General features: G+C 39.0%; 1 protein-coding gene across 2 annotated transcripts; it reads right to left on the bottom strand.

Moving 5' to 3' along the window:
• Window positions 1-45,228: 45,228 nt before the first annotated feature.
• Window positions 45,229-59,136, bottom strand: Pcdh18 (protocadherin 18). 2 transcript variants are annotated; one of them, XM_041658873.1, is made up of 4 exons: window positions 56,238-59,136; window positions 55,367-55,455; window positions 55,109-55,272; window positions 45,229-47,159 (listed from the first exon to the last, which is right to left on the bottom strand). In XM_041658873.1, exons 1-4 carry the CDS (start codon window positions 58,722-58,724, stop codon window positions 46,492-46,494), a joined length of 3,408 nt encoding a protein of 1,135 aa, XP_041514807.1. In that variant the 5' UTR covers window positions 58,725-59,136; the 3' UTR covers window positions 45,229-46,491. The 2 variants fall into 2 exon arrangements, with proteins under 2 accessions (XP_041514807.1, XP_041514808.1); XM_041658874.1 differs by having other exon boundaries at window positions 55,367-55,452.
• Between the last annotated feature and the right edge of the window lie 12,953 nt (window positions 59,137-72,089).

Below are 72,089 nucleotides of genomic sequence, written 5' to 3'. Positions count from 1 at the left end.
AAGTTTTGCAAAATGTATTTGAAATCAACAAAAAGCAATGACCGACCATGACACTGATGTTAGTCATAGTTGAAGTGGGACGGAAAGATGAGATACACTTTGTTTTAATGAAATTAATGGGATATAATCAAAAATTACAATTGGAAGATGCTGTAATGTTTTTGAAGAACATGCTTCCTGATTTAAGCATTTACTAAAATGCCCTATTGATTAAGTTATTTAAGAATGCAAAAAAATGAGAAAATATTCTATTCCAACCAGTTTTGTGTCATTTCCTAGATTGATCATAATCCACAGAAAGGTGGTTTTAAAATTCATAAGTAAACCCTGACTAACATCTGACTTAAATAGTCTCTTATATTTTAAGATTAATTTTAATGAGAAATGTGTGTAGTTAAAGAAAGAGAAAGATTGCTCATTTCCTGCATTAATAAGAAGAATTGCATTTGATATATGACCAAACTGTACACAAGTTGGAGATTTGTGTCCTGTACTTCTACTTATCTGACATAATCTAGTAATAACTGTGCAACCATTTAGACGATGCCAGTAATGTTTTAGTTAAATGAAATCAAAACTGTCTAAAGTGTTCCAATATCATTTATTGTTATTTAAAAGTGAAATGTACACTCTTAGGTGTGAAAAAATCCAAAGAAAAATAGGGTGGGTTTTCATGTGACAAAATGATCATGTGACTTGAAGACATTTCTAGGACTAAACTGCAACCTTCTTAAAATCTGTGGGGAAACTTTGATTCAGGCTAATTCACACTCAAATGGGGGCAGGTCTGATTTTGGCTAATCTCTGAACATTTACATAGAGAGATGACAGTTCACTTTTGGTTTGGAATCAAAGTCCACTGCTCTTAGTCACATGTTAGGAAGGTGAATTTGACTCCATGCAAAAGGCTTTGTATTGATATTTCATTTGTAGTTTAATAAATAAAGCTTGCCTGGAGATGAAAGAGTAAAACAGTCACCCTGGTCAGCCTTACAGACCAGGCAGTGGTGGCACATACCTTTAATCCCAGTAACTACACTAGTTTTCCATAGAAGTCAGGCAGTGGTGGTGCACACCTTTAATCCCAGCCCTAGAGAGGAATATAAGATGGGAGGAGAGAGGTCTCAGGTCAGTCTCATTGTGAGGATTCATGAACACAGGGTCAATTTTTCAGTTTGAGGATTTCTTAGAGGTAAGAGCTCTCTAGCGGTTTGGCCATTTTGCTTTTCTGATCTTTAAGTTGAACCTCAATCTCTGTCTCAGGGTTTTTGTTACTTGTGCTACAAGACTTTTAAAACTGATTTATTTTCTGACATCATAATTTAATTAAAACATTTCTCTCTTCTCTTTTCTCTTTCCAAACCACCCCATATGCCTCCCCCCACTCTCCTTCAAATTCATAACTTCTTTTTTCACTAATTGTCATTGCATGCATATGTATATGTTTATACAAACATACTCATGGATAAAACCTGCTAAGTCTCCACAATGTCACATACATGTGTGTTCTCAGGGCTCACTGAGTGCCACCTGCATGTGTGTTCTCAGGGCTCATTGACTGTCACCTGCATGTGTGTTCTCAGGACTGATTGTCACCTGCATGTGTGTTCTCAGGACTGATTGTCGCCTGCATTTGTGTTTTCAGTGCTGAACACTAGGCACTGGACAACCCACTGCTTTGCTCTTCCCTGACTGCTTTTACGTTGTACATGGCATTAAACTGATACACCTGGCTGACTTCGATTTGTCCCATGGTGTCATCTGCAGGGCAGAGACGGGCAACACTACATTTGGCGTCCCTATAATCATGACAGGAAAGTTTTCCCTGTTTTCAGTGAAGAGTGGCCTTCAGGAGATTCATTTGGAGTTGTCCTCATGGTCTAACAAAGCCCAGGAGTATGTGTCACCAATTACTAATAATTAGCATCTGAATGTTCAGTTTCAAATTTTGTATTTATCTATGCATCAGTCCACTAGAGTTTTCTAAAAGCTATTGTCTGACTTACTGAGAAGGGAATCTATGTCTCATAAATAAAATAAATACAAAATGGCAAAAATAACAGTAATTTCTCACTCTGAAGATTTTATTTAAGAGAGTAATTCAACAGAAAATATTTAATTTACAAATATTAATTACAATATTATTTATGATAGCTTCAAACCACTATAAATATGCTAAATGTCCAACAACAAAGAAAGGGTTTTGAATATTTACTCTGATAAATATTTTATAGGCCTGAAATATTAATTATGCAGATAACTTAATGGTGATTATAAAATTTTGGTGGAATAATCTGAACTGATAAAAGTACATTATAATTTTAATGATGTGAGAAATACACACAAAAATATGTCTGAGACTAGAAAATGAGATACAAGGAGAGTCATATGTAAAAAATAAAAGTATATGAATGATGACATTCTACTCAAAATTGAACCAAAAATGTTTGAATAAAATCTAATTGATGTTGTCCCTATTATCTTTCTGGGGTAGGGGGTGCACACGCACGTGTGTGTGTGTGTGTTATGGGAGTTATATACAAACGTGCACCTCCATATTGGAGTACACAGTTCTAGTGGAGGACCCCAGGTAACTTGCTCTGCCTCTCTCCTATGTATTTTCCTGAGACAGGTCTCTCACCATGATGGTTAATTTCAATTGTCCACTTGAAGAAATGATGAGCTACCTGGGAAGGGAGTCTCAATGAAGAACTGTCTAGAACAGAAATCAGGCCGCTGAATGATGTTGTTAACTGGACTAATTCGGGTGGGAAGCTCCATCCTGAATGTGGGCTGCACCATTTCACGGATTGAGCCTTGAGGTATGTTTACCACAGGAATAGAGCACGTCGTCCATTATGCTCTGCTCTTGAATGTGAATGAACTATGACCGAAACTGCATCCAGTTCCTGGCCCCTAAACCAGAGTGATGGACTGTACCCTGAAATTGGGAGCCAAATAAACTGCAATGGTAACAAAACTAAGGTACGTACAGAACCTGAGCAAGGTAGGCTTCAGGAAAGTCCTGGAGATCTCACTGCTGCAGTTCCCAACAGTGCTGGGTCACTCCAAGCTTTTTAGTGAAGCTCTAGTGTGTGAACTCAGGATTTCACTAATCTAATGCACTAAGGCAATGCCTGTGCATAGTTGTGCCCTTCATTGGGCCTTATAGTTATCAAGTGACTTAATTATTTGGCACAATTCTGAACTCTGTATTACTCCTGGAGGTGATGCTTAAATACTGAAGTGATTTTCGAAGTAAATTTATTATTAAAACTTCTAAAGAAGCCAACCCCACTGAGCCCAAGGCTCTCTAACTTTAATCCTCCTGCAGTACTCCCTAAAGGGAATGGCCTCCTTTCTCACTCCCAATTGGAGAAATCTGCCTGTACATGAGAGTCAGAAGCTGGTTATTTCCTGCATGAGATCATCAATTTTACTGCCCATAAAGGTGATCTATTCTTTCTTTTTCTTCTTTTCTCCCCCCCCCCCCTTCTATCAACCTTGAACTTTGCTTGGTAAAAAGAAGTAATTGGAATATCTTTCCCCAGTTGATTTAGAAATATAAAATTTCTCAGGCCTTGAGGAACAGAGGGGTGGTACAAGCTACTTGGGAGGCTGAGGGAGGAAGATGTAGGATCAAGACCTGTTTGAACAACTTAGGAAGCTCCTATTTTCAAAATTAAAAATGCAAAATGGACATGGGATTTGCCCAAATGATCAACTATTTGTTCAGAATGTGTGCCCCTAGTTTCAAATCTCACTATAAGAAAAAATAGATAGATAGATAGATAGATAGATAGATAAAAGCCTAGGTAGGTACATCTAAAATGTATCAACTGACATATTCATCCTTATAATATATCTCAACCAGACATTTGTAATAAGCCTTCAGCAATAGGTTGGAGCCATAATGATGAGTCAATCTAAGAAGAGAAAATACGTTAATCAGTTATCTTTGTAAATCATTAACCACATGTGTTAAGAAGCATCGCCAAAGAAAGTAACAGTTCTGAGGTTGGGAATTCTTCCCATGGAAGAGCTATGTCATAGGAAACATGACAAGCATGAGAAAAATGTGAGAAACCCTTTCTGCTACAACATAGGGAGGGCAAAGCCCTTTCATAAGGGAAAAAAATGAGCTTTTACTCCTGAAGCAAAAGTTTCATGGAGGGAAAAAAACATAAGCCAATACTACGAGATTCACAGAACTGATGAGGAAATACTTTAGACCCTTTAAAGGTGTCAAAGGATGGTAAGTCCAGCACAAAGCAGAGGTTTTTAGTTGAGGACAGTGACTGTAGTTTTAAAAGAATGAGGTAAGATGATAGACATACCAAATTGTAAAGAACGGAAAAGAAAACCTCTGTAGGAGGCAAAGCAGAATATACAGGTACTTCAGATTGTAACCTCACTCTCTTAGTCACTAATTCTGCCAAGTGGAGGGGAATGAGACAAACAAACAAACAAATAAAAGTCAAAAAAGGAAGAAAGAGAACCAGTCATTACAGCATGAGACAGACCCAGGGCAGATACTGAATAAAGGAATCATTAATAATTTCAAGTGCATTTCAATGTCAAGGAAGTTAGGAAATAAAAATGTAAGTGGATATGGTGACAGAGAATTCATTATAATGGAAAATGATGGGTTTTTTTTTTTGTTTTTATATTGTTCCAGGGACTTAGCGGGCTGTTCTGCTTATAACCAGGTCTCACTTATCTATTTTTCTTTCCACTTTTAAATCTTTCTTTTCGCATAACTGCTGAATACTGTCATTGTTCATGAGAGTCATTTACAGAATAGTCCCACTCTCAATAATCACTTGTTACTAGAACTAATGAAAATGATATATTTTCAATCAAATAAAGTAAAATAACTTCTAGGAATTTATGTGTCAATAAGGCAACTCCTAAGTTTATTACGTGAAGGGTGACTACTTACAGAAATCATAAGGTTTCCACATGTAAAATGAGGAGGTCAGCAAGCCCTCATTCTGAATTGTAGGCTATATCAGATAAACTGACCAAAGTTGTTTTATCTCATTTATTTCTTAAATCATTGACCCCCACAAGTTTGCTGTGTAATTCATGAGTGGAAAATTTTAGCTCCATTGTTAAGTGGATAAATTAAAATCAAATTAATATTTATGTGGCTTTCTTGTGAATTTTCATCCATTAAAGATTTTATAACACTCTTTTCATCCCATCATTCAATAAGATATGTCATTCTTAGAAGAAATAGCATATCTCACTTGTAGAGATTATAGACAACTACTAAACCCAAGGAGTCTTCAATTATTTAAATTAATAAATTTTATGATCCTATGAAACACTTCAGCAGCAAGAGCACCTGCCACCAAACCTGGTGACCTGTATCCCATTCCCAGATTGTACCTGGGACAATATAGTGGAAAGAAAGAACCAATTCTTGCATGTTGATCTCTGACTTCCAGGTACATATATACAGACAGAATGAATAAAATGCAATAAAAATGTAAATTAACAGCTTCTGTGTTTAAATATTGATTTGCTTATTTGAACAGTTTATTAATAATGTTGAATTTTTCTCCTGTTACTTTATTTTCTAATACGTTGCTCATAAGCCATAAACAAATTTAAATATCCTTTGGGAAATAACTTAGGAATTATATGTCTGACATATTGAATATGTTTACATAGTCAGTAATGTTCTAGGAACAAAGATAAATTATTGGCATTTTTAAGAAAATAAAGACATGTGGGAAACAACCTTATGGAACCTGCACAATGCCACATGGTTTTAAAAGAATATACTGTTGAAGTAGCAGAAACACTGAAAAAGAGTAATGAATGTAGACACTTTTCTACCTTGAGGGATTAAAATACCCCATTCTTCATGAACAAAATAATATTTATAAAACTGACTCTTTTTTGATTTTCTCCTGATCTTAGATCATTTTGTACATCTGCTTTGGGACCTTCCAAAGTCTGGTATGTGCGTTAATTCGCTATATTTCCAGGTGAGTTGACAGCACATTATGGCACAGACATTAAACTTGGACTAACATTCTGACACTCTACTTTTCAGTTGATGATGCTGAAAACCACCATGTAAAGCTCTGACAAAATTTACCATACAGAACACTAAAAACTGTGGGCAAAGACTCCTGAGTACATACACTAATATGTGTGCCTGTGTCTTGAGGTTTAGAATACATGTAAGTAGAGATGAAACACGAACGTGTAGACTTCATTTCCCAGTGCCATTTAATATGAAAATTGTAAGTTCTATGATTTTTTTAAAAGTATAAATGTATAAAGTCCATATCAATACAAGTAGTGTAGGATCTTTTATGACAAAAGGATCATTGAAGGGGAGAAAATAGCTGTAAAAGGCAACATTCAAGATAAAGTTCTTCATTTTTCTCTCTATTTTCAACTTCCCACATTCTCTATTTTTGAATCTTCTCCCTCCCTTCATGCTTTTCTTCCTTCTTTCTCTTCTTCCTCCTTTCTCCCTCTCTCCCTTCCATCCCCCTTTCTTTCTTTTGTTTCTCCCTCGCTCCTTCCTGATCTGATCTTGTGTTATATCTTGCAATAGCTCACTATGTAATACAGAACTGCCTTGAACTCCTGATCTCCCACCTCCTACTTGCTGGGTTTTCAGTTAGGAGCCTCCATTCCCAGCTCAATGTGTCTAACTTTATAACATATTAGTGTGAGTGAATGCCGCTGCATTTCCTAGCTCTTTTCAGCAACTATTTCCTGAGCGTACACTGTCTGATTTTCTGTTTGGACCTGGAAATGCAACAGCGAAGAGAGCGAACATCTCCTACACATTTATATTACTTCTGTCAGCCTGTAAAGAAAGAGCCAATGATCTCATACTGACCCACACTCCAAATTTCCCTTTTGAAAGGAATGCCTGGTTATTTGGGATAAATTGAAGAGGCTCAGGACCCTGAGGTTGTAATATTAGCTGACTACAAGAAGCAGTGCTTCTTCTGTGGCGAGGTGTCTAGCTGATGCAATCAATGCTGCAAAAGGATGTGTGCAAGAAATCTATAAATAATTATACTTTGGTTGGACAAAGAAAAATATGATTCAAACCAGTAAAGTGGTTAAACACAGGCCACAGAGAACTTCTCGGGCTAGGTTATAGATATTGTTCTTATGACAATTTAATTCCAAAGTACTGAGAACTTTTGAGCAGATATGGAGTATTGAGAAGGCCACTATGACAGCAGAATGTGCATAGTAAATCCTAAAGAAGACTCTGTAGCCATGGACGAGGCAGGTGGTGAATATTTGTATGGGATTTCCAGCTTAAATGTCATCCTCATTTCAATGAGGCTAACTGGACAGTTCCTCAAAGGATATAAGACTGTGGAGAAGAATTAAAGAAATAAGCCATTAGGAAATAGCAGTGTTTTCAGGAATATTCAAGTGCCCTTGGAACTCTGAGAATCCACAAGATAAAGAAAGCTGTGGCTTGGTAAGGTGACTGGTGTATGCCTTCATTGGGCTTGGTAGGTGCTGAGTTCATCAAGATAACATCATTCTACTCTCAAGAAGATAGATTTAAAAACTACACTTAAAATCCAGACCAATATCTGAGTAAACCTGTTTCCTGGGTCAGATGCACCTGTAGCTGCTTGTGCACGTTGTAAGAGCGGAGCACTGCCAGCTTCGGTTCCATGGCCCGCACACAGATGACAGCTAATGTTTTATGAAGTTTATCATCTCCTGACATCATAGACAAAGATACTTTATTTTTACATTCTTAGAGGCACCATTGCTGCTTCTAATCCCTCCTAACTAGTCATAGTGGTAAATTTAATTAAGGTGCTCACAAAATAACTCTAAACATCAATTCTCCGTATTCTGCTTAGTGCTTTTCTCTTTTTCTTTTTTTTTTTTCTTTTCCAATCTGACACAACCTAGAGTCACCTGGGAGGAAAAAAGACAGCTGAGGAACTGCATCCATCAGACTGGCATATGGACATTCCTGAGGGTCACGTGTTAGATTAATGATTGATGTGGGAGGGTCCAGCTCACTCTTGGTTGTGCCATTCCTGCGCAGGTGATCTTGGGTTGTGTAAGGAAGCAAGCTGAGTGAGCGGAGGCTCAAGCAGTGATCCTCCATGCTCTCTGCTTCAGCTCCTGCCTTGAGTCCCTGCCCCGACTTCCCTTCAATGATGGACTGTAATCAGGACATGTTTCCCAAATAAACGCTTTCTTCCCTAAGTTTCTTAGTGATGTTAATCTCGCCATCCTCCATCTCCTTTTGTATCACCTTCCCCAGTTAACTACCTGTTTTCATTATTTTCCCGCTCGTACCACTCGTAGCACCTTTGCATCCTGTTATTTCCCATTCTAGAGTCCTCCCTTCCTGCTTCTCCTCACTGTCCTTGCATCATCATTTGTCCAGTTTATAGACACAAACCTAAAGATTTGCATCATTAGCAGTTAGTGAAAGGGAAATTAAAACTACCTTGAGAGTTCATCTTACCCCAGTCTGAATTGTTAAGATAAGAATGAATGAAAGAAAGAGAAATGGGGAGGGAGGGAGGGAGGGAGGGAGGGAGGGAGGGAGGAAAGGAAGAAGAGAGAGAGAGAGCAGTCACTCTGGGAATATTGTGAAGGTTCTCAAAAGTTTAAAAATAAATCTGCCACATGACTCAGCTATACCAATCCTTGGCAATGCCCAAAGGACCTGACTTCCTACACCATAAATACTCGTCATGCTCATTGCTACTCTATTCACTGTAGTTAGGAAACAGAGACAGTCTAAATATCCTTTAGCTGATGGATGGATAATAAAAATGAGGTATAGGTAGACAATGAAATATTATGTAATTATGAGGAAATATTAAATCATGAAATTTTAGGTAAATAGAACTAGAAATTATCCTAAAAGTGAGGCAAACTAGACCCATAAATATGTATGCCTCGTGTTTTATTTGTAGTTATTAGCTCTTAATTTTTAGTTGTTTATTATTTTCCCAAAACTCAACAGAGACTCTTAATATTTTTTAAATTTACATTTAAATTGTTAGAATCTTTTTAAGGAAGGTGGGACTTTAAAAATCATGCTGTACTATTAACATAGTATCTTAGAGATAAAAACGAAAAAAAAAAACCTATGGTTTATGCGTTTGTGCGTCCAGCTGGAAAGGGATCAACTGTGCTAGTTCTGTGTCACCTTGGCAGGAATTACCAGTTGAGGAATTCCCTCCAATGGATTAATATACATGCATGTCTGAAGGTTTCTTTTTAATTGAATAATGAATGAAATGGGAGGGATTGGACTAAATCAACCAAATGGTGGTCCTAGAAAGGTGGACCTGGGTTGAATAAGAAAGTAGGTGCTATGGGAAACAGGCCAGTAGGCGGTGCATGTCTGTGGTTTCTGCTTTAGTTCTGCCTCTTGGTTCCTTCCTTGAGTTTTTTTCCCCCGACTTCCCTTTATAATGGACTGTGAGTAGTAAAATGAAATAGTCCCTTTCCTTCCCCTGGTTGCTTTTATTATAGTGTTTATAATGGCAAATGAAAACAAACTAATGTACCTTGTAGTCATTGCTAATATTTAAAAAGGTTATCCTAGTTTAAGATGACTTTTTTTTTTTCCCGAGAGAGGAACCTCTCTTCTGCAAAAAATAAACTACATTGGTATTTACCCCTTAATTGACCATGCTTATATGGGGAGAGAATCAAAACTCAAAAGAACCTATGTGATAGAAATATGATAATCAATTTACTATACTGGAAAAGTGCTTTAATAAAGCTCAAGAAGAATGATTCATGTAGTTTTCTGCCTTAACTTCATTCAATTCTGTTAACACTAACAACCACAAATATTAAAATAGATATAACTGAGTGGTAGCTAATGTCCAAAAGGACATCATTTTTTTTAAGACATTTATCATTAAAACTATCTCTGATTCCTCCAGGGAAGAACTATCTGAAAAAAGTAAGGTCTGCAGGTGACTGTGGAATGAAGTATTCTGTTAGTTAACCAGAAAAAAAAATGTTCCCGTTAGTCTTCTTAAGTAGTCAGGGGTATAAAGAAAATTGCTTTCCTTGTAGTTCTTTTCAATTAAATAGCATGTTGCTTGCCTGGGGTGTAAACATGTATCAAGCACACAGGAAAAGAAAACTTGAAGAATAAGGTTTAGTGTGTTTTCACCATCACAGTTGAACAAACAAAACTCCTACTAGAAGATCATGCACAAAGCAAAGCAACCATCTCTTTCCAGGTACAACTGAAAACATATACACTAAGCTATTAATTTGATTTCTTTGGTGGGATTTTTCGTGCATTTTATTATTCATACTTAATCTCTGTTTTAAACGGGGATGCTAACTGCACATCAACAAAATGTAACATAAAAGATTTTAGATAGTAATGATAAAATGCTAATTTAAAAAAAACTTGCATGCATTAAATTACTTTACATTATGTTCATAGTAAGTGTATATTATCAATTTATGTACTGTAAAGGAAATATATTTTAAAAACTATTAGCTAGAGAGTAAAAGATAAATGTGGAAGAAAAATGTATCTTCTGATTTTCAAGTCACAATGCCAGTAATATCAAAAGTTTTTGTAGTACAGGATATTAGACATTTCATTACATAGTTGGTATCCTTGTAAATTTTTAAAATACATAGGAACAGAAAAATTTTAAGATTTCAGATTTTAGGGAGTTTGGGAATATTTGTAATTTGCTAGTGTAATAATATCATGGGAGATAGAATGGAGTCTACACATTACACCTTTGAGTGTTTTATATAGTTCTAATATACGTAGTCTGAAGATAGTTTAAGACAATAGACTCAGGATGTCTGTCCTTTAGCTCCAACCTAAACCGTGATGTTAAATATAGACCTTCCCATTTCTAGAGTCGCCATGCTTAGAGCTTTTTGATTTGAGAACATTTAGATGATGCATGATTAATAAAAGCTCAGTGTCAGAAATTGGGGTTCAACCTGAAAATCCGAAAAGTAAAACAGCCAGTCACTGGCCCTTACCTCGACCTCAGTCTGAAATGGTGATCCTGCCTCCTGGAATCTCAGAAGGAGACTGCATCTGATAGCTGTCTCACCCCCATTTTATATTCCTCTCCAGGGCTGGGATCAAAGGCGTGCACCACTGGGATTAAAAGCATGCACCACCCGATTTCTACGGCAACTAGTGTGGCTACTGGGATTAAAGGTGTGTCATTATGGCTACTGGGATTAAAGTTGTGTGTTACCATGAGCTGGGCTGTAAAGCTGACCAATGGGACTATTCTACTCTCAGACCTTCAGGCAGACTTTATCTATAAAAATATAGTTGAAATGCCAGTGCATTTAGGCTTTTAGATTTAGGAGTTCAGGATACTCTATCTGTCTAAATAAATCATTCTTAAATTCTGCCCATCTATCTGTTGGTGATGAATGGCATTGGGAATCAAACTCTGTGAATGAAAATGATCTCATTACTAAAGCAGTAATCGAATGACTATTGTGTGTAAACTAATGTATTATGTCATCTTAGAGATGGTAGAGGCTTGTGGTACCCTGAACCACTTCAACCTCTGTCTTATTACCCTACACGCTGAATTTTAGCCCCTTTATCTCTGAATGGTGAAACAAGACTACTTGCCGGGTGTTGATTCTTAAAATAATATTACACAACTTTCATAAAGTGCTTCCTTGATTTAAGGCAGGTCACGGCTAAGGACTCCGTTAAACTTCATGCACAGATGAGAACATCAATATCCCAGTGCATCAGTCAATCAGTAAGAACGTAGCTGGAATCATATTCGGCAGTCTGGTCTTTGAGTTCCAACACGTGTGCGTCTTCCTAACCTCCAGAGAAACTCTAGTTCACATCTGATTAGCTGCTCCTACTGCTGTGACTGCATGAACAAAACAAAAATTTGATTAAGTACGGTTTCCTATCAAAACCTTTCTTTAAGATTTCTGACATAAAAGGACTCAAGAGACTCAGATAATATCCTGATTTCAGTAGTAAGTTCTCAGCTTGAGTGCCAAGAAACCTCCACAAGATTTTACAGCAGACCATGGTTGTTTTCAGCTGATACTTTAGTTGGAAATGAGAGAGAGAGTCTAGACAGAGAGGTTTTGTGATTTTGATTTGCTAATCTTTACAAAGTTCATCTTTCTAGGCATCTGCAGAGGATGTTAAAGCTGGTTACTTTAACCAGATATAAATACAAGACAAGTTGGATGTCCCCTCAGGCCTTTAAGGTGACTTGAAGCTAAAATTGTGCACTGACCTCCCATTTTACCTAACATTGTCCTCAACAGAAACATACATTTAAAGGAGAAAGACTAGCAGTAGCAGTTTTAGTGAGCACCAGCACTGACAGGGAGCTGGAAAACAGAAACTGTCTCTGACCTGTAATGACATCCCTTTCCTAACAGCACCAAATTGGCACCCTCCACATCTAGGCCTCAGCTATCCACTGCTCCACTGCCATGCATGCTATGGGAAGACAGTTAGCTTCAGCATAACTAGGTCATCAGTCCTGGCCCACCATATAGTTTTGTCAATTATATATTTTATCAAAATTTGAAGTGTGTATTTGTATTTACCAGAATTCCCAGCATGTCAATGTAAGTCTACACCCCCATTTTTTTGTTTTTGCAGCCATTTAGACATAATTATCTTCTACTACAGACTCATCTCCCTTCCTTTTTCAGCTCTCCCCTGTCTTCCAAGTATTGTGTTTAAGACGTTAGGGTTTTTATTGCTGTGGAAAGATGTCATAACCATAGCAACTCAGAAACGGAAGCATCTAATTGAAGTGGTACTCACAGCTCAGAGGTTCAGTTCATTATCATCATAGTTGGGAAGATGGTAGCATGGAGACAGACATGGTGCTGGAGAAGTAGCTTAGAGTCCTATAGCTTGCAGGCAACAGGAAGTCAACTGAGACACTGGGATGTATCTGAGCATAGGAAACCTTAAGGCCCACTTCCACAGTGAAACTCTTCCCCTGACAAGGCCATACCCACTCCAACATGTCGGGGACCAGTCTCAGCAGAGAAGTGGGTCTCGAATCTGGGATGTTTGGAAGGTGAAATGAGTACAGGAACATAGGATTCTGAAGCAGAGAGGCTATCAGCTGCAGGGCAAGTTCTTCTGCTACTGCTTCTTACTTCTTCTTCTGCTGCTGTTTCTTCTGCCCTGAGCTTCTTTTATTGTAAATTTTGCCCAAGGAAAATGATTCTTTTTTTTTTTTTTTTGCCACAGGTTAATCATTACCTGGGCAGAGCAGTTCACAAGGAGTACAAAGAGTCTTTGAAATCAAAATGTATCATGCATTATAATATTTTCCCAGGTCCCAAGCCCCATGCCAGCCCTATATTCTTAATTATTAGCGGAGTTAATCATAAAACAACTTCTAAGGCTTTCATCTCAGAGGCTAACTACCTGCAGTTTACAGAAGCATGGTTCAGTGGGTTTTACTCCATTGTTGTACTTTTCCCAATGTTGTTCCTCACAACCCCAATTTTGATTTATAAGGCCATAGGCAGGCAGCCCTAAAAGCTCTATATTCCTCAGAAGCTTTATTCTTTATAGCTAAGTTCTTTTCTGTTTCAGTACAATTCTTTTTGCCAAGTTTTATAATCAGGTAAGAAAACAATTTCTGCATTTTCCCCAAAGTTTCCCAATTCTTTCATTAGTCAGGTTTTTCCCATAACTTGCTTTACAGCTTCAATGCCTGCCCGCTCTGTCAGATGAAGAATTCTCCTATTATCATACAGCACATCAATATTTTCAGAGCCACTGGTGTGAAAAGAGAAAAAGAACATGTAGAACAAGTAAACAAGTTGACTTGCTATAAACAGAATCATCTGTAACATTGCCAAATGCATATGCAGATGCTGTAGAAGCGGTCCTCTGGGCACATAGGTGTTTTCTCCTTGGCCCTCAAGTAACAGGCTCAGTTAGCTGCCACTGGGTCACCTGGAGGGAATTATTTCCTCCATCTCAGGAACTGCAAGTGGAGGGGGTGTATGCTTTGCTGTTTCCAGCACCAACAAAGTCACACTTCCTAATAGTGTCACTGCCTATGAGATTGTGGGGCCAGATTACGTTCAGTCTACCACGGTATCATTTTGTCCATTGTCATAGAAAAGTCTCAAGCTTTATATACAAGAAAACCCTGAAGTTTGTGGATTATCTATGAAATTCTTTGTAGGTATAGAAATTAAAATGTATGAATCATGTCCAAAGTTTCCAAATCTCCTTAAAATTACACACACACACACACACACACATATATATATATATATATACACTTATTTTTGAAATTATTACATCAGTCCTTCTTCCCTTTCCTCCCTCTAAACCTTCACATATACCCTTCCATGATCTCTTTCAAATTCATGGTCTGTTGTTTTTTTCATTAATTGTTGTTACATGCATATAGGAATATACTTTTATTTTAAATATAATCTCTTTAGTAAAATAGTTAACAAAAGTTACTAACTGGAAAAAGGAAACATTCTGCAATGTTCTATAAGACAGTATAATGAGAAACTTGATGAGTAACTTTTAAAAAAATCATGACATTGTGAATGACATGTTATGAAAAATATAAGAAAACTGGAATAAATGAGAATCTATATCGTTTTTATTAAATATTTTATTATTCAAAAAAGAAAGATATATGCATTTAATAAAGAAAAAGAGATTTCCTCTCTTAAGTATGATGACAGAGAAAGGCATCTTGCCAAGTAAAGTTATTTGAACACAAAATGCCGACTGAATTCTTAAAGTTAGTTTTCTTAGTGGATTCCACCATATACTGTGACAACAGCTTTTCTCTCCAGAAATAATGAATAGTTTAGGAGGGGCACAGATATTGGGGCACAGACATTGGGGCACAGAAATTGGGAATCTTCTCCAAAACAGGCCAGAGTCTACCACTGCTCTTTCAAGCCGGTCTGAGTAAGATCCACCCAGGAAATCAAAGTGTGTTAGTTTCCAAAACTGACAAGAGACAGGGATTTAAACGAAACTACAGAATGCATGTTTTCTCTCTCTAGATTCTTGGAGGTAGGGTGTTTTATTACTGTTGCTTTGTTTGTTTGTCGATTTTAAAAGCGCAAATCCAGACAGACCGGAGTTCTTCCCAATTAATCCAATTGATCTTGTGGTTTACACTCACTGAAAAACTGAAAATACTCTGGACCCACGTGATTGTGGCCTCTAGCTGTGCTGAGAACTCTGGGGTTAACAGAACTTTTAGCATAGACAATAGACACCCACAGCTGAAGCTCTAGGACTCAGAAAAGACCTTCTACATCTGATGAATTGCGTGCCAAGCCAAGGCCCGTGCAGCGGCAGATGAATTCACTCACACTTAGGAAGATAAATCAAAGCATTAATCGGCTTGTCAGTAAAGCAGGTGTTTTTACGGCTTTCGTGGTTCATTTTCATGCAAAAGGCTTGTGGGACATAGAAATCACAAGGAATTGTAAGCACATGGCCCTGGCTGGCTCTGTCCCACCCAGCGAGGGGTCAAAATGGCCTATCTTTTCACATTGTGAAGGGTATCTCATAACTGTGCCCTGTGAAAGCAGAAGCTCCCCAATAGACTATTTGTGTGCTCAGTAGTTTCTTGGTTTTCATGATTTTTATGTATATGTATGCCAAGGGCATTTCTTTCCTTTTCATGATTATCTGTTCCGGCAACCAGAGCAGGTTCAGGATGTTAAGGAACCATGTCACACAAGACTTGACAAAAGAGGCCTTGTTTGTAAGGGTTCTGAGGATGAAATACACAAACTTGGTGATCTGATTCCAAAATGGAAAGAGAAAAGGAGAAAGTGGAGAGGCTTCATCCCACTCCAGTTTCAGATTCTGGAATAAAACTAATCATGTAAAATGTCAAAGAAATGGATATTTTGGAATTTAAAATATGGCTAAATTCAGAACTGTGTACAAATTGGAATATCAAGTAAACTTGGCATTTCACTTATGTAAAGGGCAATTTTGGTTTGTTATGCCTTAATATTCTGTTTTTGAGTAGATGGTCACTGACACAAGAAAGTTTAAACTAAAATGTGTCACTGAAAGTATAGTTGTCCTTCTCTTGTAGATTTCATGACTATTTGATGGAGGAAGGTCATTGGCTAATAAAGGAACTGCCCTGGCCCATTTTATTGGTTAGAAGATAGGTGGGAGGAGAAAACAGAACAGGATACTGGGAGGAAGAGGAAGTGAGGTCAGAGACTCCACAGCTCTGCTCTTTCGGGAGCAGACGCCTCAGCAGAGACGCCATGCCCCGCTCCCGGGCAGACACACACCATGAAGCAAACTGCCAGGTTAGACATGCTGAACTCTTCCCGGTAAGACCGGTTCTCACAGATTATTAGAGATGGGTTGATCGGGATGTGAGAATTAGCCTGTAAGTGCTAGAGATAAAGGGCCAAGCAGTGCTTAAAAGAATACAGTGTCTGTGTAATTATTTTGGGGCATAAGCTAGCCGAGCAGGCGGCTGGGGTGCTGGGGATGCAGCCCCGCCGCCCCTAATACTACAACTATTCTTCTGTGAAAAACTATAGATTTGGATATTCTAAAATGATATTCCCGCTAGTTAACTGCCTAATTCCTGAGTTCTCAGTGTATTCTGGAAATATTCTAAGCGTGTTATATTTGCAGTACTGATAACTCTATATGGCAAATCCTATTATTTTGTCTATAACTAAATCCATGCACAACAAATATAAGTCATTTGTTCTAGGCTATTCGGACCCCATCTACAACTGTCTTTGCCTCGTATTGCCGGGTATTATACAATGCATTGTCATCCCCAACATATAAGTATTTTTAAGATACATATATTCAGAAAGACTGTTGCTTAAGTAAGAACAGCAAGTCTTCATTCAAACTGTGTTTTTCACTTGTTTTACAGACTATCCAGGTCATAATACATAAAACAATTCTTTCTGAAGAATTCCCATTGCTTTTTCTAATATCAATTCTAACAAAAATAAAATTATTTCATAACTTATTAATTTCTGTAAATGTTCTGTAATCAATCATACGGGAATTGTAGGTTTTGCATACAAAGAAACTTAAAGGTAGCTTGAGGAAAATGTTAGCACAACTAGTAATTTAACATACATACTGCTTAATATCTGCTATGGAATTGGCAATACCTACAAGGATAAGACTTGCATACCGACATCTAAAACTATTTCTTTCCAAGAGAATGGAATTGGCCACATCATCTGGTGCATATATTAGTGTCATAAAGACAATCCACACAAGCAATCTCCACAAAGCTAGGGAGTTGTTTGATCTCCAAGGCAAGGTTTAATTAGTTAACATCCTACAAATGTTTTGGGCCATTGGACTAAGAATAGCCCATACAGCCATCACTGTGCAGGGGAGGTAGGATGCGTGACTCCAAGCTATTTCTCTAGGTAGTTCAACTTTTATTGCGTCTAATATTTATCAATCCCATTTCAGTGGACAAAATGACGTCTTAGATTTTAGTATTATCAATATCATATACAATCACATAACAATCGTATTATATTTAATGAGACATAGTTTGATGGATCCATATTTTGTATATTATTTTTTTAATATCTATTTATTTATATGCTGTTGTGTGTTCACATTCTCAATTGTGGTCACTCCCATAAGTCATAGCACACATGTGGAAGTCAGAAGACAGCTGCAGGAGTCAATACTACCACGTGAGTTCCTAGGGTCAAACTCAAGACTCAAATATCCATACTCAACAGCCAGCTCCTTTACCGACTGGAACACCTCACCATCCTTACTTAGGATTCTTAATGCAGACATTCCTGCAAAAATCTCAAAGTGCCTCAGTTGAAATCATCTATTAACTGCAATGAAATGCTGGATTTGCACATTAGAGTAACAGTTTATGCACTGCTCCATTGCTAAAGGAAGATAAAGCACAAAGTCTTCAATGTCTTCAAAGAATGGGTTTCAAAAAAAGAAAGAACACCGAACAGTTACAATTTTGTAAAACTCATAATTCACTCATTGTGCCAGATACTAATGCATCATCTCAACAAGGAAACAGGCAACTCCGCTCTGCAGAGTAAAGATCAGAGTTCTGGATAACTCTAGAGTCCGTCTGTATTTTATTCTAATCGGTTCTCGAATATTCTAGAACATATGGCCTAGACAAATGAACAAATGAACAGAAAACATTTCCCTTCTAGTTTCTAGTTCACAAAATACATAGAGAAAATCAAGCTCCTGATTAATGAGGATCAGAGGCAACACCCGTCTTAGTGAGTAAATGAGAAAAGGTTGCACCCTTATTCCGGTGGTGAGATGTAGCATTTCCGTCTTCACTGTCGGAAGTCCACAGTGCAGCTAAGCGTATTCACATTGCTCTGAGCCGATTGCCAAAGCTTCCTCGTTTTCCCAAGCTTTGGTGATTCTTTCAGGTTTAAATATGGAGGAAATGAAATGTGAGTGTGGTTTTTATTTCAGTGCCTATTTTCTCTCCAAATAAAAATTGATTTTTTTTGTGTGCATGAATTATTTCAATATTGAATATAAGATAGCCCATAAGAACTTTCCTAGAATTTTGAAAATTTCTTCACCTAAGATTCACTTTATGAGAATTTGGTTTGGAAAGCAAGAGTTTTTGTTTTTGTTTTTTTTTTTGTTTTTTTTTTTTTTTGGTTTTTTGTGACAGGGTTTCTCTGTGGCTTTGGAGCCTGTCCTGGAACTAGCTCTGTAGACCAGGCTGGTCTCGAACTCACAGAGATCCGCTTGCCTCTGCCTCAGGAGTGCTGGGATTAAAGGCGTGCGCCACCATCGCCCAAGAGTTTTTAAGATCATTGAGTCAGGAGTATGACTACTGCTTTATGTAAAATAAATATTGTAAATTCAACTATAGAGTAGATTTTCCTAACTTTAAAATCTATTTATGAACGTGTACTTATTGCAGAAAACATTTCCATTCTAGTTTTTAATAGACAAAATATAAGGAAAACAGATCAGGTTCATGGTTTATTTGAATTGGAGGCAACCCCCATTTGCATACAAATGTGACTGGATACATTTATTTCAGGGGATTGCATGTACAGAGTTCTCATCATTAAGAATAGATGGGAATGAGATTCAGAAATTTGTTCTCTAAAAGTTACCTTTAAGATCTAAAGGGTAGGGGAAATCATCAACATGTCTCTGAATACATTATACAGAAAAGATTTTGGCAATCAGTTTGTTTTTCTATTTTTATTTCAACATAAAATAAAATTGATCTCCACTGGAGTAAGCAACATTCCTAATTGTGCAAATAGCATCCAGGTCAACTCAACTATAAGTACTGTGTTTGAAGAAGAACTATCCATGATTTTCTTTCTATATTTAAACATAGAGTAATATGCACATATTTAAGATATTAATGCTGATGAGTCGAAAATGTAACTTGCAGCATCCATTCAAGTGAGCTTCTATTTCCTAGCAATATTAGAAGTTAATTTTAAACTAAAGAAGTTAGGTTTATTTCTTACCAGAATAAATTATTCAAGAAGAAAAAGCTGACCAAAAATGTTTTAGAAAACACACTTACAAATATTTAGGCTCTTATCAGAAAATGAACACCATTTAATCAAAGAGGCACTTCTCCTAGAAGTACCAAAACACCTTCAAGGCAGCCCAAATCCAAATCCCTCATGGACATGCGCTTACCTCACCACCTGTCATTGTTTGACTTACTCAAGCAAGAATAATTTAGAACTCGCGTTGGCACCAAATACCCAGGCTCTGGTTTTTCAACCGAGTCCAACAATAGCTGCACGACACTTTAATCCAAAACTTTCAGCAAAGCCGACAGTAGTCTGTGAAATTGAATGCTAGCTGCTACCTGCTATTTGCTTTACTGAGGGCAAAACCACAAAAGAACAAAAGCCAATCTGCCCAGAGTACTCAAAGGTGGAACCTCTGATCTTCCCCTGCATTCATTTCCTGAGGCTACAGTAACAAATTGGTTTTTACTTTCCCAACTTCAAACTGAAAACAGCAGACTCAAGATGCTGGCAAGGCTGAACTTCCCCCAAAGACTCTCAGTGACCATCTTTCCTTATTCTTTCTGCTTTCTGATGGTTGCAACCTTTTGATTGCTCACAGATCAAGGGCTCCCATCCCTCCCTGTCTATAGCTAGCTTCCTTTCCTCTGTGATTCTCCTGTGAAGAAACATGACATTGACTTAAATTACTCAGCCCATCCGAATAATATAGCCTGATCTCTTGCCAAGAAGCTAGCTTAATAACACCTGCAGATTCACAGATTGCGAGGATTAAAACATAAACAGACCCAATTCTGCTTGTGTGCATATGTTGCGGGAGAACATTCTAACTCAATTCAACTATAATCATGACTTCAGCTGCTATTACTGCGCTACACATGAATTGATTGGAATTATTACATTTTCCTTTGTGATTGTTGTTTGCTAGTCTTCTCCAAAACAGCAGTACATACACAAGAAGTAAATGATTTGAAGATGATTATAATAAGTGATAGTTACAAGATATTGGATTTCATTATCTATACACTACTTCTTTCTCACCACGATTGTTCCTCACAATGGCTCCTTGGAGTAGATAGTATTTTGTGAGTTTTACAGATCACAAAACAGACTCTAAACCTAATTTCTCTGAACTATACAGGCAAAGATGAGAGAAACTGGAATTGGATTCCAAGCATGATAACTCAGAGCCTTATTGATCAATAGATGCTAGTACTCTATAGGCTTTCCTGTGACTTAACCAATACTATCTAGAAAATTATCTTAGTGCTCTTATCGGTTGGTAGTTTGGGCTAGTCAAGTTCCCATGATAAACAGATTTTCATTCAAGAACTTTTTGTCATTTCTTCTGTCCCAACCTCTTAGGATGATAAAGGGGACAAATTCCCTTCAGTTTCTGGGCATGACATTTAATTTGGTATTTAGTTTACCAAAGTGTAGACCTAAATCTAAAGACTTCGGACAGACTCTGCCAAAGCAGACCACTGGGGTCAGAGCTCTGTCTTAAGTCAATCTCCCTGAAGCAGAGCATGGCTGTGATACCCTCCTCCTCTATCCACACCCCTCTCACCACACACTTCAACTGAAAGTATGCATTATTCCTTATCTGTATTTAATAATCTTGTTAGTTTCCATTCTTTCTCTCTTACTGAAATTCTGCTCTGGATTGCCATCAAGGATGTTTCTGAGAGATTCCTAAAACCAGAGGTTGGGGCAGACCAACCAGGAATCCCATCTGCCTCCCCATGTGACTCCCCAAGGCTGACAATTTTCTTGAGTCTTAATCATCTGAAGATAAGGAAACAGAAGAGAGAAGTTCTTGTTTAGGTCTTCTGCTTAAGCTTCTTTCAAAAAACTGAATGGTACAAGGAGGAAGGATATGTTTCCCAGTTTCCGTGGGTGTTGAAAGGGTATATTTATATATTGTGTTCTCTTATATATCTGTTCCCTAGACTTTAGGGTCAGACAGCATCATGGTGGAGCAAGCAGAAGTGCCTCCTGCCAAAACGAGGAGCTGGAGCCTAGAGACTGGGCCCACAAACATGAGCTGTACCGTCCTCATTACTTGCAGACCTGACCCATTTCCTCAGTCCTCTGCAGCTGGTTTCAACCAATTGTGGTTCTGTTGTTTATAAATATACTGCAGAAGGTCAGTTCTCACATATTCAAGTGAGTCTTTGATGCTCTGTCAATATTCCAGATCCCAAAGAGAATCCACTGCCTCCTCCTCCACCAGCCACCTTTCTCAATTCATTCCATTCACTAACAGTGCTACTACATGAATGCAGCAGCATCCTTGCTGGTGTGCAGGAGCTGGAGTTCATTTCCAAATCAAGTTACTTGGCTCATGTTTGAAAGACTTTCTGTAGTCTATAGTACTGCTGTATGATCATTTCACAGAATACAGAAGTTTTTAATATTTATTTCCTATGGAATTGTCACCTCAGTGAGCTAGATATTTATGCCTTTTCTTTACACACAATCTCTTTTATTAGACTTCTCAATTTCTAAGAGAAATATTGTCATCTAACTAGAATATATATATATGTTTATTCTACATGGTTTTATTTGTTATTGCATTATATTTTTAATAAGCTCTACTGAGTTATGTTATCCTGTAACAATCATAGAAAATTCTCCTTTAATGGGTGTTACTAGGAAGTTTTCCTTAGTTCCTGCTGTAAGTTGGCCCAAGAGATGCATTTTCCAAGTCCTGTCTGAAGCAAACAATAATATGGGAGCAATTTTCCAATCTATTCTCTTTTTTTCTAAAGGTTAATGGTCTAGCTTCTGAAATAACCATTTATGAAATGTTAACTTTATGCTGATTTAAATTGTTCTCTGAAAATCTATCTTAAAATAACCTCTTGCCATTTTCACAGTATACCTGAAAGAAGAAAAAGGAAAAAAATAAAACACTAGTATTCTCTTCATAGGTCTGGAAAATGGGAAATATAGCACTTGATAGATCCCCAACGTAGCTGAAGGCACGTTTGCCTTAGAGCTGGGTTCACAAACACATGACCCTTCCTTTCAACTTGAGAAAATGAAGATAATCTTCCATTCATAGAGCCCATATTTCTGCCTCAATGCTTATGCTGGAAGAAAATAAACAGACTTAGAAAACAAATCCATTTTCAAGAGGTAATGTGGGATTCGTGACTTAAATGTCGTCACTTGAATGTTCAAAACTGAAGGAATTGACTGTTCTGACCTAGTTTAGAATGTGAATTCAAGTCTTTCTTGTGTTTATTTTTTGAAAATTAAATGAAATAAAGCTGATAATAATGTATTCACTGTATTTCAATTATCTAGGAGATCATGATAAAATATCTTCTATAGGGAAAGAGTCCAAAAGTGAACTCTTATTTATGTTCCTGTAAATAAATCTGATGAGCTAATTGATTCACCAAACAAGACTTAGGGGAAATTGCCTTCTTATTCTATTGTATTCAGGTGGCCTGAATTAAACAAATTTGTTCCTATCTCTCCAGGAATAGTCACAAAACACAGTGGAAATTTTAATAAGGATGAATAGAACCAAAGATGAACTGGGGATTAATGGGTAAATGGTTTCTGTGTTGATTTCAAAATGTAACCAAGTCTGATCCACCTACAGCTGAAACACTATAGAGACCATCCTCATACAGTTACCTTCCCCACTCGCGGAAGAGATTCTGTGCCTCCTTGCTTTTGTGATGGATACATACTCCTGCCGTGATAATATCACATATGCAACTGTGCAACTGAGGCCAAGCTATGAGAGAAGGGGGAAATGAATGATTCCCAAATGACTGGTGAACTGGAAACTATCATAGTTCCTGAATATAACACACGTGGGACAATATGGTTCACAAGCTGTGATGACCACCACCTGGTCTTTGTTAGGGACAACAAGACAAACACTGAGATAAGCCTGAGCTGCCTTCCCAGAAAGAAAATTGTCGACATGAAAGATGACATGAAAGTACATGAGGATGTACTCTTCATGTACAACAGGGAAGTACATGAGAATGCTCTCCTCCCTTCTGGCTTCTGATTTGTCAAGAAGATGGAAAGAGGTGATGGGGTAGAGGTACTGGTTTACTGTTTCTTGCAGCTATCAGGATGCAAGGGGAAGAGAGTACAGAACATACCTCCTCTAAAACATCCATCCAGGAATCCTGGTATTTAAAGTGCATGGAAAAAAGTGAAATGATGAAGATGAAAAAATTTTGTAGAGTGGTAGAAGATACTTACAGAGTTCAAGTTTAATACAAAAAAAAAGAGAAAAATTCAGGATTCAACTTGCATCATTTTCAAGTAGAAAGCAGTGGCATGGTACAGATGGTTTTCATTCAATCATAAGAGAATGCATGGTTGAATAATATAAAAATGATTGTTATTCAATAAACAATATGCTTCTTTAAATTGTCCTCCTCTTGTACATAATTCCAGTAAAATCTCTGTTTCCCCAAGACAAATGGATGGAATCATGTCTTTGTTCCATCAGGTGCTCTATCAGGGATAAAAATATATTTGTTCATGTCTTTTCAGAAGACATGACACAATAAATCTATATACAATGATACTGATAATGTCCCTGTGAACTGGATAGCATGTTTAAAGTAAGTGATTCCATCCTCTCAAACATCCTATCATTTAGTAAAGAAACAAGGACTCAGAGCAAAGGTGGTTGTAGATAGGGCACAGAAGGAGAATCCGCAGAAGAACCCTTAGTTGCTTTGGGCCAGAGTGGACATAAAGCAGATGTTATCATCCTTTTTTCATCAAGAGGTAAACCCAATTCCTCTCTTGTTGCACTAGTGTTGTACTTAGTGATTTCCTCTAACAAATGGGTAAAGCTGAAGTATGACATAAGCCTTGGAAGACTTAGTTGGAAAAGAACCCTCCATATTTTTCATTTTCTCTTGGATCCTTCTCTCTGAAGGCAGTAAGACATCATGTTATAAGGATATGTGCAAGAAAATAATGTAGCCATGCAAAGAATGGCCTCCCTACTAAATGTTCTCTGAAACAAACACCAGCTCCAATACACTTTCAGAAAACGGTTGCCCATGCTTTTTCAGGCCTAGGCCAGCTGGTCTTGGTGAGTTCCCGATAGAACATCCCCATTGTCTCAGTGTGTGGGTGCACCCCTCGTGGTCCTGAGCTCCTTGCTCGTGCTCCGTCTCCTTCTGCTCCTGATTTGGACCTTGAGATTTCTGTCCAGTGCTCCCATGTGGGTCTCTGTCTCTGTCTCCTTTCTAGCTGAACATAGCGGACAATGAGGAATACTGAGAACTCAAGAACAATCGCAGTGGGTTTTTGATCCTACTGCACGTACTGGCTTTGGGGGAGCCTAGGCAGTTTGGATGCTCACCTTAGGAGACCTGGATAGAGGTGGGCGGTCCTTGGGCTTCCCACAGGTCAGGGAACCCTGATTGCTCTTCAAGCAGATGAGGGAGAGGGACTTGATCGGGGGAGGGGGAGGGAAATGGGAAGCGGTTGCAGGGAGGAGGCAGAAATCCTTAATAAATAAATAAATAAATAAAAGTTTGTTTTCAAAAAAAAAAAAAAAGAAAGAAAACGGTTGCCTCTGCTATCAGCATCACGGGTGAAATGTCATAAGAAATCCTGAGCTAAACCAACTATATGTATACTTCTCTAATTCCTACTCTGCAAAACTGGAGATACCAAACATTGCTATTAACTGGTAAATTTGTTCGTAAATTATATTACACATACAACCAACACAAACTTAAAGGAGTTGTAAGATTTTAAAAAAGAAGTTAGAACATGAACTTATGTAAGAACCAAAGTGTAACATGAATATAGAAGTGGAGTAGCCTTAAAGTCTTCCTTAGGGCCAAATCTCAGGCTCTATCTAATAGTAGAAATGGCTTACAGACACGCCCAGGGGCGGGGTTTACTAATCCCCTGGCATTTATTAATCCTTTCAAATTCAAAACTCAAGAGAGCCCTCAGGGACAGCTCAGTGGGCAAAGGAATTTGCCATGGTGCCTGAAGACCTGAGTTTAGTTCCCTGTACATACATGGGGGAGAAAGAGAGAACAAATGCCTACCTGCTTTCTTTCTTCCTACCTCCACCTATACACTGTGGTATGTTTGTGCCCACACATGAACAAACCCATGTGCACACACACTCACAATAAAATATTAAATAGTTGTTAAAGAAAAGATTAATCTCCACAAATACAACTGATAAAATCAATAATTAATTATGCAATTATTTTTTCTAGAGATATGTTAATAGCATAAATTAAATAAATAATTTCAGTAAAAGGAATTCTATCTGACCATATAAATGACATACATAGATATCGTGAATGCTAGTAGACCTTAAAAAGGAACAACATAAGTCTTCAAAGTCAGTTAAAGACATACATGAGCTGACCCTGGAAGGAGAGCTGGAAAACAGCGCAGCCAATTTACCATTCAGGAGATAAGTTGCTAATAGCTGTTGCCATATGCTTCCACAAGGGAATTCTTCCAAAATGTCAAATAACAGATAGCTGCAATTAAATTTCAATTGTTCAGAGCATAGGGAAAAAAAAGAGGAAAAAAACAGGAAAAATTCCTAACTACTTTCAATATACATAACACATTAATGACAGAACTATTTAAAGGCACACACACATAAATAGAAACACACATACACATATACATACATGCATACATAAATACGCACATACAGAAAAACATATGTATACTGCAAAGACATACACATGCTTCAAGAAATACACAGACACACACACATACAAAGAAAGCAGTCATACTGTCAAATATATACAAACTAAAACACAAATATACACACAGATTCACACAAACACAACTATAGAATATTTTATTTAGTGAAAACCCACTTCTTGAAATAAGTAGAAAGATTTAATTGTTTATTTAATTTAAAATGAGTCATGAACAATGTATTTCTAGAACATTGTTCTCCTTCCTTGAAATATTAATAGTTAAAGAAAGAAAAGAATACACCCACAAGTCAGGAAGAGGATCATATGAATTTCAGGTATAAAATGCATTTAGTACAATCCAATGTCTCTTCTTAATTTTCAAAATCTAGATAAGAGAATCAGTTCAGAAAAACTATGTTTATGTGTTTGCCAAAGTGACATGAAATGATAATCACATGTATTTGCAAATATATATGTACACACACACACACATACACACACATATATATATATATATATATATATTAGATGAAGCAACAGCTTACAGTTAATGTTCTGATTATAAGCTGTACTGGAGACAGCAATCAATGAAATTAGGGTATAAATTTAAAAATAAAAATATGAAAGAAGAATTTTAATTTATTTAGTAATAATAAAATTATTTTCTTTGGGAAACTATTTTAAAAAAACATTAAAAGATCTGTTTGAATAATGACATAAAGCAATTCAAGGCTACATAAAGTAAAATTAAGTAAACATAGAATTAAAGAGATCTTTTATATGAATTATAACTAACGAGGTGCAGAAAAAAATTTGGAGGAGAGAAGATTCAGCAGATGAGGGTCCTTGTTGTACATGTGAGATGACATGAATTTTGGTCTCAGCACTCAAGTAAAAATCTGAGTGCAAATACACATGCCTGTGAGTCCAACCCTCTTGGGAGCATCCCTAAGACTGCCTGTCTAGATTAAACCATCAAACTCCAGGTAGAAGGAAGGCAGAGAGCAATAGAGGATATCTGACAGAGGACAGCTGGCATGGAAAAGATGACATCTGGCTCGGCCTTCCACAGGGCATAGAAGGCTTGTATTCACATGCCCCCCCCACTCACACACACATACATGTACACGCATTCAAACACACACACAAGCAGGTCCCCATATATTCCACACACAAACACAAAGGAATAAACCGTAAACAGATCAAAATACAAAAGTAAGGAACATAAACTCTATGAATGAACTAGACGCCACTAGCAATGGCAAAGAGCTCTGTCCTTACACAAAATGTTAGGATCTTGGAAGAGAAAATGTAGTATCATAACAATAGTTGTTTTCTCTTAATCTGTAAACCTAATTTAAACACAGTAAAAAAAAATGCCAACAGAGTTTTTTTGTATATATAAATATATATAAAGTAAAATCAAAATAACACAGCTGCAAACATCCAAAAAATACACAGAGAAGTAGGTTTCCCCAACCCTATTATTTTCAACTTAACAGTCATTAAAACAACATGATACTGAAGAGACAGGCAATGTGCTGCTAAGGCCATTAAACACTGATGTTTTTATGTTATTATCAGCTTTACTTTTGTAAAACCTCAATATTATATCATTTGTTTCAAAAGACTCAAATGAGAAGCACAGATAGGAACCACGGTTCAGGACCCAGAAAATACAAATTGAAGAAACATTTGTAAGCAATAGCATTGGCCTGAATTCGCACCAAATAAAATGAAGACAGTGTGAAGAGTCAAGTGGAGATGTAATCAAACCAACTTTTCTCCTGAGCAAAAGAAATGCTATTCAGAGATGACATCCTGAGGAGTAATAAACTTCTGGAGGAATGGTAGCAGAACAGAAAATTGTAAGATGTTTGGAAAGACTATTGTCATCTCTTGAAGAAAAGATGCTCATCAAGAAATGAAATGAAGTATTCTGCATCACAGATTAAATCACTACCAAACAATGAGCAATTAGCTAGTGGTTGGAATTTTACTGTTTTCATTGAAATTCAGAGAGTTGCATATCAACGGAAAATTTCCTTGTTAGAGAAGAAAGCACCCCTTCATGTTAATGTACCTGTATGCAAATACTAGTTTTGCAGACTCAGGAGCCTCACTATGACTTTGAGAACAGGTGTACATAATAAGACCCTGTCTCAAAAAAGACTGGAGGAAATTAGAAAGGGACTGAAGGAGACTGGGAGGTAAGGAGAAAGGAAGACTTAGTTAGGACAGGAGGGATCGAGGATGGGGAGATGGGGAAGGAAGGGAGAGAGGGAGGAAAAAGATTCTTTCTACAGAAGTCCGAGACTTCCTTGCCACTTTTGATTTTATGAGTTCCTTCTTCACAAGAAGTAGTAATTTCAAATGCAGCACGCTTCGCTTTTATTACACAGTATGCATTGCAATACACATAGGGATACGAACGGGAGACTGCGCTCTCTTCTGTTCATTCTCTCTGTTTATTTGTTGTGATGACAGCTGATGTCTTGTGGCACAAACTTGTGGTAATGGCACATAAATTGGGAGCGCCACTTTTCAGCAGGTATTTTTGAGTGGCATCTCCATTCTATGCGTGTTTTCCACCATTCTGTAGGGGTGGTTGGACTCCTCATGCAGGACATCTAAACTGACAAGCGAGGGACTGCTGCTTGCTCTGACAGCTTTTCTCGCCCTGTCCATAGGATTTTGCAGAATAAACCTTGTTGCTATTGAGAATCTTCATGTGTTTGTCCAGGGTAAGTCTTGAACTTCTATTGGAGGTCACAAGAAGTCATCCAAATATACTTTCAGAATGCTTAGAAAAAAATTTGTCTTATGTATTCTCCCCCCCCCCCCCCCTCTCTGTGTTTGTGTGTGTGTGTGAAAATTAGGACAGTTGTTTGAGATCCCCACCTTCACATACATCAGTCATCCTAGAAAAGCATGCATGTCTCGTTTCTGTGACAGTCAGCAACACGGGTTTCTGTCAAAACAAAATCCAATGATGAAGATGTTCTAAATACAGGAAGAACAAAATGAAGCTTGGTTATCGGTGTTGCTAGTTTCTTCAACGTTGGCAACCCTTGTCACAGCTGGTGCTTCAGCATCAGAGCCATGAGGGCTAGTTAGATGCTCTCTTCCTGGGGATGCCTGAAGCTATGAGAGAAAGACTGGGGATGAGGTCACAGAGCTGAATACAGCCCTTCAAAATCTCTTGGAGGGGATTTCTACTGAAAACGGTTTTAATAAATTAATAGGATTTGTCGAGAAGTCCCCATAGTCTTTAATTTTGAATTTTTCCCATATTTCTCTCAACCTTAGTAAAGCACAATATACATTAACTAAAATGTGAGGAGGTTAAACGTGCATCTCCACAAGTTTTGATACATGCGATATGCTATGCTCATCAAGGCAGAATATTCCTTAACCCGGAAAATAAGCCTCACTTTATAGACAAGGTCAGGCTCCTTTCTCTACAGCCTCGCAAGGGAGGCAGCAGCACTTGTATGCTGTCCATCAAGACTTGGGAAAGAATGGCCATTTCTGTCCTAAAAATCCCTGGTCCTGGGAATCACCAAACCTTTACCCATCACACTGAGATCCCAACCCTCATCCATGCACCTACCAGCAACTAGAATGTAGCATGTAGAATCTGTGCAGAGTTTGAATCCTGGGTTTTGTTTGCTTGTTAGTTTGTTGGTTTTTGTCTAATTCCTTTACTTAGTCACAGGTGAGTATTCCTTACAGGTCAGAAGTGAACTAGTCTCTACACACAGAGGTACGGAATATAAAAACATACTCTACTTTCCATCAAGGTAGTCTAGAGTGGGGCTTAAGAGAAGTTACTATAGAATTGAAATTACTATACAGGCCGAAGAGACTGTACAGAAATTGTGGAATTTACTGTTCTTCTGTAGGACCACAGTTCAATTCTTAGGGCTCACATGGGGACTAATAACCACCTAAAACTCCAGTTCCAGGAGAACTAGCATCCTCTTCTGAACTCCCTGAGTACTACATCCATGTGGCACACAAAAATAGATAGATGCAAAATACCATACATATACAATAAAAATAAATAAACATATTTTTAAAAAATTACTGCACAGATAACATGTGATTTATAGTGACAACATAGGGGTGCTAGAACCCAAAAATATCTCCTTACAAAGCCAGCACAGCTCAACAAATTTAGCATCTAGCATGTCATATGGCCCTTGTCTAGTTCCATGACTGTAGCTAGCCAATGACAGATGCCAGGGGAAGTATCATATGATATTTTCATGTCTGGCCCTTAGCAATTATTTACTGCCAAGTCTCTCCTGCCATTTGTGTCATGACAGGGTAGAAGAGAGATCCTTCTGGAATAATGGATGAGGGCTGGAACCCTCTCTGGATGACAAAGGCCTACTAACTAGTCTCATGGATGAAGGGGCTCACTTTTGTATTTTGTGTTATTCATTTGGAGCTTAATTTTGTAGCTATTAGTCATCATCAGTAATGTAATATAGTCCATAGTTTACTGAGTTTTTATAAAATGTTTTGTTTTCAATCAATCTGATAAGATCTCAGGCAAGAAAGAAATTGTAGTTTCTCAAATTCTAAACCAAAGCTGATGGAGTTCTTTTACAAAAAACCAAAAACAACGAACAACAACAACAAAAAGCCCACCAGGCTATTGTTACAAATGACCCCAGATTCTACTAATGTAAAGATGGTGTTTCCTTTGACCTGCTCCATATAAAAGTCTTATGAGGAAAACAATATCACTGCCCATGTTGCTAACACTATTCTACTAATCTACAGCCAGCATTGTACATGCGCCCTGTGACGGACCCAGTACCCAAGGCCAGAGTTGAGCAAGCACCATCTTTGAGACTTCAGATGCACCAGTTGAGTGGGGAGAAAGCTCAGTGTGTAAAGAGAGTGCTAAACAAATGTGAGAATGAGAGCTTGGGTCCTTAGAAGCCACATAAGGCCAAGCAGGGTAGCATGCATCTGTAATTCCAGTGTTCCTCCAGAGAGGACACAAACTAGAGCTGGCTGGGAAGAGAAACCGCAACTAAAGAGTGGTCTCCATCACGCTGGAATGCGAGTATACTCTTGGGGCATTTTCTTGATTAATGATGTGGAAGGACGCTACCCACTAGGGGTGTTACCACCCCTGGGCAGGTAGCTTGGGTTACATTAGAAAGCAAACTTAGCAAATCATGGATAGCACACTATAAACAGTATTCCTTCATGGCCTCTCTTTCAGCTTTTGCCTCCAGATTTGTGCCTTGGATTCATGCCCTTGCTTTTCTGGATGATTTACTGAAAGACATGCGCCAAATAAACACTTTCCTCCCAAGTTACGGTTTGGTCAGTGTTTTAGCACAGCTGCAGAAAGGAAACAAGGACAAGCTGCAACTGCTCCTCCTGATCTATGCAGGAAAAGAATGCACTCTGCCTCCCTTCAAAAATGCAAGTTACTGCAGAAAACCTCAGTGCTTAGCAGGAACGTGAAAAACAGACATGTGTACTTCTTTTTATGATCCCAGTTTTTTTCTTGACAGGAATAGAAATTTCTATTGTAGGCAGAAAACACTGTTGATGTTTAACTCAACCGTGGGCCCACCAGGATTATCAGTCACACCTGTTTGCAAGAGCACATCTCCTTATGGTAACAGTGCATCCATTTCTCCAGCCTGTCTTAGATATCACTGAGTTCAAAATGCACAGTTGTATATTATAGTGTAAGCACTGGCTAGTCTTTGACAACTGGAAATAAGCTATAGTCTTCCGACAGGATGGAGCCTCAGCTGTCAAAATGCCTCCATAAGATCAGGATGTCGGCAACTATGTAGGGGATATTCTTAATTAGTAATTGATGTGGGAGGTCCCAGCCCATTACAGGTGCTGACACCTCTTGGCTGTTGGTTCTGGGTTCTATAAGAAGGCAGGTTGCACAAACTACGGGGGGCAAACCTGTAAGCGGCACTCCTCCCTGGCCTCTGTATCAGCTCCTGCCTCCAGGCTTCTGATCTGATTAAGTTCCTGTCCTGACTATTTTCAATAATGAACTATTATATGGAAATGTAGGCAAAATAAAATCTTTCCTCCCCAACTTGCCTTTGGTCAAGGTGTTTCATTACAGCAATAGAGACTCTAGGAGGGCTGGAGAGATGGCTCAGTGGTTAAGAGCATTGCCTGCTCTTCCAAAGGTCCTGAGTTCAATTCCCGGCAACCACATGGTGGCTCACAACCATTTGTAATGAGGTCTGGTGCCCTCTTCTGGCCTTCAGACATACACACAGACAGAATATTGTATGCATAATAAATAAATAAATAAAGATAAAAACAAATAGAGACTCTAAGACCATGTACTACAAATGTTCACAGAGAACCTATGGGCCAGGGACTGTTCTGGTCCCCAACAGTGTGTTGTTTAGTCTTGTCTCTGTCTTCTTGAATCTCATGACATCAGAGTCGTAAAGCCTCTGTGCTCTGATACATGTGCCCTGTCCCACTGTGAATGTGATCCTGCTGGACTTTGTAGGTCTTCTGTTTATTTGTTTAATGGGTTCATTGACGTAATCTCAAACTTGAAGTTGTTGTATGATAGTCAAGAGGGCCTATGAGTTGAGCATAGCAGGATTCCATTGTTTCATGAAAACCTGAGACCCTGTACTCATCAAGGGATAATGCTGGGCTATAATAACTAGCCAACCTCAAGCAGATTCTTGGATCCATAATATGTCTGGTCCTCTGAACCAATTCTCATGAGTTTTCTTTACTCACTGGCAGGTGATATACTCATGTATTTGCCACCCTGCTTTTCTGCAAACAGCAAAATTCCCTAGTGAGAAAATTGAGAATAAGCATGGTTGCCCAGGACCAAGAGGAAGGAAGTACTCATCAACGGCCAGGCAAGCATGAAGCAGGTGTTTCTCTGGTTAAAATCAATACAGCATTTTCACTTGTACCTTCTGATCTATGTCATCGAATGTGTTCCGGTTTGGTTTCTACTGCTGTGACTAGCACCATGGTCAAAAGTGGCTTGGAGGGAAAAGAGCTTATTTCCCCTTATAATTTTTAAAATGTAATTATTTTATTTATTTCTATAGTTTCATACATGAACTTTATTTACATCATCTTCTTCTACTTCTCCATTCGATTCCTTCAATTTCTGTTCCTCCTTTTCAAATGTACTGCTTTGATTCTTTAATTAAAATTGTGTGTCTCTGTGTGTTTCTAAGAACAGAGCATTCTGAAATGATTTTCTGTTTATTATATGGTCTTACAGCTGACCTGCTAGATTAGCTAATATATCAGGGAGTTCATCCATAAGTAAAATGAATTCTCCATCTCTCTGCAACCATTAACTGCTATTCTTCAGGGAGCGAACTGTGTTCATCTCTGTTCATACATTGTTTTAAAACTTGCTTTATTGTCATTATTTTAAATCTTGTTTAGGCAATCATAATGCTGAAATTTCCTAGGTTCAGTTTCTATACCATGACACTAGCCCACTGTAAAGGATATTTTTGATTGTCAATTTGACTACATGTAGATTAACTAAAACCGAAAGTTAGGTATAGTTTGCTTAATTTGAGATGGGAAGACACACCTTTAATCAGTATGTTGAGTGGGAAGACATAACTCTAGTCTGGATTATGCCCTCTGCTAAGAGCTTATATAAGAATACGGATGTATTCAGACTTTCTTTTCAGCCACCAAACAATGACACAGAGACTTATTATTAATTATGAAAGCATGGCCCTCAGTTTAGCCTTACTCCCAACGAGTTCTTATAGCTTAAACTAACCTACTTCTACTAATCTATGTTTTTGTCACATGCCTTTTACTTCTCCCGATGTTACTCCTTGACGTGCCTGCATCTGTCAAATACCTATATTTATTCCAAGTTCCTCTCTCTAGTAGGAGGCTGCTTGCTCATTCCAGCTACTCAGACTCAAAATAACCACTAAGAAACTATATTATTTAAATCACTGCATGGTGGATAGCTTAAGCATATTACTAGCTAACTCTTGCATCTAGAATTAACCCGTTTCCATTGTTTTATGTTTTACCATGAGGTTCGTGGCCTACTGGCTAGGTTCCAGCTGGCGGCTTGCAATTTTCTTCTCTGGCAACTCCATGAGGTCTCACTTACTCTTCCTTCTTTCTCCCAGCATTCAAATAGTTTAGCTTTCCCCGCCTAGCTCTATTCCGCCTTAGGCAGGCCCAAAACAGTTTCTTTATTAACCAATGGTATTCACAGCATACAGAGGGGAATCCTACATCACCTCCCTTTTCTGTCTAAATAAAAACTTTCATCTTGTTAGCAAGTCTATTCCTTCAATGGCATCGGAGTCTATTTCAGGATTATAGTGTATACTAAAGACCAGCTAAGAAGTCCAGTCTCATGGACTGAATAGCATATAGATTCTGGAACCATAAATTTATAGACAGCCATTGTAGGATTAGCTGGACCACAGTCTGTAAGTCATTTTCATAAAACCCTTTCCTACATATTCAGTAAGAGAGCCATTCTGTAAGTTCCACTACTCTAGAGAAAGCTTAATTATTCAGAACTTAATACCAGATGTGGTTCTAGAGCAGTGGAAGCATAAGGATGAACGTTTTAACTATCTGGAGGAGAATTGCCAATTTACTAAAACCTCCAGTTACTGAAGCCTCTCCAGTTACTGACACCTCACCTGTACTTGGAGAGTACTGAGAGTCCATGGTGTGAACTATATTACAAACTTAAGGAAACAAACACATTTGATTATCATGATTAACCAATTGAGAGCTGCAAGAAATTGGTGAGTCTGTATGTAAAACTTAAACAGTTTGTAGAAAAAGCAGGAAAATGATCATGCCGATCAATTGCTTCAAGCATGTCTTAATAAATTGATAGAAGGAATATACTCTGTGATAAAATTAACCAAATTCTAGCATCTCAGAATACAGTTAAGGTCAACAATGAGATTAGTAATAAAATGAACTGACTTCAGATGCAAATAAACTGTCTAAAGGTTTCTAAGTGTGCCCTGAAAGAGAATCATCTTTCAGCAACCACAGATCTCAAGTTTCAGAAAATCAAACTGAAAACCCCATTATAAGGTTGGTTGAATTACAGTGAAAATTCAAGTACCAGCCTCAGATGGTGCCAGTGCCTAAAATAAATTCATTAATTGGTAAACAATAGGGTCCTGTAACATGGCAAGGAGATGTGGAAGAAGACTCTACTGACACTGAGAACTTTGAACTCTCAGATTCTCAAGGGATTATTATCTCACCGGAGGTAGTAGTCTCTCCGACCTCAACAGAAGATGTATTCACTCCCTCACTCCTTGAAATAATGCCTTTTCCTCCTTTGACTGAAGAAATTCATTCTCCGTTGTCTGCTAAACTGGCAGTCACTTTTTATGAAGGAAATGCCAAACAACACAATACTGATTTTCCTCAGGACTCACTAATATTTGTCTCTGGACATTTAATAGGACTTAAGACTAATCAGGCTCCTAAAGAGGAAATAGAAAGAGTAGTCTATAAGGTGGGTGTGCTACACCACTGAAGAACTTAATAAGTTTGCTATTTCATTCAAGCAGAAATATGGGCGTAAGGAAATAGATTTAAGAGTGTGGGATATAAAATTAAACTGGGAGCATAAAACTAGATCAGGCTGTTTACTGATAAAGGCCCACGAAGTGGAGATTCTAGGTTTAATACAGAAGCTTGCAAAGAGGTCTCAAAAGTTTGTTTGAATAGTTGGCTAAAGAATTTGTCCAAAGATGACCTACTGAAAAGGAGTTGGAGATGCCTGATATCCCTTAGCTTAGTATTGATGAAGAGATTTTAAAGTTCAGAGAAACTGCACAGCTAGAGTGGATATACTATGTAAATCCTAATCTTTCACAAAGGGAAGGCCCCAAAGGCATGCCCTTCATTAATCCTGCAAGTCACAAAACGGTGAGAAGAACACCACCACATTTGAAGAGCTTCCTTGTTGCCTTTTCCTTGTGTCAGACATCAGGGTTGGAGATGTTGCTGTTCAGTTGAATGAATTAAATGGAATGAGATTAAGTGGGCCCCAAGATAGCAGGGGCCATGTTAGCGCTCTAAATTGAAGGCCAGGTGATCATAGTTACTGTAATGGGCAGCATAGGCAAGGCAATGTCCATAATGGCCTGGCCTGTAATTGTTAGCACAGGAAAAGTGAATTTTATGATGAATCACCAGAAACTTTGATACTGGCTAATTTTCATCATGGTGTTTCCAGGCATGAAATAGATAAGGAGCCTACTGCATTTTAGTTCACTTATATTTAGTGGAAAAATTCTCAAATAAATGAAAGAAAGGGCTACAATGGATCTTGGCAAAGGGGATTCTCAGTCCATGAACCGATTTCCACACTGGAGCCAGTCTGAAGACCCAGATCCCCTTGAATGAAGGAACGGCCAGTTCCCCTGCGGAAGGACTTTGGTAAAATACCAAAACGTTTTACTATTAGCATTTCTCCAGTCATTCCCCAGAAAAACCTAGGGCCTTTTACAAGGAAAAGCAAACAGTCAGACTTTCCTGGGTCTATTCTGAATTGACCCCTATGTTGGGTTATCCCCCAAAAAAACTTGGTGCCCCTCCAGTTAAAGTAGGGATGTGTGGAGGTCAGGTGATTAATGGAGTTTTGGCTAAAATCTGAATCATCCGACTTGCAGTAGGTCCAGTAGGTCTCCGAACTCATCCTGTGGTTATTTAAAATCCCCAATCTCAGAATATATAATTAGGGTAGATAAAATTAGGAGTTGGCAGAATTCTCACATTGGTTCCCTGACCTGTGGAGTGAGGGCTATTATGGTTGGAAGGGCTAAATTGTAGTCTTTAAGTTGGATCTGCCAAGAAAAATAGAGAATAAAAAACAGTATGCATCTCTGGAGGGATTGCAGAAATTAGTGCCACCAAGAGCTTGAAAGATCCAGGGACATTGGTTCAAACTACATCTCCTTTGAACTCTCCTATTTGACCAGTGTAGAAGACAGTTGGGTCATGGAGAATGACACTTGACTATAGAAAATTGAATCAAGTAGTGACTCTGATTGCAGCTGCTGTAACAGATGTGGTGCATTACTCAAACATATTAACACATCTGGTACACGGCATTCAGCTATTGATCTATCAAATGCCTTTGTCTCAATAGCAGTGCATTAGAGACCACTAGCTGCAATTTTCTTTCAGTTGGCAAAAGCAGCAATATACCTTTTCTGTCTTACCTCAAGGATTTTTAATACTCCTGCCCTGTCATAACTTAGAAGGGATCTTGACTGTCTCTTCCATAAAAGATGAAATTGTGCTGATTGGGTCAATTGACCAAGAAGTAGCAGTCACTTCAGACTCATGAGTAACTCACAGGCCCATCAGAGGAAATGAATCCAATCAAAACTCAAGGGACTTCTACCTCAGTAAAATTCTTAAGAGTCCAGCAGTATAGGGCATGCAGAAATATTCCTTCCAAAATAAAAGATGGCTTATTGATCTGGCCTCTCCCACCAACAAGAAAGAAGTACGATATTTAGTGTGCCTATTTGGATTCTGAAAACAGCACATTTACCACTCGGGTGTATTACTCTGATCCATAAGACAAGAGACTCAAAAAAAAAAAAAACTTTTACATTTGTGGGTAGTCAGGAACTAGAGAAAGATCTTTAATATGTCTAGACTGTTTTCAGGGTATTCTATCACTTGGACCATATGATCCTGTAGACACAATGGTACTTGAGGTTGTCAGTATCATACAGATGCTCTTTGGAGCCTTTGGATGACCCCTTTGGGTGAATCACAGAAGAGACCTTTGGGATTTTGGAGCAAGGCTTTACCATCATCTGCAAACAATTAGTCTCCCTTTGAAAAACAGCTCTAGGGTTGCTATTGAGCCTTAGTGGAAAAACAAATATTTGGCAAGGGGACACCAAGTTACCATGAGACCTGAACTGCCCATCATGAATTGGGTGTTATCTCTCCCCATCAAGTCTTAAGTAGGATATACACAATAGCAATCTATTATCAAATTAAAGTGGCATGTATGTAATTGGGCCCAGGCAGATCCTGAAGACACAGAAAGTTACATGAAAAAGTTTCTCAAATGCCTGTCGTTTCTACTCCCATTACAATGCTAGTCTACTGATATGCATGAAGTTATAGTTGCATTGGTTGTCCCTATGAGAGGTTGAGTGAGGAAGAGAAGACTAGGGCTACTTTATCTTTTATCATAAGTAAGGAAAACTATAACTATAAATTCTTCAAATCCATCAAAGACTCCAGAAGGATATAATATTACCTAAGTAAACAGGAAGTACTTTATAAACAATTTCTAAAACTCTAGAATTGAAAGAGACATCTCACTACCTGAACAGTCACCCAAAGTTCTTCTGTACCATGGGAGCATCTATCATCAGCCTACAGGCCCATAATATACAACAGAGCAGGAAATTACAAAGATAATTCTGCCTATATTGGCAGTTTGTCAATCACTTTTTTCTGTGTCCTGCAGAATGTCTAGCAGACACTTTCATGAAGCAGACACCCCAAGGTCAATGCAGGACTAAGCTCCATTTTACTTTTTGGTGCTCTTTGTTTGCTCAAAATTTACTTTTTATAATTTACCCTGCTCAGCTTGCTCCTTCTCATTATAAATCTTTATTAGAGTTACCACCAATATTCACACAACAGAATTTATACTAGGCTGTTTTGAAATTTCTTCCCCTAACAGAATTAACCCAAAACTCTTCACTTAGCCTCAGGCAAACTCTTCAGACGAGGGCAAAAGGCAGTCACTTTCTTCACCAAAATATCTCAAGAATGATCAGTAGGCAATATACTAAAAGTCTTCTCCTCTGAAACCTCTTGAGTGCATCCTCCATGATTCAAATATCTCTTAGCATTTCTGTCTTCCATGATTCTATTAGTTTGACCCATTAAGCAATGCTTTCAGTGATTCACTGCTTTCCAAATCCCAAGTACCAAAGTTTAAATTCTTCCAAACAAACACATGTACAGGCCTACCACAGCAATACCACAGTCTCTGGGATCGACTTCTGTCTTAGTTTGAGTTTTTATTGCTGTGAAGAGACACCATGACCACAGCGACTCTTACAAAGAAAACATTTAATTGGGGTAGCTCTCATAGTTTCAGAGGTTCAGTTCATTATCAACATGATGGGGAGCATTGCACCATGCAGGCAGTTGTGGTGCCAGCTACATTTTGATCAAAAGGCAACAAAAAGTCCACTGGAAGTAACACTGAGGGAAGCTTGAGCAAAATAGTTCTTAAAGCGCACCCTAACAGTGACACACTTCCTCTAACAGGTCCCCATCTCCTAGTAGTGTCAATCCCCTTGGGGAACTACTTTCTTTCAAACCATCAGGTAGGATGCCCCATTCTGTGGACAATTAGCTTTTTTCTCCAGCCATCCCTGTCCTTTACCAATAGACCATGAGTAAAGTGGTCTTGGTGGTTGAACATGAACTTCTAACTCACCAAGGCTGAGGAGACTACAGTTACTTCTGAGTGCCAGATCTGCCAAGAGAAGTGACCAACACTGAGCCTTAGTGCACCATTCCCCAGGGTGACCAGCAAAAAACCTGATGACAAGGTTATTACATTAGGCCACTTCCTTCTTGGAAAGGACATTGCTTTGTTCTTACTGGAGTAGATACTCCTCTGTATATGGATTTCCCTTCCCTGAATATAATGTTCCTCCCAAAGCTACCATTCATGGACTTACAGAATGCTTTGTCTACCATCATTATATTCCACACGGTATTGATTCTGACCAATGAACTCACTTCATAGCCAGAGCACAGTGACAGTGGGTCAAGGATCATGGAACCCACTGGTCCTACCCTGTTCCTCATAATCTTGAAGAGGGTGGCCCGATAGAAAGATGGAATGGCAATTTGAAGTCACAGTGACAGTGTCAATTAAATGGCAGAAACCTTGAGAGCTGAGGCAGGGGTCTTCAGAAAGCACTGTATGCTTTGGATCTGCACCTAATATGTGGTCTGGTTTTGCCCATAGCCAGAATTCACAGACCTGGTAATCAAGGGATGGAAAAAAAAAAAAGTAAGTTACACTCACTATCATGACCAAGTGACCAACTAGGAAAAAATAATGCTTTCTATTCCTGAGACCTTAAGCTCTGTTGACATAGAAGTTTTGGGTCCAGGTTAAAGAGTGATCTTGCTAGGAGGCACAAAAAACATTCTCTTGAACTGGAAGCTCAGCCTTCCCCCTGGCCACTTTGGTCTTCTGATGCTTTTAAGTCAACAGGCTAAGACATGAGTATCAGTGTTATGATTGATCCAGATGACCATGGGGAAATTAGATTGCTTCTCTACAAAGGAGTTAAGAAAGATTATGTCGAGCTGGAGAGATGGCTCAGTGGTTAGGAGCACTGGCTGTTCTTCCAGAGGTCCTGAGTTCAATTCCCAGCAACCACATGGTGACTCACCACCATTTGTAATGAGAACTGGTGCCCTCTTCTGGCATGTGGGCATACATGGAGGCAGAACGTTGTATACATAAGAAATAAATAAATACATACATCTTTAAAAAAAAAAAAGAAAGATTATGTCTTGAGTGTGGGAGATCCTTTAGGGAACATCTTGGTAGTAGGTATGATGTCCTGTTCTTAAAGTTAATGGGGAATAACCAAAATCTAATCTAGGAAGGATGGCAAAAGGCAGAGATCCTTCAGGAATGAAGGTGTCACTCCTCCAGAAAGAGTCGAGACCTGCTAAGGTGCTGGTTGAGGGTGAAGAAAGTGGGCGGTAGAAAAAGGTAGTTATAAATGTGAGCTAATGTCACATTACCAGTTACAGAAATAGGGATTATACCTGAGACAATCTGATGGAGGCATTTTCTCATTTGGAATTCCCTCTTCCCAGTTGCATCTAGCTTGTATCAGGTTGACAAAAACTATCAGTATCTAACACAATTTACATGAAGTTGAGCAGATAAGCTAGGACCTAAAACACTCTTTAACAAAGTGGCTCACTTCCAGAGAAAAGATCTGCATTCTTTGTCTAGAATATGATGTGGCTATCTATTTTCAGCAGCAGAATGTACCTTTCAATAGAGCAAGAATGGACCCAAGGCTTTTAGAAAGCTTGCTTTCATTTAGATAAAAGCACTTTGAAATGTAATGGGGGCTATATTCTCCACCATCCCTCTCAGCCAAGGATGAAGAACAGAAGGCTTGCTCCCTAGAGGTTTGGATACCTGGCCCCTCTCCCTCAGTTGCCTGTAATCCAGGACCAAGAAGCTCAGGGAGTGAGGAAATTTCCTCCCATGCTCTGTTCAAATCCCTCTTGCAACATTTATGACTGTGACAACAAAGGAGACACCAACAGTTCACAATTTTACCTCCTATACTTATCCAATCTGAAGACTTCAGACTTCTGTTACTAAAGTTGTGAGAGAGAGAGAGAGAGAGAGAGAGAGAGAGAGAGAAAGGGAGAGAGAGAAAGGGAGGGAGGAAGAAAGGGAGAGAGAGAAAGGGAGGGAGGGAGGGAGAGAGGGAGGGAGGGAGGGAGGGAGGGAGAAAAAGAGAGGGAGGGGAAAAAGAGGATAGATAATAAAGGCCTTCTCTTAATATTCTGTTTTCTTTTTCATTTAAATTCAATTATTGTGAAAATCTAAGATCACCTTCCTGGCTTAACTCTAAATACCTAGAAAGTATTTTATATTTTGGGAAAAGACAATGGTCCTCTCTAAATAATCAGCTTTCTTTCCAAGTATTTTTAGACACCTAAAAGATTGTACTTTAAAACTTAGAGTCAAAACAAAGTTTCTTTTGTTCTTGACTTTTGTGAACTTGCCTTTCTCCTAAGCTAATGGATCAAAAGGGTGAAGTTTACTGAGAGGGAAAAGTGTTAGATTTGTATTTAAGAAATATGTTAATCATACTGATAACAAGGAAAACCACTAGAAAACGCTAAAATCTAAGTGGTTATGTGAAAGCTATACTCCTGTGAAAATTTGGAGATGGGAGTTATAAATGTGGGCAGCAGGATACATTACTAAGGAGGAATACCATTAAAGAAATAAATTGAAGAGATTAAAAATCTGAGGAGGCAAACAAGAATTAAAAGCGTCTTTCAGAAGCAATAAAGAGAAATAGAAAACCATTATTTTAAAGCGCCAGAGGAGGTTGTATTCCTACAATTTTAAAAATCAGAAAGTATGGATAGCAATTTTTTATGATGTCAGTCACCCATAAAATGTTCTACCATATCCTCATATTGTGTAAAATAGAATACAATAAAGTGTCATAAATTAATGAGAACTATTTGCCACCACATTCACATTTACTCTAGGTTTGATCTATACTGTGGGCTTAGTCCCTATTAATCATTTCAGAATGTATATATTGAACTATGTTATGTCATCAATGATTTAAAAGGCAAATGAAAATATAATTCAAACAATAAAGATGTTTTAATTATATCATGCTCTATGTGACATGAAATAGTTTTGAAAATGACTCTAAGAATTGAACTATACCACAAGACTCTTCAGTGATCCGTTGACCCAAAAACATTAAACATAAATCTCAGTTTGTATAGAGATACATAAATACTTCTGTTCATCACAACTAGGGAAAACTTATCATATCCTAAGTGTTCACAATTAGGTAGATATCTTATACTTTCACAGTGTAAGATACCTTATGAAGCCAAAGCAAGTTTTGTTCTGTGATTTTAATCTGCAATTAAAAAAAAATAAACCATTTGGGGTTGGAGAAACAGCTTGGTGCTTAAAGTACTTACCAGACAAGCATAACAAATGGAGTTAGATGCCCAGAATCCACGTAGCAGGTAGCCATGGTGGACTCCTTGTAATCTTGCATGGTGAATAGATACAGGGAAGTCTTAGATCAAAATGGCTTTGCTAGCCATATCAAAGAGCTCTGGTTTCACTGAAAGACCATGCCTTTGTGAATAATGTAGAACAATGGAGGATGATTCCAGACATGAAACTCCGATCCACACATGTATTTATGAATGTGTGTCATACCCAATATGCACAATACTCAGTATGCACGTACCCAGTATGCACAATAAACACACACACACACACACACACACACACACACACACAAACACACATGCATGCATGCACACACTCAAACGCACATAACATGGAAAAAGAATTCATTCAAATTTGCTACCTTTTTCCAAATGTATACACTTTTAGAATGTTCAAAAGCTTCACATAAATCACTAAACCTTTTATAGTTTGGTTTTAATTTTTACACTGAATATTCATCACTCAACCAGAGCCACCTTGATCTTTGATTCTATGTTGCCGTGTTATTGACATATCCTGAGTTGGAACGGGGCTGTCAGGACAGAAAAGAAAGCATGCAAATTCGTTGCATACTGAGGAACACCTGCTTCACTTGTGCGAGACCATGCCAGGTTTGAGACACACTTCTCACCCATGCAATCGATTCCATATGAAATTGCTTGCTCCTCTCATAATTCACAGTTCTTTGAATTTCAATGAGACAGTAATTTCAATTGAGCATTTGAAAATTCTCTAATGTTGGTAGGAAAAGAATAAAACCAGGAAATCAAGCTGATTTGCTTTGTGTGGGTCTCCCCGTAGCTTCAGTTAGACAAGAGGAGCTTTAATTATTACAGATTAGTAGGTGGTGAGTGTGACTCACAGAAGACAGGAGAAGGGATGCAAATGATCAACAGAGCTTTAAGCCACAGTCTGTTAAGTACTAAGAAAAGAAAGAGTGAAGAATAAACCACGACGTGAGTGACCTGTGAAAAGTTGGAGTACATCCCAACTTTCTATAGGCACTGGTTACAGTGAAGATCTGGGAAGCAGCATGCTAGATGTCACGTTATATTTCTTGGAGGACAATTTCCTTGGTGGACGATTGCGATTGAATAATATTGAAAGGAATCCGCTGAGGCCAATGGAAATTAGGAATAATAAATGAGAAAGACATCCTTAATTACGAATTTGTTTGTTTTAAGCCAATGCAGAGCGTAGAACTAGGAGTAACTAGGAGATAAAAATAAATAAGATCTGAGACAATGGTAAATGCACATGACATCCTAGTATTTGTGAAAATATTCCTGGGGAAAGGAATGTGAGAAATAGTCTGAAATCATGCACTGACACTCCCTTAATCTGTAGGCATGGGTAGCAAGATTAACCAGAGAAGCCAGGAGAACCCAGTGGTTGGAGACATGAAATGCCTTGTGTGGGGATACTGTGTTTTATTTATTTCACATTATTCAAAATCTCTACTTCCAGCTTTGCTCCTTTCAATTACTGCCGGTGTTATGAATTAAGAGCAGTGAAGTTAGAAAGTCTTTCTTAATGATCGTATGTAGTGAAGGAAAGTGGTACTGAATGGGAAAATGCATTTAAATGAGCTTAGCATTAGTGTGTGGGATCTACTGAAAAATAAACAGAAAATTTGCCTGTAGCTGCAGTACCAGCAATTGAGACAGATGTGCCTTTTGGAAGAGATAATACATTCTATTTAATGTGGGACTCCTGTGAGAATTTAAGTACCTTAGTTTTCGGCATTCTGGGGTTGTCTCAGTTAGATAACGTGGCAGTCCCTGTTGAGAAACCAAGGTGGGTATTTTAGCCTCTTGAAAAGCTTGTGAGGCTATCCTTGTTTCTTCTTGCTCAACTTAGTATGGCACGTTCGGAGAAAGGCTTCTGTAACTAGAGTAATATTAAAGCTGTTAATATTTGTGTTTCCGTTTACATTCCACATACATTTAGATTGCATAATGCAGAAAAACCCAATCAATTATTTTCATTCCTCTGACCCTTCTCTGTCTCATTTCATCTTCAGTGTCTTCCAAGCCTCTTGGCTATTCCCTTTCTGTCATTTGATGCCCAATGCTGAATCCCCCCTCAGGGAGAGTTTTGAGCACACAAAGTATTTAAAACATCAGAGCAGGAGTCTGACTCATAGACTTAGTTTTGCTTTAATTTTCCTTTTATTTTCACTGACAGTAAAATTTTCAGGAGAGTACAATCAAGATAGTGTATTAATAGAAATAACATTCATAGAAGCTTGAACATAAACGATAATAGTCATAATAAGGATCTTGAGTACCAAGGCATTCCACACAGAAGATAACAGCACAATAAATAAAGTTTTCATCTGTCACACGATAAATCAAACAAAATTGCAGTAACCAAAACATGACTTTATAAATGTTCATATGCTAAAAATACAAGCAAATCCATAAAAGCATGCACAAGAGACAAAAGCTAAACATGAATAATTATAGCCAAAAAAGACAATGCAGTCGATACAAATGTTCAAGTACTATGAGAAAAGAGGGAGAGATTCAAACAGGAATTTCAGATAAATCAATTATGTTTACTAACCTGGGTGGGGCAGGGGCATAGTACTGACTTATCTGTCTTTGTTTATTAACACTCCTTGCTGGTAGAATACATAATGTATTCATTTAGAGTACATATTCTACTTCATTAAATCATATTTCATATGCCAAGGTTTAAATCAGATTCGCTGTTTAGTTTAAATTGCAAGCAGACATTTTCCTGCTGGTAAAATATTCTCAAGACCAAGCTCATCACTGCTAGGAAGAAGTCCCATGTCACTGCGTTCCCACAGGTACCGCAGGATGGTTCTAGGTCTAAATTTTTTTTTTATGCCATTCCTCCATTTTGCTGTGAGAAGTGATCTATCATAGCTAACAGAATGCAGTGAGAATGTTAATCATAATATTGTTTACTATTTTTCTACTATTTTTTAATATATTTCTAACAATGCTTAATTTTTCTGTAAATATTGAAAAGGAGTTCCATCGCTTAATGAAACTAAGAATTGCCTAATGCATCAGTGGGGTTGTTCATACAGCATAATAATTCTGCCCCAGTTTAACTAATCTAAGCAGTACCTTTGGTTGAAAAGGATATAAATTCAAATAGTGGCTAGTTTCTGCATGATTAGGAAAACATGTTTGTCATGGGAGTAAAAAAATAAAATTTGTCTGTTAAATTACACATAAATATAAGGTACAAATGTATTTTTAAAATACAGATTAAAATAATCACACTTGAATCGTGTACATACGAAAATACAGTATTTAATATTCAATATACACAGACACATTTATGATAAATGCAACTATTTGGCAACGCCAGTTTTTTTTTTTTTCGGGGTTTTTTCTGTCCCCTACTTCCACACACATGGAAACACAAAGGCTCCGCTAAAGTCCCCTAACTCTGGCGGACATCCTGAAGCAGTTTGTTGATCTCAGCCACCAACTCACTGGCATCCATGAGTTCGTGTTTCCCATCACTAAGATGGTTGAGCACATTGTCAAAATCATCTTCCTCATAGTTTTCAGGGATCTCCTCCATGGCTGGCAGCCACTTGGAAGAAGGCTGCACACTGGAGTGAGTCCCCAGAGAGGTTCCAGAGCTGCTGGTGGGGTTCTGAAAATGTGTGCTGGCTGCCCAAGCCGCAACCCCTTGTGGGTAACCTCCAGTTTTGGCCTGTGCTGGACCCTTCCGACGTTCCAGGGAGTTGGACCGGTCCACTTCGCCGCATTCAGAATAGGTATCTAGGGATGCAGGGAGGAGGCGCTGAAACACACTGCTCATTTCTGAGAGCAGGGATGATGTGCTGGAGTCCCCCGAGTCCTCATCACTGGGGGAGTCCTTCCCAAAGGTGGAAAAGCTCTTTTTTTTCTCCCCAGATTCTGCAGGCTGGCTGTCATCATCGAGGCCCTGGTGCGAGAGCTGCTGCTGAGGCTGCGCTGGGAATTCTTCTCCGGGGATGAACATGTTGCTTCTGTAGTCTGAGGATGGCGAGGGCAGCGGGGGCATCCAGCACTGGTCAGAGTGGCCCAGGACCCTGCACTCCTCTGTGCACAGCCTCATTGCTAGGAACAAACAAAGCAATGAGGGTCTGTTAGTATGCAGGGCAACACTCCAAGTCGTGGGGAATGCCATTTTATTCTTAGAGTAGAAAGAGAAGGTTTTGTACTATCGCCATGATGCTAGCCTGTGATTGCACACATTACATAGACTACAGTTAATTTTCATGTGTATGTTGGCTTTATGGACCAGTTACCATACTTGCTGTTATATCCCTCCACATATTTAAAGGAAGAAAGTAATTATTTTTGGTAGTCTACTTTGAACATAAGAAATCATATCATTATGTATACATTATTTATACATATTATTTGAACATAGAAATGAGACTGTGTATATTGTCTGCGTCACATCCTGATGGAAGATAGGAGAACAGGCCTGGTATTGTTGCTCATTCAAGTATAAACATGGCCAAAAGAGTCAAGGCCTGGGTGACCAAATAAAAGATGAACATAAGCCTGAGTGGTGGTGGTACAGGTCTTTAATCCCAGCACTTGGAGGCAGAGGCAGGTGGATCTCTGTGAGTTCAAGGCCAGCCTGGTCTACAGAGCTCGTTCCAGGATGAATAAGGCTGTTAAACAGAGAAACCCTCTAAGAAAGAAAGGAAGGAAGGAAGGAAGGAAGGAAGGAAGGAAGGAAAGAAGGAAGGAAAAAAGAAAGAAAGGAAGGAAGGAAGGAAGGAAGGAAAATGAGCATGGGCTGTACAATGACAACAGCAAGAAATTGATTTTAAGGTGAGATCTTTTGTTGAAATATCACCAGGTGATCTCTCCAATGCATCTTCCACTAATTTTCTTTATAAGAACTCTCCACCTGTTTTTTTATTTAAATGGAGACACTAATATGGTTCTCTGGTTACCATCTCCATTGTATCAGTCTCTCTTAAGGGTTTTCTCTTTGTTTGGTTGATTGATTGGTGGGTTTTTCTAGACAGGGTTTCTCTGTAGCTTTAGAGCCTGTCTGGAACTTGCTCTGCAGACCAGGCTGTTCTCGAACTCACAGAGATCCACCTGACTCTGTTCTCATGTGCTGGGATTAAAGACATGAGTCACCACTGCCCAGCCTTCTCTTAGGGTTTTATACATTTTTTTTTTACTGGCCAGTTACTTAAAATAGCAATGCAAGATGTTCTTAATTATTACCTTAGGTATCCTGAGTTGGCCCTTATAAGGTCTTTATTTCAAGGTTTGAAATACATTAGTATTTAATTACATGGAAAAGTCATCGAAAGCTGAAGACCATGAAAAGCACATTCTTTAACTCTCACATATGCTCCAGTTACCTGGTGGGCTGTGAGTGGTCACAATCCTAGAAAATGCTACAAATGAGAAAAGCAGAAAAATATAGAGCAGGTATAAACTGCATAAAACCTAAGATATGTAAGAATATGCAAACATGTATTCCATAGAACTACCACTTCTTTCAGAGGAAAACTTGATCTTTCAACGTTTTTACATTTTAAGACAAAGGACAGAATTTCAGAAAATGTAAAGTTGCCCTCATATCTAAAAGAAAGCAGATGGACGCGAGCCATAGGGACATGGTCGACACTGACTTTATTGCGCTAACTACTGAGAGCGGATTTCCAGCTTGGTCAGTGTTGAAATTATGACAGCCACGCTGCTTACGAGGGGAAGCAAATCACCTACTATGTGCATAATGCCTTCTCTACAGGCTGGGAGAAGAGCTGTATAGAGATTGTAGTCACACTAGTTTCTGGATGAAAAGTGAGCAGAAAAGGATATATAATGATCTCCCTTAACTACATGGAAGTCACTGTTCTTTATCACTCATCTTCATGCTAATTCTGGTCTTTTTTTTAAATTTATTTAATAAAAATTTCCACTTCCTCCCATCCTCCAATTTCCCTTCTACTCTCCCCCCTCCTCCCCCTCCCCCTCGCTCTCCAGTCCTAAGAGAAGTCAGGGTGCCCTGACTTGTGGGAAGTCCAAGGCCCTCCCCCCTCCACCCAGGTCTAGGAAGGTAAGCATCCAAACAGACTAGGCTCCCAAAAAGCCAGTACATGCAGTAGAATCAAAACCCGATGATGTCATTATCATTGGCTTCTCAGTCTGCCCTCATTGTCAGCCACATTCAGAGAGTCCGGTTTGATCACCTGCTCATTCAGACCCAGCCCAGCTGGACCTCCATTCTTAATAGAAACAGGAAAAGGTGAGGAACAAAACTGAAAACAAGTGCAGTAAGAGAAGGAGCCAGATGATATGAATCCAAAAATTGTAAAGTGTGAAAAGAACACTGGGAAAAGAATAAGAATCGAGGCAGGGAACCTTTGTCTTAGAAAACTTTTTGGGAAGATTCAACTGAACAAACCAGAGGGATTTGAACAAAAATCACAGGTTGCAATGACCAATTTTGGGTACTATGCCACTTGGAAGTGTTTGTCAACTCATATTCTAATCCATTCAGTGGAGAAAAGAGTAAAGAAATTGAAAAGCAGCTGATATAAACAGCACCTAGGTTTCCTCAGCAGAGAACTTTCACCATGGCGATGTCCCCACTCCCAACCCTTGCTTCGTCCTCTCAATCTCTCACAAGAAACAAACAAGACCTGTGTATATTGTCTGCCTCCCTTCTGGATGGAAGAAAGGCTAACAGAGTCTTCTGTATTGTTCTGGCCCTCAACTCTGGGTCTTTAGGCTTGGGAAGAATTTCTTTGCAGTACTGCCTCATTTGGCTCTTTAATAAGGACTAAAATTACCTGGGATTCTGAGATCTTGACCAAACACAAGCTGTCTCAAAACCTGAACACAATGAGCCTGTAGGTAACAAGGTACTATACCAATTTGACCCATGTTACTAACACAACCCTCTCAGGAGTGGTTGTTAGGCAGTGAATGATATTTATAGCACAATAGATTAGTGAACATTTAATTATGCAATAATTAATTGACTGGAGAGATTTGCCAGTGGTTAGAGCACTTGCTGCACAATTGCAAGGACCAGATTTAGCATCCTCAGAACCTATGGACATGCCTAGTGGATGTGGCAGTTCACCTATAACTCCTACCTTGGGCAGTGGAGACAAGTTATCTCCAGAACATGCTAGCTAACTAGACTACTGACATCCAAGAACTCTGGGTTTGGTTGTAAGGTTCTGCCCCATTGAATAGGATGGAAGAGCTATTGAGGATGATTGCAGGCATTATCCACACGTATGGGTATCCCCCCCACCACCACAGGCACACATATCACACAAATATGCCCACATATGTACAAACATACATAGACTCAAATGTACACCACACACATCCTAATGAAAATGGGGGAGACAAGAGAAATTATGGAGGCAGACTGATGGAAAGGGTAGCAAAAATGAGGCCGTGGGAAAGAAAGGTGGAGAATGAAAGGGAAAGGGGGCTGTTGAGAGGAGCAAAGGAAAGATGTTCAGTGTTATAGGTGTTCAAATTTACCCCTAACTCTTGAGTTCAGCCACTGGACACTGCATGCATGGCTCGGTGCTGCAAATGTTCCATCCCATATGCAAGGATCTAGAGAAGCTGAGCGAGCAATGGCCATCTTCTCTGCCATCCTTGGGAATATTTGAAAGCTCTCTTGAAGGATAGCTCTTATGGTGATAGCGACAGGTGAAAACAGATGGTCTCCTGCACCACGATATGACTGTGGATTTTATCAATGTCCTGTACCTTACATGTGTGGCGGGAAGCAGTGCAGTGAGCATAAAAGAGAACTTCAGTCAGGCCATTAACTCTCAAGTAACAAGTAGGTCATCCTTGAAAACCCCATCAAATATGGGCCATTTCAGTGCCTGGCTGTCAAAAGGGCTACGACCTAGTTCTGAGCTGCATATCACAGAGGCTATCAGAGACACCCAGGCAAAGCGGCAAGCGAGATGACGCCTGGAATACGTTGAGAAAGAAAAAGGAGTGGATGTGAACACGGGTACCTCAGAAGACGGAACAAAGTTGAAAGTAATATGTGAGCAGCATTAGGTGCACAAAGCCAGGGAAGGGCAGCTTTTCATATAGGAAGTGCAGTGTGTACAAAAGAAAAGAAGCCTCTCTGCCCACTGTAAAGGATTCAAAACGGACATGATTGAGATTAGGCCGAGAGTGCATTTTAGTGGACTTGCAATACAAAGATAATAGTTGTGTTTAGTGTTGCTGAGCAACGAGAGTCAGGGTTTGACTTTGAGACAAGAAAAAAAATGGTTTAAAATGTTCTGAAAACATTGTGAAACTGTACGGAGTAAACATTTGACAGTGGGAGGAGGCAAGAGACGTGAAATAGCAGCACACCCATTGGAACAATAAACCAGCCATGGGAGGAAGGCCAGGAGCCAGCGAAAACACCTGCTAGAAGAGCAGAGTACAATAATGACAAATGAGTATTTGAAGTACTCACAGATGAAAGATGATGACAAGTGGAAGAGACGGAATCAGGAGAAGTAGAAAAAAGACTAGGCAGGGGAGCCTTTACAAACCATCTATGTGGTATAGCATACGCTGGGAACATGGAAGCATTGTGCACACATGCTTAGTGTTAGAGTTCAAAGTTGAATGAGGAAAAAAGAAAAGAGTTGACGAACATGAGCCAACGGACAAAAATGCATGTTTGTTTAGCTGCTCAAAAAAAGTACATTTGTGTGGGAATTGGAAGAATGAATGACCAGAAATGACCCTGTTGGCAAGCCATGCAGCGCAACACAATCTATATTTGTTCACAAATCAATGCAGGAAAACAGTTGGAATGAGATACTCCAGTCCTAAAAATATACATACTTTAGAAAATTGTGCTGATCTCTGTTAATAAGATTCAGATGTGGACCAACATTTTTTCCCTGCTCGGGGTATTTCCTGGCTAGATACTTCTGAAAACCACAAGTTTTACAAACTAACGTGCCTGCAGAATCCCCAGAATAAACAGGAAAGTAGGATCTCGGCACAGTGTCACCTGAATGATGATCATGGTTCAAAGATGGTTATCTCTGTGGACACTTAGCATGCACTGCAATCTGTGCTGGTAAAACATGGACATAATGGCAGCCCACCAATCACTGCTCGTTTCCCAGTTCTCTGTAACTTGAGAATAGCTCATCCACATGTAGAAGCAGGAAGCAACTGAGACAGGAATGTGTGTCTTTTGACATACTTGATTAAAAACACACATACATGCACAAAGTCTGTGATTTTGGACAACTATGTGACAATGATGGAGATTTAAATACTTAATATTTAAGACTGACTGTTTTCTATAGTTACCTACAGTTAACCCATTCTCTTTGATCCTTAATATTTATTACTAGTATTTAAATCATTACTGAGCTAAAGTACTAGATAATTCTCCTGCCGTGAGCATATGGAAAGATGATAACTTTGGAAATATAGGAAAAAGGGAAAGATGACTGGCTCTGTTTTTTGCATTTTCTTGTTGTTGTTGTTTTTGTTTTTTTCTAAAAGATAACCCAGATAAGAAGCATTGCGAAGAGAGAAGGCACAGTTTTGACTTGTGTGGCATTCTTGGTTCGCTTCCCAGAATTGCAGGTAATGAAGGAGTAAATAAATGCCTGGGTACATAGATAATACACTAACAGTTAACTATTCAAATTATGTGATTTTAGAATTTAAAAAGACATCAGATGTTGTTTAGGTCTACAAATGGGACAGTTATTTTTTCTGGAATTATTTATTTTTATTCTCCATTTTATTGCCAAGATAAATTAAAATTTCAATAAGTGAACCGAAGCATCATTTAAAATATCTTTACAGTATTGATATGATCATGTGTTCCTGTTTAGGAAATAATCTAATCTGAGAAATTCTGCTATTCTTTTCTAGGGCTTTGTCAGCATCATAATATGACAGAATCATAGAAATTCAGTGACCTACGTCATTATATAAACCAGAAAAATAAAACTAATTCTCTTTGAGTGTGGTGTCTTGGGGCATATTTGTTCCTTTAGATACTTCAGAGATTTGTCTCCAAATTGGTCTAAAGAATCTACAAATTTAAAATAAAAGATTCTATGGGTGACTGTGCAAATAAAGGTTGCCATGCAACAGTGTGTTTCAATTCAACTAGACATCCTTCCTATACATTTGTCTAGCCAGAGAAAAGGTATCTATCATTGTAATAACTCAACTGAATGAACAACACTTAGTGGTTGCAGAGAGGCTGGTATAAAGGATACTAAAGCAAACATGGGTCTAGGGAGATGGCTCAGTGGTAAGAGCACTGCCGAATAAACAAGAAGATCTGGCTCAGCAACATGTACAAGCCAGGTATGGCTGCCTGTGCCTCTAACGCTGGCAGTAGAAGCAAAAGACAGGTGTCCTGGAAGCTTGCTGGTAAACTGAATAGCTGTATCCAAAGCCTCTGAATGGGGCATGTTCTCCCAAGGCAACAGGCAAAGAGAAACATAGAAGATATCCACTGTCATCAGCCCTCTACATGGACACACATGGGTAAACACACAAGCGCATGTATGTGCATGCACACATACAGAGAGAAAGAGAGACAGAGAGAAAGAGAGGGAAGAAACAAGCTAGACCTTTTATTTAAACAAAAACACTTGTTATCTAAGTAAGTCATGGATTCGTGGTTAGAGGCGTGGAAAATGATTCATATCTCAATCACCATCTCATCCTCACCAGGCACAGCCTGCCTGCCTGAGATACATTATTGTAACCTTCATAAGCTTCCAGGTTTCAAAGCTGAAAACACACATGAACACAAATGTCATTGCCATCACCACAACTAACTCCAAAGAGCATAACATCAATGTTTTCAAAACGATAAGAGCTTATTCACTGACATGTGTAGAAAGTCAACAACCATCAGTATAGCTAACTCCAGTGTCAAAGCCTGGAATGGCAGGTTAAAAGACACCATATGAACCCAGAGCAGCCTGAGTCCAGAGGACACCTTGGACAGAGCTGGGAAGAACTCTGCCACTGATTAGCTAGTCCTACCATGATTCCTATAGCTCATGAGAGCTTAAATTCTATTTATTGAATCTCCTAAAGTGATTGGTAAACTCACTTATATTTTCTATACTCCTTTATCCAAAATAAAAACAAAAAAAAAATTCACGTTAGACAGAAATAAGATGGAAGTAAACTATTGCTCTTTTTCTCTGTGTGTATTGTTAAATGACAGTCATTTGATTGACAGACAGTGGATTTATACATGTGGCTAGGCAGCGGAAAACATCTGTGTTCCTGAGAGCTGATTTCTTACTGCAGCCCTTAGCAACAGAACGGCTACTGATATTCTCAGTATTTACCCAGCTGGATCAGCGTTTCTGCTGCACCTAGAGGTAACAGTCACGAAGGAAAAATTGGTTCAAAACTTAATGGCCTCTCCTCTACCTGACTGTGTGCTTTATAAATCCCCCTCTGGGCTTGTTTTCCTCCTCCGTTGCTGTACAGACTCCAAATGAGAAGTGGCATAAAATATGCTCCCCTCCCCACCTACAAAGGTACATTCCTTCACCTATTTTTAGTGCCTAAAGTATACCCTTTCCAGGGTATTTTAGTCTCTGATTTGGTGAGTTGGTTCCCATCACAGGAAATGCATCCTCCAAATTACAGTCCAGTTCACCACTGTTCACAAAACAGGCTGTCTGAACACAAACAGCCACCCAGTAATTTTCTAGAGTTGCTCGGGAGTGCCCTATGTCACTGCAGGATAGGACAAAAAGAGAAGGGTAGCAGTTTGCTTTTCTTCCATGCTCTTACTCCTTCCTTTATGAAGCCCTCATATTTGCTCCTTCTCTACCAGCTGCCTATTGTGGATTTTGAGAAGAAAATACTGTAACTGTCTCATGCTTGTTCACTGTTAATAGTGTGCAGATGACACCCACTTTAGTGAGAAGGCTAAAGACAGCAGAAGCAGCAGCATGGGAGAAGCTGTCCATCATCCTGGGGTTGTGGTAGCTGTGAAAATAAAGATTTAGCTATCATTTTCCTCTTACCTGCTGGGATTCTTCCATCCGTGAGAAAGAGGTCATTGAATCCTTCTCCCAGCAGCCTATCTATTGGAGAATCTCGCCCCAAATCATAATCACTGTCTCCTGCTTCGCTGTCCCCACGACCACTGTCTTTCAAGCTGAATTTATCCATGTCTTGAAGGGCATATCTAGAAAGATCAGTGAAACCATAAAACACAATTTTATGCTTCAGCATTTAAGTTAACTTGAGACATAACAGCTCAGACAAAGGATAATTCATACCTATAGCTCCTGGAATACTTGTTTCCACGAAAACTTGGCCTTGGCTGATATTGCCCCTGATGAAGCATGGAGAGAAGCTGGGAAACCTGCTGGAAACCAAAGAGACAGAGCTGATTTCTGAAGAGTGTGCGTGTATGGGGGGGAATGCTCAAGCATTCACAAGGGAAAAGGAGAGGCTTGTTATTACATGCCAAGCTCACAATTTCTGTATGTCAGTGATTTACATATGTTAGACCGTGCAGAAAGTGCAGCCAGCCGGGAAACACAGCTAAAATATATTGCAGGGAGAGCTGGATAATCTCAAAACACAGATGAATTGCTCATTCTTGAAACGCTTGCTTTTAAATAGCTGCCTTCTTTTACAGTTCAGATAAAATGGTCAGACACTAAAAAAAAAAAAATACTCAAAAAAATCCAGTAAAATACACTGCTAACCTACCTCATTAAAACAATGCCAGAAAACCATGTAAAGTTTTACAAGGACAGCATGCATGGGAATGAGATTCTGAAGGCCCAGGATCTTGACTTTTTTTAGGAGAGATTTTAACAAAGAGACTAAGTGGGTACCTTTATTTTTTATTTTTTTAACTTCCCAACATCTTACTCTGAGAAGTGAAGGAATTCGTAGAGAGTCCTGTGTGAGTTTCATATTTATCCCCTAACATCACACATATTACATGCAAAGTGAATTATTTATTAAAAATAGAAGAGTATGACAAAGGGCATATTTGAGATAGAGACACACTGTGAACTGAGTCCTGTGGGAACTGGATATTGCTACTTATCAACGACAGTCTTAAAAGTGTGCTTACTGCTCAGCCTGTGAGCATTCACAGCTGACTGTGCTGGGCAATGTAGTCTATGTTCTTACCTCAACAGCAGGGGTGGCGTGGGTAAGTTCTAGTGAGAAATTCTCTGGCACGTGGTTTGATGAGATGGTCACCAAACTGTTGAGTGACTGGTGACTGTTCTGACTCTGGCGGCTGCCCATCTGCCCCCTTTCCAAGGTTGGAGAGGAAGATGGAGAGGATCTGTGATGAGATCTGATGGGCAGGGTGCCATTGATGGTGGGTACCAGTGTAATGTCTCCTTTGTGAATCTGTCTGGATGGCCTTTTGGGGTGATGCTGGTAAGTGGATTCTGCCACCCTGCAGTTGTAGGATCTGGTGTCTTTCTTTTCTCGGTTACACCTCGTCGCAAAGAGTACCATAATGACCAGTAACACTGCACAGATTGCTCCTAAGGAAATAATGATGATCATGGACACATCCAAGGATGCTTGGCTGACAGAGGTCATGGCTGTGCTGGTCACAGATTCTGCGTAGTCGAAGATCATGCACTTTAGAAGGACTTTAGTGTGAAGGGGAGGATTGCCTTTGTCCTGGATGATAACAGAGAGTGCCCATTCCGTGGAGGGAAGGGATTCCATGCTGACATTGGTGTGAATGTCACATGATCTGGGATCCATGATGAAGATGTTCTCCTCGTTACCTGCTACTATGGAACAGCTGAGTTCAGCATTTGCACCGGAGTCTCTGTCAACCGCCCTTATTCTTGTGACGTGAAAGCCACTTTCAGCTCCCTTGGGGATGGAGATTTCTGCAGTATTATTGTGCATGGCCGGCCCTATCACCGCAGGGATGTTGTCGTTCTCATCAATGATGGTCAGAACGACGGTGGTGTTGCTTGCAAGCTGCTTCTGGCTGCCTCCATCCCTTGCCTCCACCACAAAAGTGATCTGGCTTACTTCTTCATGATCAAAGATCCTGAGGGCGTAGATGGCACCATTAGATGGGTCAACGGTTACATATGTGGTAATGGAACTTCCCAAGACAAAACTCTCCAAAATGGTGTATGTCACATGTCCATTTTCACCGAGATCTGGATCTGTGGCTGTCACCGTGGTGATATAGGCCCCTGGTGAGTTATTCTCAGAGATGGCAAATTCATATCGGCTCCTCTGGAAGCGAGGTGGATTGTCGTTTATGTCATTGATTTGAACAGTAAAATGTTTCACTGAAGAGAGGCTGGGTGTGCCCCTGTCCTCAGCAATGACAGTCAAACTATATTCAGATCTCTTCTCTCTATCCAGCGTGGCATTGGTCAAGATTAAGTAGTTGTTTTCATAGGATTTCTGAAGTTTAAAATGTCCATGCCCGTGAAGCTTACAGATTATTTCTCCATTCAGCCCAGAATCCTTGTCTTGAACTCGGACAATGGCAACAAATGTATCAATGGGATCCCCTTCTAAAACATAAGATACTTCTTCTTTTCCAGGGGGCATAAGGTTTATGCTAATTTCAGGTTTATTGTCATTGACATCCACAACCTTAATTATAATTTTGCAATGAGCAGGAATGGAATTGGGACCCAAATCTTGGGCTTGAACATCAATCTCATAGGACTTGGTGACCTCATAATCCACTGGTTTGAAAAGAGTCAGATGTCCCCTTTCTGAGTCAATCTTAAAAGTCTCTATAATTTTGGGAGCCACATGACTGCTGAAAGAATATACAATTTTCCCATTAGCGCCCTCATCTGGATCGGTGGCATTTAGATCCAGGAGCAAGGTTCCAACTGGGGAGTTTTCTAAGAGTTGTATTGTGTAAGAGGGCTGTTCAAAGGCAGGGCTGTTGTCGTTGGAATCCGAAATACTGATTTTCAGAATGGAGGAGCCAGACCTCTGGGGCACTCCCATGTCGGAGGCCATGAGCTGAAGTTCGTAGCTTGCCTTCAGCTCGCGATCCAACTCCCTCACCACTATGAGTTCAGCGTATTTGGCCCCATCTGTCCTGGTCCGCACCTCGATATTGAAAAAATCATTTGCAGAGAGCGAGTAGGTGTGGAGGGAATTTTCCCCAACATCTGGGTCGAACGCACTGTCCAACGGGATTCGAGTCCCGACTGCCGCGCTCTCCGATATCTCAATGGGAATGACGGGTCTTGAGAATTGAGGGGAATTGTCATTAATGTCCAACACGTCCACTTCAATATGGAACAGCTGCAAATGCTCGGTCGGCAGAGTGAGCACATCAAACTCTATCGAACAGTTCAAGTTTTTTTGGCATAGTTGCTCGCGGTCGATTTTAGCCCCTATGCTGATTTCTCCGGTATTCTCATTTACCACCAGGAGAGGAGAATTCCCCCTTGGCATGGCTCGAAATCGAACGGCTGAAGGGTTCGGTAGCTTCAATAAAACGTCAGCTACATCTTCTGATAGTCTAGCAATTACCGATCCGACCCTCTGCTCCTCATAAATCCTGTATTTCAGATTCTTACCCAAGACATCGTAGCTGAAAAACGCCATCACAAGTGCAAATGCGAGTCTAAAGTGCATTTTAATATTCATTTGGTGCATTGGTCGGGTCCTATATTCCGTTCCCAGGGCGAGTTAAATCAGCCCGGCAATCCCAGCAACTTCCTCCCCGCCACTCAGAGCTCTAAGCCACATCAGGTCTCTGAGACTTGAAAGCGACTCTTAATCACACAGCAATTAGCAGCTCACAAACTTCAGTTTTCATACACACCGTGTGGCGACTTCCGGACGAGAGCGTGAAGTCCTCTCCTGGTGGGGGTGGCCGCCAGTCCTCCCGGCTGGGAGCAGCGTGTCACCTCGGCCTGGCTCCCCGCGTGGACTCCGTCCCCATCTATTGCAGGGTGCTGGCGGAGTCTGCAGTGTGTCTTTCCCGGGCGATTCTTGATTTTTTTTTTCTTTTTTTCCTTTCCTTTTCTCTGCTCGACTGCAGACTAAACACCCGTGATTGCTGACTCCAGTCTGAAAAATCTCTACAACTTCACTTCAACTCAGACAAAGCTCTTTGCCTGGCGTGTGTTGAATCGCTTCCAGCCAATCAGCGAGCTTCCAAATCCGAAGCTGCTGGAGTCACCGGAGCGAGGGAGGGCGCGCGTGGAGGGTGGGAGAGGGAGGGTGTCGGGCGCGGGCTAGGGACTGGCGGGGGACGCGGGAGCGCGGCCGGGGGTGGGCTGCAGTCCTCCCCGCCCCTCCTCCATCCTCCATCTACTTTCTTCAAGCGTGCCGCGACAAAGGGGAGACAAATTACAGCAGGAAAGGAAAAGAAAGAAAAAGAAAAAAAGAGAGAGAAGAAAAGAAAGAAAGAAAGAAAAAGGCAGGGAAAAAAGAGAAAAAAGAAAGCAGGAAAAAACTTTAAATCAACTTCTGGTCGCCTGTATTTATATGGCACATTAAATAGTTCTTGTTTTTTTTTTTTTTTAATTGCCCTTTTCTTCTGCCACAAACATGTAATCATCTGCTTTTCGGGGTCCCTTAAATGCTGGTTTCACTTAAAATACCTCCAAGCATTTTGTCGGTGGAGGAATTTAATAAAATGGGAAAACTTGCTTCTAATTATGCGCTTTCCCCTCCCCCTCGGCAAATACTTGGGTCTTTTCTTCTCCAAGGAGAACAGGAGCCGATTTTCTTGGAGCTCTGTTTTAAAGAGCAGCCCAAGTGGAGAGGTTTCATTTTCTGTCTTCTTTCATCTTTACTCTTTGAAGATAAGAAAGGGACTATCTTACACTCCTGGTGTCTCTTAATTGGCAAGATTTAAAGGAACACCTCAGAATTTGGAACTAATTAACAAAGTAATTCTGCCTTATTTCAACCCTTTCTTTGGCTTGAGCAAAATTGTGTCTGATATTTCTTTGTCTTGCACTTAAAAAACAAAATCCTATTTATCTTGGGTAAAATTGGTAGTTTTTGCCTAGCGAATTCTACCCACAGAATATAATCTATCCATAGTGAGTTTTCACGATGAGTACTGAGGGGACATGGACTCAATACTTTACAAGTCAAATTTTTATACTATATACATTATTTATGAAAACAGTTTCCAGATATGTATTTTAAAAAACCCAAAGGTTGTTTACACTGAGAAATAAAATGCCTGAGCTGAAAATTGCATTTTGTGTGCATCAGAGTGCTGGAAATATCTCAGGAGGTTGGTGCTGTATCCAGGTCACAGAGTTGATATGGTATTCTTATTTGAAAATATGATTATTTATGATGTTCCTTCTGCTCTGCAGCTTCTTTTTAAGTTTATCACTGTAGCTCCATTCTTGCTCCCCTCCCCCACCGTCTGCATTATTCCCCAGCAGTCTTCCGCCACTTGCATAGTCCCTGCTTCACAGAATCTGCCTGTAACTTGTTTTCCATTTATTTTTCTCGCACTCTATTTTGCCCCCCAGAAACACATTTTTTAAAAAGTAATTTTCCAATTTTTCCACTTTGCTTACTCTCAGCAGAACTCAGCTAAAGTCACCTGAGAAGGTTCTTCCCAAAGAAGAAATCAGAAGAGTCCCAGCACGAACTTGCCTTCGTCTTAGGCATTCAAAAGCATTTTTATAAGCCATTGTCTCTCATCCCCCCTCCTGAAACCAGTGCTGTGTGGCAAATTGTGCAGAATGGGGAAGCCATAATGAATGCCTTTATTGCTGGGTCACGCTGATGAACACTCTGCCCCCATGAATAACACCATTTCACAAGTTTGCAACCCTTTCAAACTGCTGATCCCCAAACCCTATAGACAAACTCTGAAAACCACCACAAGCAACTGAGACTTTCGAAATCCACAGCCATCTGGCCTAGATCGCTAACAATCTGAGCCAATAATTATATCAGTTGAGGCTTTAGTGAACCCCTCTGTAAAAGCCAAAGAAGCAAAGAAAGAAATCAGTGACTATTCAAATTTGGGGGAATGGGTGTTCCAAAGTAATCTAATTCCACCAGTAGGAGTAGAATTTTCTTTGGGAATGTGGTAAGCATACCCCCAAAACTTATGACTAGGGTTTGATTACCTTAATTTACAGGATAAGCCTTCCCCTTTTCTTAGAATGCAATGCTTTAGAAAATCTTCCTCTTACTTCTGACAGTCTGCTTGCACATAAATATTTTGAAAATGACTTCAGTGTCATTCCCCAAGGTAATTATCATAATTGCCAGGTGAGATGTAGCCATCAAGAATGTTTTTCTGTGATTATGACTTTAATGATTTTGGAATCATCTTATGGAGGATGGCTCTTTTCACTTACAGGAGTCTAGGCACCAAATATCATTTCTTGTTCACAGATTAATGCCCTCCTGAGTTGTTTACATATCCTCTTGATATCTTTATTAATTTCTCTTCCTATGGGTTCTATCTAAAATACCCCCCACCAGATGATTGCAAACAAACTATATCGAGACTACTACTGAGGAAGAAGATGATGAGCTTCTTTTTAAGGAGTCATGTGACCATGGGCTGGTAGAACTTACTTCTTTAGGACTTTGGCAAACGTGTGAATCCATGGATGATCTTCTCACAGAACTTCTCAGACAGCCAGTGAAAGACAGCCGATGCCATAGTCCTAAAAGTCCGTCACCTTTGATATGGCTGCTTCTGGTGACAAACATGAGGAATGTTCTCACGGCTTTAATAATGTGGCCATGTAAGTGAAGCCAGACATGAGAGTGGTCCTGGGTCTCTGGATTTGAAGTTGACTGAGTCCAGTATGTTGGACATATTTTATCCATGATTTCTCTCTCTCTCATTACATGTTTTTCCTTCTATGTGCATAGGGAGGTGTAAATACTTGTGATTACATGTGTGCACATGCATGTGGGGTGTGTGGAATTACATATGCATGTGTATGCATGTGTTTACATGTACATGCATGATCTATGTTGATTCCTTCTTTTTTAAAGAAAAGCCGGTTTTTTATGCCTGAGTCATTAAAATTTTTCTTCCTATTAAAGAGTAAGGAAAAACTAAGCCTCACTTCTAAGGCTAAAGTTTCTTCATATTAAATGAAAAATATTTCTCTTGATATTGGAATATAAAAGTAAAGTTTCATTTGTGAAATGCAGAAGTGGATTTTTTAAACATCATATTTATTAATTTATATTTCATAACAGCATATGGAAATTTAAAATCAGAATGTTAGAGTAGTACATATCCACTTGCCATCACTATATCACATCTTTACTATTTTGAAAATTGAAAAAAGCACATATTTTGTTCTCTTCTAGACGGAGATAACATTTCGGTCTCCCCTGGCATTTATTATGCACTGCTTTGTAGAAGGAATGCATGACCCTCCTTGACACCATATGGGCATAATAAGCCACAATAATTACTCTACAGTGGTATCCTGGGAAATTAGAAAAGAGAAGGGGCTTTATCAAAGATTTGTGAAGTTAAGAAAACCCAGTACTCCAGAGCTGATTAAAAGAAAGTGTTTGGTAGATGAGTTGAGCCAATGAGTGATTACAGGTGCCAACCACTGAAAGCTGTAGAAATCTGAGACATTCAACTGACTTTAATGGGTCCACATCATCCTTTAGAGATGGTTACAATAATAACTTTCTCCAAAAGTTCTTGCAAGAATTTTAATGATTGATAAATGCACAAAGGCTGGGTCAGAGTAGACCCACGATAGAGCTATTTTCTTAGCCTTTGTGCATCCATTTTCTGCTTGACATTTGTTGAAGAAAAGGAAATGTGTGTTATATCTATAATCCTTTTTCCCCCCATATTTTAGGCTGGAAAGCTGAAACTCTCTCCAGTTAACTTTATGAAGGCCACCTATGAAGCATAACAGACAAAACCAGCCATATGGAGATATGACGATCTTGAAAGGCTATGGTTTCATTGAAGAAAATTTTATAAGATTTGCTAAGCATATCTAAGTAGATTCTTTACCATATAAATACATCTAATTCTATATTCTAAAATTAAGAGATATCTTCTGGGTACTCAGTAATCTTTATATTAGATCAGATATACATCTTGTATGTTGTGCCTGTTCTAACATGACCTAAAGGGAATAAAGATATAGACATATACACACATATACAGATATGTATATATACTTATATAAATATATATGTTTATATATATATCTATATGTATATTTGTGTATGTATATATATATTTGTGTGTATAATATTATATGAAATTTTGTCAAAGATAAGGAAAGATAAAATTTGTTAAATATTTTTATTTAAAATTATTATTCCTTCCATATAACATCTTTCTATGTTACTTTCTCTGGAGTCCCTCAACTAATCTAGTCACGAATATAATAGTAAAAACTGACTAAACAGTATCTACCTCCTGTTGGCACAAATTTGCCAACCTAAGTTAAGACATGAAAAATAAAACTCTATCCAGAATTTCAACCTGTGGAGTAGAAGAAACTCTGATAAACTCTGATCAAAACAAAATGGGCTAAGGACCACTGGACAGCCACACACCTGAAGACACCGCTGTTCAGGAGGCAGAGGAAGCCAAGAGCTAGAAAGAACTGGAATCTATTGACCAGAGTGACAGGTGTTAGGTTAATTGTGTCTGCATGGGCAATCAGTATTTGGGATGTCCTGCCAAAGGTTCCATGCCAAGTTCCAGTAGGTGACTTAAAGTTTGGCAAAAGATGATCTTCTGAGTCCAAATGAGAGACATGTAGGTGAGTTGCTATTCATTACCTGGCTCCGGGTCTTCTTCAACAGGCAGGTTATGAAAGTGGAGATCAAAATGAAGACAAAAATGGAGGCATATCCAGAGACCTGGAGACTAGGAAATGAACCCACACTGTAATCCCAGTCAGAGTCTGAAACTAAGACCAGGTCACAGGTAAACTAGATTCAGCAAGATTGACATTGGGATTAATAACATTAAATCTGTTCTCATTTTGTTTTGTTTTCTGCTTTTTGTGACATGGTTTCTCTCTGTAGCTCTGGCTCTTGCTGGCCTCAAACTCACAGAAAGCCACCTGTTTCTGCCTCCCCAGTGCAGGGAATAAAGGTCTGCTCTACTACACCGGGCTTCCAAAATCCATTCCTTCAAAAGCAAGAATTCCTGAAGCAAGAATCTCAGCTTACGTAATTATTATAGTTGTAGCTGAAATGACTTTAAGTGAAGTGAATCTCCATTCTTAAAGTAAAACTGGCCAGTCAGTGATGGTCTACAAAGCAGTAGCCGGGGCTACATATGGAAACATTATGATAATGCAAAATCCCAGACAGCAACCTAACCCTACTTAAACATGCTGTGCAAAAAATTAGATCTTTAGGTGGTTCCCATGTACACTGAAGTCAGAGAAACACTGTTACCGAGTCATCTATTGTCACCAGTGGCAGGCATTCTAAAAAGATGGAACTTAATTCTATGGGCTGTGAGACTTGGCTCCTCCAGGGTATGGAGAAAATCGGCATGAGGAGAAGATTACCGTAAGAAGGGCCTGAGCTCAGACATTATCAATTAAAGAGCATTAAGTAGAATTGATATAAGGAATTTTTCTCTGATTGGTTTCACTGCAAGGAAGGAAATTAAGCTTTGGATTCAGTGTCTTATTCCAGATATCATCCTGTTTATCCATTCCGGGAATATAGTTTTCACTTACAGGAAAACATTTTTCAGAAAAAAAGATCTAGGTTTTGTTAGGCAGCAATTTCTGAAAACAAAATATTTCCATTACTTATGTGTGTATTTGTATATATGTATAATACGCACATACACATGCATGCATATATATTTAGGATTTCAGGCTGTGTATTTGAAACGGGTAAGTAATGTTAGTTTTAAACTTCTTTATACTTAGTTACTTCTCGTTCATGCCGAGGAGAACAAGTGGAAGCAAGGCAGAGAGTGTACTGTCTGTGATCCTCTTCTACGTCCCCTCTATGAATACTCCTTCTGGATGACCCTTAAAACATGTATTATTTGGCCAGGCACTTGAGCATTCCAACTTTGGGCATTCTGCTACTCATAGACTACTGACTATTCTCAAAATAAAAGTTCAAAGATTATAAAGGAGAACTTCACAGATTCTCTTGCATAATGAAAATTAAGGCAATTTTTTTCAGGGTGCATTAAATTGGAATAAACATTTGGAACAGATATTTTTAATATAATGATGAGCTGATTATGAATTATTGAATATTATGAGTTATGTAATTAAAATCACTATTATTAAGTATAATCATATTGTTGGTAATGCCAGGACTCAGTTGCTTATTTTCTTAGTATTTGTATAAATTTAATCATGTCCTAGTAATCAACCACTACTTGGGTTTTTTTAAGGAACTTTAACCTAGTGACTTTCAGTATAGTTAAAAGAGGATTATCAAATTATAGGAACTTAATTTTTCAGGAAAAAGATAAAGTTGATATCTTTTCAAAAACAGCTTCCAACGAGAATAATTAAGAATATAGTATAATAATAATTTCAAAAAATCAAAACACCAAATGATTAATGAACTATAAATACAGCAGATACCTAGCTATGAAGTTGAATTCTGGAAATACAAATGCTTAGATCTTAACTGCTCACAAATGACAGCAATGGTGTGTATAAGCAAATGTCAAGTGTATTTGAATTATACTTATGAACTCAGCAAGGCATCTCTGTTCAAAAGAGGATGAGATTTATATTGGTAGTGTCCTAAGATTAAAGCCTAGTGACTTTACCAGGAACTGACATTGTCTAAATATACCCATTTGTATCCATACACCATCACTTAATATCAGAGCATAGTCCCACTATTAAATGGCATTTGTGACTGGCCAGTGGTGTCACATGTCTTTAATCCCAATACCCAGGGAGGCAGAAAGAAGCGGATCTCTGTGAGTTGGAGGACAACTGGAGATAAACAGTGAAAGACTCTCTTCAAACAAACAAACAGATAAACAAAAAAAGCCATTTGTGCATGTGGATATGTTTATATGTCTATATGTATGTAATATTACAAAGAGAATAGAACTGAGAAGAGAATCTAAAGCTTAATTGAAAAAATGACTTTTTCTAGTAAGAAACATAGCATGCTACTATTTATATGAGCATTATACCTCTCTTATCACAGAATTCATTTTCTTTCAGATATGGAAAAGTCAATTTAAATATGACAAATTAGCCAGTTATACGTGATATTGTATACCCAGAATATTTTAATCTCAAGCAGATTCCCACCTAAGGCATAAAACATCTTAGAGAATAACTATTCAAATGAAGTTAATAATTTTTTTAAAAAATGTATATTTTAAGAATTGAGAAAATGGAATATTAGCGTACTACTCAGCAGTAAAAAACAATGACTTCTTGAATTTTGCATACAAATGGATGGAAATAGAAAACACTATCCTGAGTGAGGTAAGCCAGACCCAAAAAGAGGAACATGGGATGTACTCACTCATATTTGGTTTCTAACCATAAATAAAGGACATTGAGCCTATAATTCGTGATCCTAGAGAAGCTAAATAAGAAGGTGAACCCAAAGAAAAACATATAGGCATCCTCCTTAACATTAAGCTTCATCAGGCAATGAAAGGAGACAGAGACAGAGACCCACATTGGAGCACCGGACTGAAATCCCAAGGTCCAAATCAGGAGCAGAAGGAGAAGAGAGCACGAGCAAGGAACTCAGGACCGTGAGGGGTGCACCCACACACTGAGACAATGGGGATGTTCTATCAGGAACACACCAAGGCCAGTTGGCCTGGATCTGAAAAAATATGGGATAAAACCAGACTCGCTGAACATAGCGGACAATGAGGACTACTGAGAACTCAAAAACAATGGCAATGGGTTTTTGATCCTTCTACATGTACTGGCTTTGTGGGAGCCTGGGCAGTTTGGATTCTCACCTTAGTAGAGCTGGATGGAGGTGGGTGGTCCTTGGACTTCCCACAGGGCAGGGAACCCTGATTGCTCTTAGGGCTGATGAGGGAGGGGGACTTGATCAGGGGAGGGGAAGGGAAACGGGAGGCGGTGGCGGAGAGGAGGCAGAAATCTTTAATAAATAAATTAATTAAAACGAAAATGAACTCTTTAGCAATTTATGAAAAAAGAATCACCTAAAATAGCAATATCCTATCTAATAATGAAATGTAGCTCTTAGAATGTAATAAAAATAAGGGTGACAATTGCTGAAAACTATTATGTTCAAGTGTAGTTTTATATATATATATATATATCACATAATACATGCCTATATATGCATACACATTTATCATTTATTTCTATCTGTAAAGTTTGCACTGAAACATTTATGATTTTTATAAATAATAGAATGTGGGTAAAAGATTTAAGAGAGAATTTTTGTTTCACATCACATGATGTAAACGTTAAAGACACTTCTAATCCTAAATAAATAGGCATTGACGATATCTTCATGAACTGTGTGCCTCCTGTCTTTCCGCTAGTGATGTCTATATGCTGGGTTATCCTAGAGTATGCTTCTTTATGACCTCAGGACAGCCGTATACTTATAAGAAACATGACTTCGCTCACAATAAACATAGAGCCACAATCTGGATACTAGATCTTTCATCAGGAAGTAGAGTATTTTCTAGATGTCTACAACTGATTACCTCTCAAAACTCACTGGATAAAATTGTGTCCCGTGTTTATCCTTTCAGCCACCTACAGCAAAGAGAATGAATAGAGCTTTTGTGATTGATCCAGAGCAAAGCGGTTTTGCCCTGGGATATAGAAATGTCTCTTCTCTTCACATAGAACAAAGAGCTGAAACACAGTCACCAATTTAAAACAGTACACACTGAATAATGTTGAATCATCACCAACTCATGTTGATCAAGTTAATCTTAGAACCATTTATGTATAAGGGAACTAGAACTCATAATATTTAAGTTATTTTTCAGAGAGCTACAATTTAATAAATGTAATGGCTTGTTTCTTGATAATGGGAAAAATGCAACTGTATATTTAAAGTTTCCTCTCCCCCCAAACTGTGTAGCTATGGAAGAAAGAATAATAAGAAACTGAGGTGATGGTTTTCTTTTTCTTTTTGAGTGTGCGATGCAAGTGCATATTCACATATCTAGATGTGTGCATACAGGGGCACAAATATGTTTGTACTACTGCGTATAGAGGCCAGAGGTTGACGTCATGTGCTCCTCCAGCATATCTCCAACATATTTAGAAGATCAAGATCACTGACAGGTTAAATAAAGCTAGATAGCCTGAAAGAGCCGGTTTTCTCCAACTACCAAGGACTAAGATGAAGCATTGACTTTGTACATGAGTCCCGGGGATTTGTATTCAGGTCCTTACATTTAGCAGTAAGTATTTTCCCAACTGAGCCATGTTTCCAACCTAAAGGTCAATTTTCTTATGGAAAGAAAATGAAACCTGTGCAATAAAACCAGCAACCAGAAATCCACTGACACAGTGTGATTGGGACAGTCCCTTTGAACACCAAGACTGCTGACACAGGATTCATTGAAGCTCTCCCCTGGCACAGGTGAGGGCACATTGAAGAGGCAAAGTCAACACTCAAGGCTTCAACCAGCTCTAAATATCTCAGTTTCTTTAGGTAGAAGAACTTCATAAATTTACAAAATCTCCCTGAGACTAGATTTATCTAGAAGAAATCACCTCTGAATTGTCTTTAACTTCTTGGACACAAGAGAAAAGTCCCTGGGAGACTGAGTAAGGGGTGTTTGTTTATACAGGAATCAGAAGTATTCCTAACTTTAACCAGAGCCATTCGGAGGACTGACAAAATTCAGAGGGTAGAAGAGTCCAGGGCACTGATAGGGGCAAGAGATCAAAGAGGACCACTTCCCACCTCCCGGCTCTTTGATGTTGCCTCAGCATCCCATCAGTGGTCTTCTCTTTATTTTCGAATAAAAGAAAAAAATCCCAAACTCAGGGTGTGTGTGGGGAGGAGACATAAATAGAAGTCCTGATGATCTGGAGTACTTTCCATCATGTTTTGACAGAAATTCTGCTAAATAAAAGACAGTAACATTTGTAGTGAAAACTATGGTTTAATTTAAGGCAAGCATATGCACTTTCTGATATTCAGGCAGAAGCTTTGGAGTCAGCGACCACAAAATAATTACAAAGAATCCTTCTTTAGATCAGAAGAAACATAAAGAACATAGAATATATGAGTTCTTAATGTGTATTTAATGAAATCATGAAATAATATTCACAATCCCTATTGCCCTCAATAATAATTTTTCTTCAAATGGTTATTATTTCTGCTTCAATGTATTCTTTTAGAAAGATATATATTTAAAAAAGTATAGGAGAACAAATCTCAAAATGATTCCCCCTCCCAGAGCAGTTCACCGGAGCACACTAATATAATTAAAAAGATATTTTTATGTATCTTTTAAGCTTACAGAAATCTCTGATTTTCAGGAACCGCGAGTATATTTGAGCACTTCACAGCCACCCTACACTGCTTGCTCTGGTTCTGTTTTGCTGTGCCTCTGTGTTTGAAATTCGGAAGGTTCTGCTAGGATTGGATATGATTACTATGCAGGAACAGATCCCAGCGTAAACAGCCTGCCTGCATTTACATATTGTTCCCGCAGGCCTCCGTATCTGACTTCTCAGTAAGTCAGAAGCACATGCTACACTGTTAAAAAGAACACAGCTTTTGTTTACTATAGTCTCTAAGATCTTTATAAGCAGAATAATCCTGTGCCACAGAGTCTACACAGCCAACATCTGAATGGATAACAGCGGTATAAGCTTATAAAATGTATTCTATCTACAAATCTGTATTCTTAATGCATGAAGACAAAAGGAATTCCACAATGAACGCAGAAATTGCAACCTAAATAATTATTTTTATATCAGTGAGGGTCACAATAGCTGAAGAGATGTGAGACTGTAATATGAGATCAAGACAGTGCAGAGGTTCCTCCGTCCTGTGTTCTTGTTGAATCCATTTTAGGCTTCGCTAGAATTAGATCTTTTTGGTGAGAAGGCGGAAAATTACCCAAATCTTTTCTTGGAATCCAAGGTCAAGATGCCCCAGTTATCTTATCTACTAACTACTTGCTGATCACACCCCCAGCTAACTGCTTATTCAAGCTTCTCTTAAAATCTGCTTGCTTGTAGGCAGCCATGGCCACCCCCCTACCATCCCACCCACTGCTGCTGCCAAGAGAGATGACAGAGCGTATTTTTGCCTTCAAAAACATCATGCTCCAGACCCTTGGACAAAGGTTTTCCTGATACCTGAGTGTAGTCCTGGTTGGATGGGATAAAGACTTTCAGCTGACTATAAACTGTGTCTGAGGGGTCATTTCTCGGGGACACCCATAACAATAGCAGATTTTGCTTACCTTGGCAGAGAGGGACCCTCCCTTCTGGGACTTTGCCAGTAGGACAAATTACCACAAATTCAATACTACAATCAGGTCTGATGCTCTCTACGACATCTCTGCAAAGCCACTATATGTGTTCTTGGTGATGAAAGTAACCGATATGTACTCAGTTTCCCAGAGTTTTGCATCCTCTGCTAATTTCCCGGAGAGTTCTGGAACACCCAAAGGAAAGCTCTGGCACATATTCCTTACTGGCCACTATCGATCCAGATCTGCTCTCCTGCGTTATAATCACTCATCTCATTTCCTTGAACATAACACTCAAGTCTTTCTAGTCTTACATATCTAAGGGAGCGTGACTGTTGGGGCTTCATACTAGAAGAGTAACCTGGCAGATGGGGACAAGGAATGCCACAAGGCCACAGCATGCTACAGACCTAACTTGAGAGATTTATTGGGGGTGGGGTGGGGCGAACTATGCAAAGACTGAAAGAAAGAGGTTGAAGGAGAAAAAGAGCAGCCTGGAAAGACACAGGCAAAATAAAGGTCTATAGCACGTGTCACATTTGGTATCTGCTGATGACATGGATGCACTGATACAAACTGGGTGATTCCTGGCTTACAAATAACTGCTCATTTCTGAGCAACAGCTTGAATGAGACCAAGACAGGTCTGTGCAGAGCACTTTGGCTAAGATGCTCTGGAGGATCAAATGCTATTACTTTTTCATTATAGGTAACAACTTATAATAACGCTAAATCGCAAACTTATTTATTTATATTTCAGACCATATCACTGGCTGGGGATTTACATACTATCCTATTTTAGCTTTCTAAATGGTGGGCTAAATAACTGGCGTGCATCACCATTTTTGGAGGCAAATCCTAAATTCCCTATTGTAATTTTCCTGTTAAGGACAAGAATGCTCCTCAAGCTCATAATGAAAACCTTATGGTCCCATACGTCTGTGTAACATAAATAACCTCGGTCAACTGTTTCAAGAGCAGAGCGTTTATCAGTGTATGTATTGATTCGTACTCAGTTATAGGAAGTGTAATACGAACAAAAAATCTCTCCCAGTAACTTCTGTGGATGCAAATACTTCCTAATAAAGAATCTGATGTTCCATTCCTCTAGTATAGTCAAAAAAAAAAAATCTAGTGCCATAAAGTCATTGCTGAAAACAACAAACAATGCTGTTATTGTCATGGGTTTGTAAAAACAATAGATCTAACAGGTGGCATGTGGCTATGGGTGGGTGGATGCTCAACTCCAGGGAGCCAAGATGTCCCTGCAGTTTCTATTGGAGGCATTTGCTGGTGGGATTTGGATTGTAAAGGCACGTGAGCATCTGCCACCTCCTTGGTCTCATTAACATTCCCACAATTAGCTTCTGCACCCTGACTGGGCAGCCACAACCAAGGATTACATCCTGCTGCCTCTGTGACAGTGCCTCTTTTCATTCATCTGGAAGGAAGAGTTCTCTGGCCTTCAAGTGGGAGGGTGGTTCTCCAAGATAGGGGTCCCGGTCTAGAAAGCTCTAGCAACAAAAATTGAAGGAGTAAAGATGACTTAACCCAGATCATGAAAGGAACTGTCAGAGCTGGACTGGAAATTGTGTTTTGGAACCTGCCACGTCATCG

This window comes from Microtus oregoni, unplaced genomic scaffold (assembly GCF_018167655.1).
Source record: "Microtus oregoni isolate MIOR12 unplaced genomic scaffold, Mior012 000010F_ref0000083, whole genome shotgun sequence".
In the NCBI taxonomy this organism is placed as follows: domain Eukaryota; kingdom Metazoa; phylum Chordata; class Mammalia; order Rodentia; family Cricetidae; genus Microtus; species Microtus oregoni.
This window is presented reverse-complemented; position numbering and strand designations above follow the sequence as displayed.

What these genes read in the sequence shown, in the direction of transcription:
- Pcdh18 (XM_041658873.1), bottom strand. Translation starts at nt 58,724, where the DNA reads ATGCACCAAATGAATATTAAAATGCACTTTAGACTCGCATTTGCACTT. An exon ending in ACGCCACCCCTGCTGTTGAG is followed by an intron (nt 55,456 to 56,237) that starts GTAAGAACATAG and finishes TTTGGTTTCCAG; the next exon opens with CAGGTTTCCCAGCTTCTCTC. An exon ending in GGATGGAAGAATCCCAGCAG is followed by an intron (nt 47,160 to 55,108) that starts GTAAGAGGAAAA and finishes GTTTGTTCCTAG; the next exon opens with CAATGAGGCTGTGCACAGAG.